At 48.2% G+C, this 64,859-nt stretch overlaps 14 protein-coding genes and 2 long non-coding RNA genes across 23 annotated transcripts; 5 read left to right on the top strand and 11 right to left on the bottom strand.

Annotated features, from left to right (window-relative positions):
- Positions 1–7,721: 7,721 nt before the first annotated feature.
- On the top strand, positions 7,722–8,873 carry LOC126316433 (uncharacterized). The gene is made up of 3 exons (XM_049992720.1): positions 7,722–7,903; positions 8,104–8,389; positions 8,603–8,873. Exons 1-3 carry the CDS (start codon positions 7,731–7,733, stop codon positions 8,843–8,845), a joined length of 702 nt encoding a protein of 233 aa, XP_049848677.1. The 5' UTR covers positions 7,722–7,730; the 3' UTR covers positions 8,846–8,873.
- A 442-nt stretch (positions 8,874–9,315) lies between these two features.
- On the bottom strand, positions 9,316–13,637 carry LOC126316439 (uncharacterized). 4 transcript variants are annotated; one of them, XM_049992727.1, is made up of 5 exons: positions 13,482–13,637; positions 13,139–13,325; positions 12,469–12,635; positions 10,768–12,393; positions 9,316–10,658 (listed from the first exon to the last, which is right to left on the bottom strand). In XM_049992727.1, exons 1-5 carry the CDS (start codon positions 13,501–13,503, stop codon positions 9,478–9,480), a joined length of 3,183 nt encoding a protein of 1,060 aa, XP_049848684.1. In that variant the 5' UTR covers positions 13,504–13,637; the 3' UTR covers positions 9,316–9,477. The 4 variants fall into 4 exon arrangements, with proteins under 4 accessions (XP_049848684.1, XP_049848686.1, XP_049848687.1 ...); XM_049992729.1 differs by having other exon boundaries at positions 9,340–10,658; positions 13,398–13,607; XM_049992730.1 differs by having other exon boundaries at positions 9,340–10,658; positions 13,139–13,339; positions 13,482–13,607.
- A 314-nt stretch (positions 13,638–13,951) lies between these two features.
- Positions 13,952–15,188, bottom strand: LOC126316435 (uncharacterized). The gene is made up of 2 exons (XM_049992721.1): positions 15,033–15,188; positions 13,952–14,578 (listed from the first exon to the last, which is right to left on the bottom strand). The coding sequence occupies exons 1-2, from the start codon at positions 15,151–15,153 to the stop codon at positions 14,130–14,132; spliced, it is 570 nt and encodes a 189-aa protein (XP_049848678.1). The 5' UTR covers positions 15,154–15,188; the 3' UTR covers positions 13,952–14,129.
- Positions 15,189–17,826: 2,638 nt separating this feature from the next.
- Positions 17,827–19,092, bottom strand: LOC126316436 (nuclear migration protein nudC-like). Of its 2 annotated transcripts, XM_049992723.1 has the most exons (4): positions 19,036–19,092; positions 18,547–18,964; positions 18,360–18,441; positions 17,829–18,288 (listed from the first exon to the last, which is right to left on the bottom strand). In XM_049992723.1, the coding sequence occupies exons 1-4, from the start codon at positions 19,067–19,069 to the stop codon at positions 18,286–18,288; spliced, it is 537 nt and encodes a 178-aa protein (XP_049848680.1). In that variant the 5' UTR covers positions 19,070–19,092; the 3' UTR covers positions 17,829–18,285. The 2 variants fall into 2 exon arrangements, with proteins under 2 accessions (XP_049848679.1, XP_049848680.1); XM_049992722.1 differs by having other exon boundaries at positions 17,827–18,441.
- A 14,343-nt stretch (positions 19,093–33,435) lies between these two features.
- LOC126316430 (uncharacterized) lies at positions 33,436–35,339 on the bottom strand. Its single transcript, XM_049992717.1, has 2 exons — positions 35,023–35,339; positions 33,436–34,839 (listed from the first exon to the last, which is right to left on the bottom strand). The coding sequence occupies exons 1-2, from the start codon at positions 35,298–35,300 to the stop codon at positions 33,492–33,494; spliced, it is 1,626 nt and encodes a 541-aa protein (XP_049848674.1). The 5' UTR covers positions 35,301–35,339; the 3' UTR covers positions 33,436–33,491.
- An 824-nt stretch (positions 35,340–36,163) lies between these two features.
- LOC126316449 (uncharacterized) lies at positions 36,164–37,456 on the top strand. The gene is made up of 3 exons (XR_007556087.1): positions 36,164–36,338; positions 36,467–36,809; positions 36,901–37,456. It is a non-coding gene; the product is annotated as an uncharacterized LOC126316449 (long non-coding RNA).
- A 1,188-nt stretch (positions 37,457–38,644) lies between these two features.
- LOC126316448 (uncharacterized) lies at positions 38,645–41,542 on the bottom strand. The gene is made up of 3 exons (XM_049992742.1): positions 40,756–41,542; positions 39,489–40,584; positions 38,645–39,275 (listed from the first exon to the last, which is right to left on the bottom strand). The coding sequence occupies exons 2-3, from the start codon at positions 40,551–40,553 to the stop codon at positions 39,078–39,080; spliced, it is 1,263 nt and encodes a 420-aa protein (XP_049848699.1). The 5' UTR covers positions 40,554–40,584; positions 40,756–41,542; the 3' UTR covers positions 38,645–39,077.
- A 1,665-nt stretch (positions 41,543–43,207) lies between these two features.
- LOC126316456 (uncharacterized) lies at positions 43,208–46,906 on the top strand. Its single transcript, XR_007556088.1, has 3 exons — positions 43,208–45,260; positions 45,357–46,168; positions 46,269–46,906. It is a non-coding gene; the product is annotated as an uncharacterized LOC126316456 (long non-coding RNA).
- Positions 46,907–47,006: 100 nt separating this feature from the next.
- Positions 47,007–48,445, bottom strand: LOC126316455 (uncharacterized). Its single transcript, XM_049992747.1, has 7 exons — positions 48,431–48,445; positions 48,280–48,318; positions 47,932–48,162; positions 47,769–47,873; positions 47,234–47,691; positions 47,122–47,174; positions 47,007–47,067 (listed from the first exon to the last, which is right to left on the bottom strand). Exons 1-5 carry the CDS (start codon positions 48,431–48,433, stop codon positions 47,482–47,484), a joined length of 588 nt encoding a protein of 195 aa, XP_049848704.1. The 5' UTR covers positions 48,434–48,445; the 3' UTR covers positions 47,007–47,067; positions 47,122–47,174; positions 47,234–47,481.
- Positions 48,446–48,546: 101 nt separating this feature from the next.
- On the top strand, positions 48,547–49,905 carry LOC126316452 (uncharacterized). Its single transcript, XM_049992744.1, has 3 exons — positions 48,547–48,667; positions 48,764–48,811; positions 49,017–49,905. Exons 1-3 carry the CDS (start codon positions 48,560–48,562, stop codon positions 49,824–49,826), a joined length of 966 nt encoding a protein of 321 aa, XP_049848701.1. The 5' UTR covers positions 48,547–48,559; the 3' UTR covers positions 49,827–49,905.
- Positions 49,906–49,959: 54 nt separating this feature from the next.
- Positions 49,960–52,104, bottom strand: LOC126316451 (uncharacterized). Its single transcript, XM_049992743.1, has 2 exons — positions 51,859–52,104; positions 49,960–51,765 (listed from the first exon to the last, which is right to left on the bottom strand). The coding sequence occupies exons 1-2, from the start codon at positions 52,041–52,043 to the stop codon at positions 50,190–50,192; spliced, it is 1,761 nt and encodes a 586-aa protein (XP_049848700.1). The 5' UTR covers positions 52,044–52,104; the 3' UTR covers positions 49,960–50,189.
- A 96-nt stretch (positions 52,105–52,200) lies between these two features.
- LOC126316425 (conserved oligomeric Golgi complex subunit 6-like) lies at positions 52,201–54,213 on the bottom strand. The gene is made up of 2 exons (XM_049992713.1): positions 54,107–54,213; positions 52,201–54,052 (listed from the first exon to the last, which is right to left on the bottom strand). Exons 1-2 carry the CDS (start codon positions 54,211–54,213, stop codon positions 52,201–52,203), a joined length of 1,959 nt encoding a protein of 652 aa, XP_049848670.1.
- A 48-nt stretch (positions 54,214–54,261) lies between these two features.
- LOC126316432 (dihydrolipoyl dehydrogenase, mitochondrial-like) lies at positions 54,262–56,025 on the bottom strand. Its single transcript, XM_049992719.1, has 3 exons — positions 55,967–56,025; positions 55,803–55,842; positions 54,262–55,736 (listed from the first exon to the last, which is right to left on the bottom strand). The coding sequence occupies exons 1-3, from the start codon at positions 55,988–55,990 to the stop codon at positions 54,322–54,324; spliced, it is 1,479 nt and encodes a 492-aa protein (XP_049848676.1). The 5' UTR covers positions 55,991–56,025; the 3' UTR covers positions 54,262–54,321.
- A 174-nt stretch (positions 56,026–56,199) lies between these two features.
- Positions 56,200–57,342, top strand: LOC126316446 (uncharacterized). Its single transcript, XM_049992738.1, has 2 exons — positions 56,200–56,287; positions 56,436–57,342. The coding sequence occupies exons 1-2, from the start codon at positions 56,200–56,202 to the stop codon at positions 57,122–57,124; spliced, it is 777 nt and encodes a 258-aa protein (XP_049848695.1). The 3' UTR covers positions 57,125–57,342.
- LOC126316447 (glucose-induced degradation protein 8 homolog) lies at positions 57,151–58,209 on the bottom strand. 3 transcript variants are annotated; one of them, XM_049992739.1, is made up of 5 exons: positions 58,100–58,209; positions 57,875–57,963; positions 57,568–57,809; positions 57,348–57,504; positions 57,151–57,278 (listed from the first exon to the last, which is right to left on the bottom strand). In XM_049992739.1, exons 1-5 carry the CDS (start codon positions 58,135–58,137, stop codon positions 57,151–57,153), a joined length of 654 nt encoding a protein of 217 aa, XP_049848696.1. In that variant the 5' UTR covers positions 58,138–58,209. The 3 variants fall into 3 exon arrangements, with proteins under 3 accessions (XP_049848696.1, XP_049848697.1, XP_049848698.1); XM_049992740.1 differs by having other exon boundaries at positions 57,348–57,501; XM_049992741.1 differs by having other exon boundaries at positions 57,348–57,498.
- A 245-nt stretch (positions 58,210–58,454) lies between these two features.
- Positions 58,455–63,276, bottom strand: LOC126316445 (exocyst complex component 7-like). 2 transcript variants are annotated; one of them, XM_049992736.1, is made up of 5 exons: positions 63,005–63,276; positions 62,832–62,931; positions 60,488–62,767; positions 60,321–60,427; positions 58,455–60,260 (listed from the first exon to the last, which is right to left on the bottom strand). In XM_049992736.1, exons 1-3 carry the CDS (start codon positions 63,251–63,253, stop codon positions 60,660–60,662), a joined length of 2,457 nt encoding a protein of 818 aa, XP_049848693.1. In that variant the 5' UTR covers positions 63,254–63,276; the 3' UTR covers positions 58,455–60,260; positions 60,321–60,427; positions 60,488–60,659. The 2 variants fall into 2 exon arrangements, with proteins under 2 accessions (XP_049848693.1, XP_049848694.1); XM_049992737.1 differs by having other exon boundaries at positions 60,321–62,767.
- Between the last annotated feature and the right edge of the window lie 1,583 nt (positions 63,277–64,859).

Below are 64,859 nucleotides of genomic sequence, written 5' to 3'. Positions count from 1 at the left end.
CCTCAACCCAACCACCACTCGGCACAACGGCACCTCCCTAAACCCCTCAAACGAACCAAAATAAACCACCTGCGCCACCACCTCCAACGCCACCAACTTCTCACTCTCCCTCTTCTCTCCCTCCCCAACCCCTTCTCACCCCCCCCCCCTCCCTCTCTCCCCCCCCCTCCCCCTCCACGCTCTTCAACGACTCACCTATCAACTCCTCCACCTCCCCCTCGTCCGCCAACTCGCACCCCACCTCTTCTGACACCCCCGACACGTACGACTCCCCCAACTTCATCACCCTCCTCCCCCTCCTCCTCCCCCTCCTCCCCTCCCCCTCCTCCCCCCTCCCCCTCCACGCCTCCACCCTCCTCCCCCTCCTCCTCACCTCCTCCACCTCCCTCCACACCTCCCCCATCACCCTCATCACCTCCCTCGCGTCCCTCGCCGTCATGTTCACTCTCAACCTCTCCTCCACCCACACCTCCGTCACCCCCCTCCCCCCCCCTTCTCAACCTCCTCACCCTCACCTCCGCGCAACTCGCCACCACGTACAACAACCACCACCACGTCCCCACCACAAACCGCGCCCTCTTCATCTCCACCTTCACCTCCACCACCCCACCCCCAACTCTATCCCCACCTCCACGCTATCCGCACTCCCCACCAACATGCGCTCTCTCCCCCCCCTCAACCACCTCTCCCCCGGCGCGAACGGATCCCCCGAAAACAAAACGTGCACCGGCCTCATTCTCACCCTTATCACCGTCACGCCCCCCCCACCCCCTCCTCTCCCACCCTCCCCCGAAACACCCCCCCAACCGACTCACGAACTCCACTCCCTGCTCCAAAAACTTCACCAACAACTCCGCACTTCCCGACACGTACAAATCCTCCACCTCCACCTCGTACCAAACCCCCAACCCCATCCCCCCTCTCGTCCCACTCCTCACCTCCAAACTCAACTGCGCCTCCCCCCTCTCCATCGGGAACACAAACACCGGCATCGACAACCAAAAAACACCCCCTCTCTCCACTCTCCTCCTTCTCAACCCCACCCCCACTGTAATACCCCCTCACCCCCTCTCTCCCTCCTCCGCTCTCCCACCGGCTCCCCTCTCGCCTCTCCCTCCTCCTCTCCTTCACCCCCACCCACTCCCCCGCCCTCTCTCCCCTCGCGTCGTAAATCGCGCTCTCCTTCACCCTCATCCTCGCCGTACACTCCCTCCCCCCCTCCCCCCTCCACACCCCGTCCCACTCCAAGCCTATCCCCTCCCATCTCGACCAAAAACAACGACGCCGGCTTCTCCTCTATCCTCAACTCCAACCCCCTCCGACTCAACAACCTCTGTCGATCCTGCGCCTCCACGTACATCCTCTCCACCTCAACCCGCAACTCACTCTCCCCCCCCTCTCCACTCCTCCCCCACCCCCCCCACGCCCGTCCAACACCTCCTCCCCCACCAACGCACACAACCACTCCACCACCTCCGGAGACAAATACGCCACCACCTCCCCAAACACACCCACCCAACACCTCCTCTTCTCTCCCAACAACCCCGCTCCATCCACCCCCACCACCAACCCCCTACTCACCTTCACCACCTCACTCTCCAATATCGCCCTCGCGCCACTTGCCACCCTCCACCACCTCCCTCACCTCACTCAACCTCCCACACCTCGCCACCGACACCGCGTAAAACCCACTCCTCCTCACCGCCATCCTCCACACCTTCTCTCCCCCCTTATCCACACGCACTCCACGCAACACCCTAACCCCACATGACTCCCCCTCCATCCACTCCTCCTCTTCAACATCACCCCACTCACCCTGTCCAACGTCACGCTCCAACCCCCCCCCACCCCCCACCCCCCCCTCTCCACCCCCTCCGGGCAACACCTGCACAACAACCTCTTCCACTCCCTCACGCACGCCATAAAAACTCACCTCTCCCACGTGCACCCACCAACCAAAACCCCCACCTCAGCTCCAAACCCATCCCCCTCCCCCCCAACTCCCCCCATCTCCCCCCCCCCCCACTCTCACCCCCTCCACACACACAAACTCCTCCCTCCTCCCCTCCCCTCCCCCCCCCTCCCTCTCCACCACCATGTCCGCGCTAACCCTCACCAACTCCACCCTCAACTCCCAGTCCCCCCACCCCTCACCCCCCCCCACCCTGCCACCCCTCTCCCCCCCCTCCACCGCCCCACCTCCTCACCACCAACGCCATCCACTCCAAACTACTCCACATCGCCCTCACACCCCCAATCCACTCTAACTCCCCACCTCCCGCAACTCACCCTCACCCTGCTCCCCCTCCCCCCCCACTCTCTCTCATCCACACCTCCGACACCAGCCCCTCTATCGCCTCTCCCCACGACCCCACGACCCCAACTCGCCCAACCTCGACCGTCTCCTCGACACCCACGCCCTCCCCTCCCCCCCCACCTTCCACTTCACGCCTCTTCCAACGAAAACCTCGGCTCAACTCGAAACAACGCGTTCGCAAACCCCTCGAACGAACTCCACGCCCTCCTCTCCACCCTCACCCCCGGACCCCCCCCCCTCGCCAACCTCCCAGACTCCTCGAACAAAGACGCGCAAAACGGATACACCGACACCTCTCCACACACAAACCCAACTCTCAAACACACCAACGGCTTTCCACCCCTCTCCCCCCCCTCCTCCAACTCCTCCCCCCCCCCTCTCCTCTCGTACCAAACGCACTCCTCAACCCCTCCGCCAACTCCTCCGACTCCGCCAACTCCCAGTGCAACTCCCTCTCCCAACTCCCACTCGTCCTCCTGCTCCACCCCCTCAACTCCACGCACCTCCACACACCCCAAATCTCCACTCCCACACCCAACTCTCACCTCCACCCTCTCATTCCTCACGTAAAAATCGCACACCTCCATCCAACTCCTCCAATAACTCGGCATCACTCTATCCGTCCCGTAACTGTACCGATCGTACCCATTCAACCACCAAATCAAATCGTTCCACTCCTCCTCCAACTCCCCCTCCACCCCCTGCTCCCCACTCTCCCCCACCCCTCCCCCCACCCCACCTCCTCTGCAAGTCCCACAACCCCTTCACCCTAGACCACCACCCCTCTCCCTCTCCGCTCCTCTCCCCCTCCTCCTCTCCCCTCCACTCGTCCGCTCCACCCCCCCGCTCCCATCCCCACCATCCACCTCTCCAAGCCTCAACCTCACTCAACTCTCCAGCCAAATCCAACCCCCTCTCCTCCCCCTCTCCCACATCCTCCGAACTCCCTGTAACCTCCACTCCCTCTCTGTACCCCCCCCTATTGTAACTCGCCCCGTCGTCGCTCTCCTCATCACCGTCCTCTCCGTTCAAATAAGAACACCTCTCTCTCTCCAACCCCCCCTCTCTAACTCCCTCTCCATCCAACTCCTCCACCTCTCCCTCGTTTCCACCCTCGCTCCCCTCCTCCTTCCCAACTTCATCTCGCGCACCCCCCTCCACCCCACTCTCCATCCTCAGCCACTTCCTCCAAAACGCCCCCCCCTCTTCGGCGCCTCCTCCCCCTCCTCTCTCTTCCCCCTCCCCACCTCCTCCGCCACCCCCCTCTCCCTCCTCCTCGCCGAATCCAAACTCACCTCATCTTCACTCTCACCAACGTGCGAAAATACAACACCCTCTCCACCCCCAACTCTCGATCCATCCTCGCCAACCTAGAATCTCTGCGCTCCCTCCACCTCCCCACTCTCTCATTCGTCTCCCTCCTCCTCTGCTCGTACAAACCCATGTACTCCAAACGCTGCTCTCTCAAACTGTCCAACTCCCTCGCCATCGACCTCATCCACCTCTTCCATCTGTACCCCTCTAAACTGTACACCGCCACATACCAACGCCTCCGCGCACACCTCCTCCACTCCGCCCCCCCCCTCCACCTCCTCTCCGTCTCCTCCACCCCCCCCCACCCACTCCTCACCTCTCCTCGACCTCTCCCACCACCCCTCCATCGCCTCATCTTGCACGCGCTGTTCCTAACCCTCCTCCAATGCATCTCCCTCATCTCCAAAAACCGACCAATACAACCTAACACACGCTCGTTCACGTTCACGGCGGCACTCCTCAATCGATATGTCCGTCACGATCACGTCGTGGCTCAGCAACGACTCCAAAAACCTCCCAAACCCCTCCTCTATCTCCAGCTCGACTCCACCCCCTCCAACTCGCTCCCCCCCCCCTCCTCTCTCCTCTTCCACCTCGATATCGCGGACAACCTCGCCCCTATCCCGTACCCGCTCCTCCCCCCTCTCTCTCCCCTCTCCCCCTCAAATTCCATCTCTCTCTCCTCCATATCCTCGCCAACAACCGACTCGGCTCGATCACGTAAAAATGACTCCGAGGATCAACTCCCTCCCTCTCCATCCTCGACGCCAACTCCCCCTCTTCCACTCTCAACCTCTCCCTCAGCCCACTTCTCGGACCCATGTCACAGTACGCACTCACCCTCTCTATCTCAACCCTCCGACTCAAACCCATCAACACGTCTTCCCGACCCTCCTTGCTCCTCTCCTCCTCCCCCACCCCCCCCAACCCCTCCGGGTCCGACTCAATCCGAACGTTCTCCAACACCAACCCAGCCAAACAACCCCCGTATCCCTCCACCTCATTCTCCCTCACCTCGTCCACGTACTCAATTCGAATCACATCAACCAACACCTTCAAATTCCTCAACACCCCCTCGTACAACGGCCTCAAATACGTGTTCATGTACGAACGCCTCTCTCTCCCAAACGGCACCCTCCCCCTCCAGACCTCCCACTCTTGTACACCTCGTACTGGTACAACAACTTTAACTTCCTCGCCATCAACTTCCTCTCCAACTCCCCCGCACTCCCCATCTTCCACGTTTCACCCACAACCCCCACCCGCGTCAGCCAACACTCCTCTCTCTTCTACCCCCTCTCAATACACACACACGCGCACAACGCGCACCCCCTCCCACACACGCACACACACTGCTATTCAAACGTACCATCGAACTTCTTATCGCCGGCTCGAGCAATATGTAAATGCACTCTATCTTCAACACCGTCGGCTCCAAATTCATCGCGTTCCACGGCACCTTCAAATACAGCCTCGAAACCGACCCCCTCACCATGGCCACCGGCAAATCCAACGTACCCATCAAGCTCTTCTTCAACGCCAAATTCCTCAATTCTACCTCTCCGTACAACGAAAATTTCACCTGATGCGCGTCAATGTCTCGAACATACTTCTTGATCAACTTTCGCAAAATGCTAGTCACCAGACGATCGAGCACCATAGCTGTCACACACACTTTTTCAGAGATGTCTCTCCTATCCTAGCTATCTCTTCGCTTCAAAGCTCGTACACAACACTCTCCACAAAAACCAGATCCTAAAATGTGCCCGAAACCGTTACACAGAACTCCCTTGTGTTAAACTCTAACCGTTAGCACCCAACGAAAACTCTCTAATTAGCTGCACGTTTGTGCATTTTGCAACGGGAACCCTTGCAAGAAATCCTGCTATTATACCCCCTCCCTCGTATACACCTCACCAGAAATGGGTACGCACCGCACGATCTAATTGCAATTTACTTTCAAGCGCCAACCAATGGTGACAGAGCCAAATCGCTCCTGTCCCAATCGCTCTTCCTCTCTCCGGATTTACATCTCTCGCAAAAATCCTCTGCGCATTTGTGCGGCAAATTTTTTAAGAACAACTTGCGACATCTGCACCCTCATAGCATTCAGGCGAAGAACCCCTTCTTCTCTCCTCAATCGGCGGATGGAGACGCAGCTCTTCAACCGAAACAAAAGAAAATTATTCTGCTCTCCATAAACCTTACTTCTCTCCCCGCCAAACCCCATGCACCACACGTTTTTCGAGTATCCGCCTCTTTTCGTCGCGTCTCATCGTCAGCAGCTACCGCAGCCGCCCCCTCCTCCCGTTCATGATAAATGAGTGTATTTGGCCCCGTTTTTCGTCGTATCGCGGACCAACTACGGCCCCTTCAGCCAACAGTAGGCATCTCCGACGACTTGCTCGACGACACAACTGCTCACTCCCCGTAGAAACGGGAGAATCAGCAATAGAAAAACTGCCCATGATTCCAAGGGCATGAAGACGGCATATATCGCGCGCGGTATTCTACACACACCCTAGTTTGCGTTCAATTCTAGACCAAAAGCTCGACAACGACAAGAAGCGAGGGACTCGCCCGCAGCCCGCGGCGCACTCAAGGGAAACGGCTAAGAACTATCCGCACACATAAATGTGTGTAACAAAAGACCTCGGATTTTAAAAAAACAATCCTCAATTCCACTGAGAGGTGCTCTTGCAACCCAAGAGACACGGTGCTCCGCTCTGACCAAACTGTACTGAAAGCGTCTTTCATCAGACTGGCTCTTTTTCCTCCGGACGCGCGGTCAACGCCTCACAGCACCAATGGAGCTGCTTTAGGGATCCCGTACAAAAAAATTGTCATAGGACAACCTCTGTTCTCTATACCCAGGGGTACAGAATGGATGATTCAAGGATATGAAAAAGTGAGCGTCTTGCCCTCATTGTCAAGCAGCAAAAGGCTCAGCGTTTGTCCTTTGCTCCTCGGGTTAGGCCGACACGAAAATGCCTAATTTCTTCCGTAAAAAAGGTCATGGCCTCGTTTTCGACAGGTTTCGGCCCACTAGCGAGTCTGGGGCCATCCCAGGGCCCTCTCTGCGCCCGCGAGTTTCGCAAGGTGGTTTTTGTTAAAAAATATTTTGTGTGTAGAGATATAGTCGCTGCCAATACCAAATGGAGGCGCATTGGCTGTTCGGCAATCAACGAAGATGACTCCGAATCACAATATCGAAGAAAAGTCATATTTGCGTGTAAACAACACATTTTTTTTATACATATTTTTGCGATGTCGCTTTTTCATTAGAGACGTAGCATCTGTACTGTTGTTGGAAATGCACCATGTCTAGCCATCCAACAAAAGTTGTCCAGATCGATGGTCTTGTACGTTAAGGCGGTCGATCAAATCTTGACTATTCGATAAGAATCTGGGCAGATGTGGAAAGAGGTGCTGCTGTATTGTGTGTACCTCTACGTATTATGTCTCAAAAGACACCGAATCTGTCTTCCTCACGCCGTTCCTTCTTCTCTTCCTTGATGGGGAGGGACCTTCTTTTTTGAATATGTTATCCGTGCGGAGGTTGTCATGAAATCATCCGCCACATGCAAGAGAATTCGCCTAGCTTGCTCAACTACGGACAGCTATTAGGGCTAAGTGTGGGCGAGATGTTGGAAGTGACGCACTGTTTTCCGTTGTTAGCGCCGAGCGACGAAGATGACGAAGAAAAGTCGCCGGATCAATGCAGCAAGGAGATGATGATGAGTTTGCGCAGCGTCAATGTCGATTCAAATTCGGTTACGTACAAAAAATGGGAGCGAAAGAAGAGCGTTTCGAGATCATCTAAACGGGTGGACTGGAAAAGGCTCTAGGTCGTGAGGGGAAGATTGAGATCACATAGCCTTGCTATACACACATGATTGTGTATGTGTAGTGTCGTATAACTGAGCTCATGCTCTTGCATATACGAGATACACATGCATATCCGTAGACAGAAGGGCTCTTGTCAAAAAAAAAGGGGGAGAATGAGGACCAGATATGATCTAACTCGATGCATCTGTCTCGCGTGTGTATCTCTTTTCTTTTTTTTTTTTTTTTTTTTTTTTTTGATTTTGGATTTCAAATGAATGATACGTGTATCAAGGCACAGTATAACTATCAGACTGCGCTCTCTTGCTCCATCATGTTGATGTTCGATCCGGTCTACACATTGCAGGAGACTCTTGGTCTTCGTGCTCTACGCTTGTCTGACAAGTTTTTGAAATTATACTCAATGCAATCGTTCAAAAAGGAAAGGTGCGCATAAATTTCCCCAAACTAGCAGAGTCTTGGTAGTCCCCTGTATTACATGTGATAGTCATTCTGTTTCATCGAGACCCGATGCGGGATGCTCCGCATTTTTAATTTTGTGTTTGCGCCCTTTATCAAAATGTCAAAGACTGTCACCGACAATATTATTGACCCTCTCTTTTTGCTATGCTTCTTCTGCACCCCAGTATTACGGAGCAGAATTTTGGTTTTACGGAGATTTATGAAGAGTTGCCAATTAAGATTACAAATTCAGTCCTTGTTCGCGCCATGCTGATAGAATTTGATATCAAACGTTACTTCCCTCTCACGTTTTCATCACTCATGATTCCAGACAGCTCACAACTCGAAAATGATTTGAGCTCTATTGTAGATGGCATAGGCGGACTCCAATTCGAGCAATACAAGTATCTAATGGCTCAGCGGCTGGCCGCAAGGCAACTTGCCAACCAGCAAATGTTTCTCACAAAGAGGGTACGTGAAAATTTCGAAGGCGGTGCTGTGTACGCTCATTTTCGAGAGAAACGGCGGCTACACACATGCATCTGTCTCAATAAAAAATTATCTCGTACACACATTATTTCTGAAGCGACGGAGAAATATCCCGTGGTTGCATATTCATTCTCAACTTTGAAGTTTTTCTTTTCCCCTTCAACTGTGTCCTAACTCCTTTTTTTCGAACTTTAGAAAGCTGAAAACACTCAGCGCCGAAACATGGACCAGCCTCTATTACCAGAGACCAATGCAGAACTGGAACTTGAGGCGCCCTCTATTTTTAAAGCCACTCTAGAACCCTCCAAATTCGATTTACTTTTGATTCAGAACCAAATTAACAATTGTTGCGAGCAGATTGCTAATTCGGAAACTAAAAACTTGACAAAGGCGTTCATGATCAAGGCATCTAAAGAACAGGCAGAAGCTAAGCCTTGAATTAAGAATTTTCTGTAAACTAATAATAAATTTGTTTGGTCTTCGATTGGTTTAAATTCCATACGATGTACAGCGCGCATTTGAGCCCGAGATGCAGCTTTTTGCATCTGAGTGTGCATTGCGTCGGTGAAATAACCAGCTAAGGGGTATTTCCCTCTCTGCAATTAGGCCGGTAACCGAAGGCGATTCGGTCGGACTGCTGGCACTCTTGCCATATTTTGAGTTTCACAGCCAGGCCGTGAAGAGATGCTCAGGCAAGAGTGAAGGGTGTGTAAATACCGAGTTTGTATTACATCACAGAATACATTCGGCAATCGGCAGCCTGTGTGTGCAAATAAAAAATTCAAGATAGAAGAGTACAAGCTGTTTGCAGCATCCGTGTGTGCACGTACGCATGTGAATGTACAGAGATATACTGACAGGTATAGTATACTGCGTGAGCTCATACGGTGAGATAACGATGGGGCGTATGGTTTGTATGTAGTTACGTGCAGGGCAGACCAGCCTGTAAGAGCTTAGAACGCCAAAGCTTTTTTTATTGATGGCACACTCGTCGTAGCCTTTGAAAACGAAGACAATTTGAGACTTTTTTAAAAAATGAGAGGCTATTTTACATCATGACGGAGAGGAGATCAGGCAGTGATAGAAGGGATGATTCTTTCCTGTTGTAGAACAAAGACGTTCGCGCGGTCGAATTCTTTTTTGGTAGAGAGATCAATTTGGTTTACTTCGCTCAGGTAGGAGATAGCGAGGTAGACGGATTTCCAGAAGGCGACGCCACGGTAGAGGTCGCGTTTTAGGTCGAGGCAAGAAGAGAAGCGTTTTCCTAAGCCAATAGGACCTTCGATAACAAGGGCTTTGAAGACCATACCGAGGGCAGTACTAGCTTCTTGGACCCAAAGAAGTTGTCTGGATACGAGCTGATAGTCTGCAGCTCTGGCTTGGATACATCGGTTGAGTACAAAATTGAGAGAGACCATTTCGAATAAATTTCGGAGGGTTCGGAAGCAGGCTCTGATGAGAGAGTTGAAGGCGAGCAGATCTTGGTCTATGGGTCCGGACCAGCCTTGTTGGCAAAGTTGCATGTGCAAGAGGCTGAAGATACGAGTGCTGAGGATAAGTTCTGGTTCCAGGTCTTCATCGAGGGGATTTGGAATAAGTTGGGCGGAATTGAGTCGCTTAGACTTGAGGAGTTCCAGGACGACGAATCCTGATTCGATGTAGATAGGATCGATCAGATGAAGAGCATAGCCCCAGTAGGTCAGGCTGGAATAGTGAGGTGAGACGTACCCGGAGAGCTCCAAGGCGCGGGCGACCACGTTGTAGTAGAGTTCATTGGCAGAGACGAAGTTCTGAGAAGGGGCTGAGGATGAGGGCGCAGAAACAGAAGATTCGGTAGAGGAATAATCCAAGGAGTTCGATTTGTTCGAGATAGAGGTCTGAGGAGATCGATGAGTTCCAGATTCCGAGGAATTTGAGGGTTTGGATGGTCTATCCGCCGAGTATAGTTGTTGCTCAGGCTGGTCTTCAGGCGATTTTTTGGGCTGATTTTCAGAAGTGTTGACAGAACAATCCTTCGATGAATTTGAATCAGCGGAAACGCCAAGAGTTCGTCTCTGCATTCCTTTATTGAAAATCAGCTGGAGAACGAATGTCAGACAGAGTTCTGAGAAATAAGAGTGAACATTCGATGATGGATTGAATCTTCGATAATAATTATAGTAATCTGAATCAGGTATATCGTCATTGAGAGGATGCTGCTCACTTTTTCCTTCTGTTTCTACGTTGGAGATTGATCCGGGCAGCTTGGCTTCTGTATTCAGAGAGAAGGGCAGGGGAAAAAAATAAGTTAGTTCTCGCAATTATAGGTTATATCAACCTGGAGAAAATATGAATTCTAAGCTTAGATAGTCCAGACGTACCCTTATTTTCCTTCCTAGTGAGATCTTCGTCAGTCTGACCAGACTCTTTGGAGGCATCTTCTGAAGAAGAGGTGCACTTGAACTCGTCAGCACTTTTCCCTTCCACGGCCAATTGGAACGAGGGAATGAGCATCAGGTATCGAATTAGTCCGTCCAGCATGGATTCGATATGCTTAGCTGAGGGATAGGAAAAACGTTCGTGATTTTCATCGGCTAAGGATTCAGTGTCAGTCAGAGGACCTTTCGAGTTTGCAAGCTGCTGTTGATCGCTTGAAGAAGTCAACCCGTTCGAGAGTTCGCGGTTGCTATTTTCGTCACTTGAGGCCTTTGTCTGTCTGAGCCTCTTTCTTGCCTGTTGAATCAAATGGCGCCGATTTGATTCGATTTCCTGAGCAGCGATCGGATCCCTGAGCTGATTAACGTAATTACTACAGCTAACATGTCGGAGAACTTTGTTCTCCGCAAACCAGCGCACCATGACTACGTCAAGGGTCATGTAAGACCCGCCTATTGCTGCGGAAACCAACGCCAATGTGCGCTCGCGCAGCTCGAGCAGATCTTCCAAGTAAGCTTCATATGCTGGAGAGGAAATCAACGGTGGTGCCTCTAACATGACGCCTGACAGTAAGTTATTCATCACCTGAGCGCCTATGCATCCCCTAGATAAAAGCCAATAGGCCTCGTTGGGGATGGGCTTACCAAGAATCTGGTCCATGTCTACGTCGGGGTCCAAAACAGAGATCAGAGCTCTGTTCTCGGGTGCGCATGTCCCAGACTGAGAGAGTACCAGGTGATGATTTATCAAGATTTTAGCTCGCCTAAACATCATCATTCGATTGGCGTCATGCAACACCGACAAATACAGTTCTGGGTGAGTTACAGGAAATAACATCGGGTTGATCGAGGCCGGAGAAGCAGGTGACTCCTTCTGTTCACTATTGACATTTCTATCTGACACTTGTTGGTGTGTAGACCCTGTAACTGCCCCAACCTCAGATTGCGCCAATGTGCCATTTGAGCCTTCGTCTATCATTTCAGGCTCTCCATTTGCGGGCTGGCAATAACCGCCACTTGCCGCATGAACCGCCCCAACTTGGTATTGTTGGTCCGGCCCCTGCTGACCTTCCATCATTGGCATCTCCATTAGTAACGGATTTCCACCCTGTCCTAAGTCCATAGCTCCCTTCGGTGCAGACTCTTCCATCTGTTCCCTGTACCTCTGCTCCGCCTGCTTCACGTATTTCACATATGCTTCGAACCCTAAAATGTTCGCGTTCTTTATAATCGTGCTGGGACATGCATCAAATCCTGCCAATATGCATGCGTCCTGAAATTGAGAATACGACAATCCTGAGTGCCTCAACACGCTAGTCAACTCTGTCCACTCGAACACCCCCTCCTCCCATCGAAACGACAATATCAAACTCGATGCTCCCGTCGCCAACACCTCCGTCGGCCCATAAACCGCGTTAATCAATGGTGCGTGCCCAGGATGCTGCCTCTGAGACGGCTCTAAAAAATATGTCAGCTGGGGCCATGGTAGCATTGGAGCCCTAAATATCTCCTCGTTGCTATTCAACAAGTGCCAAAATACCAAGCCAGAAAAGCTCAGTGCCAACGATTTGTCTAGATCCGCACACACAAAAAATGTTAGACAATCTATTGTCTTTAATACCCCTCTGTCAAGTTTCTCCCTCGTACCAGATAAACTAGCCTCAAATTTACTCTTCGATGCCGCCGGATGACCTGATAAATAGCTGTTCCAGGCTTCCATTCTCATATTCATCCGCATGTCCACATTGGGCGTCAATTGAAATTTCGGGACCAGCAGCCCATTGAACACCCACAAAGGAGATATCTTATTCCTCCTGTATTTCAGAACACGAATAAGCGAAAAAAAATCAATTAGCTACTTTAACCTCCCTTCTTATTACTTTAATTGACACACAAACACGATCTCTCTATCTCCCACATTATCCTCGTCTCAGCAGACGTGCGCACACAAATCTCGATCTCGCAACATCCCGCACTTTTCAAGCCCAACTCTAGATGTGCCTCTGATTGCATATAATGTGCACATACACACCACACACACACACGGTGCTTCTCGATCTTCACTCTCTCACCGTCAACTTCTCCGTTTCCGCAACACATCCTTCAATCTCTCTGTGCTCCCGCACCTCGGAAGAACCGTCTCGCACCCCTCAATTATTGATCAAATCCGAGCGATGCTTTCTTTTTCTCGAACACAAGGCATCTATCCCTAAACCCCAAAAAAGTGCACACACCACCCTATACTTCTAAAGACTGCACACATTCAACACGGACTTGACTCAATGTCACAGACACTTTGCGGTAAAATATTTCGTACTTGAATAACGCCACGTCTGCATCGACTGCTGCCCGAAGACCGAGCGGTGCTCCTCCAGTCGCCACTTGGAACACCTCTTTGATTTTAATCCGAGTCTTTAACCAATGTGTTGCATCTACGCCTACTCGCATACCTGCCAAAGAGGCAATTGGTTCCGTCCTTATCAATCCGTTTTCTCTTAAATAAGCTACAATAAAGCAACTGTTAAACTCAGTAATTCTTGTTTATAAGCCCGAGATAAACTTCCTATCAAAAATACCTAAGCGCTCGACAGCATAGTAGCCAGCTCGCGCAATAGAGAATATCTCTAGTACAAATTACACAAGTTTCTAATGAGGCTCACCTTCTAAACCCCTAACTGGCATTGTTGTTTTTCAGTACTGCTTATCTTTTCAATGCTGAAGAAGAACGGTAGACAGCTGCAGGCAAAATGAGAATGAATAGTAATGCCGCTCTATCAGAGGACAGATTAGAGCTACGTCCGCTAAAAAAAGAGTGTATGCTTACATGTATTATACAAAATTAACCTTTTTTTTTTTGATACGGCATTCGGTCGCGGTGGTAGCTTTACTGACAACGTAGGAGTATATTCTCCACTCACATTTTCTAAGACGGTTTACAATAGACAGGTAGGGAAAACCAGGTGTGCGCCAAAATGGGCATTCGACTATATTGGGCATGGTTTGTAAAAGATATCTCGGCAAAGATTACTTGAACACTAGAATCATTTAATAAGGGCCCTGTGAGGGATGATCGAATATACTTTTGCTCTTACTTAAATATCATGTATATTTGAGTTTTTTATTAGTTGGTTGGGAAATATCAGTACTGATTTATGTGCATGATTTGGCATGAACAGATTACATATGACGTCAAAACGGCTACAAGCTAATACACAGCAATGTTCGTGACAATTTGCCAGGTCTTTACCTTTCGCGCACGTAGGTAGCACAAAGAGCATGCGGACGTTGTCATTTGTATACTCGACAAGTTACAGCGTGTGTTTGGTTGGCCATTCCCTTACCATTTGCGGACTTGAGCCATCTTGACCAGTGGGCACATCTTTCGTCTGTTCCTTCAAGGGCTCGTTCTTAGTATTAGCCATTCCTTCTTTTCTAGCTTCGAGCGCCTCAAATTGCTTGATAAGCTGCTCTCTTTTTTCCTGAAGCAACTTTTTCTTTTGCTGTTGATACATCATCAAAACTTGGTGCTTTGCTTCTGTATACACTTTAGAGCGTTCTGCCAGGACGACCTTGATCCTTGCCATGGACAGTCTGGTCTTTTTTAGGCGCATTGGATACCGAAATCTTTCAGTTCGTATGCTACGTGAACGCAGTCGTTCGGTTAGCAACATGTTCCTTTCTTTCAGCAGAACGAACCAGAGTTTGTGCAAGTCGCTGAAGGATTTCAGGCGAAGCTCGGACATTCTCCAAGCGCGGCCTGTACAATGAAGAACGCAGATAAGGCGGAAGAGGCGTTTAACATGGTGATTGATTGGAAAAAAAAGTATGGAGGCAACAGAACAGAGGGAGTACATAGTGTTAGGGATGGAGCGGTTCGTCAGATATTTGACATCTCGTTAGATAGAGAGGCAGAAGTGGTACGGAAGGCGTGATGCGTATTTGCTCCAGGCGTGATAAGAGAAGGCAAAGGCAAGGCAAAATGATGACATGTTCGTGCGTATAAAAACGTGAAACGCACGCACGAGACGTGTTGACAGACACGTTTTGTTGGGCCTATTAGCTAGTGGTGCGGTTCGTCGGGGACGAGTGGATGCGGCAAGAAAGGTGCCGTTGCGCACAAAGTTTTTTTTTATGCGTGGTGAGGGGATCATAGACAACGCACACTAGAGGGATGCATTGATGGGAGGGTCTGATTTTGATGGTTTTCATACCAGAATAAGGTTCTTGTCCCGGTTTTGTGACGGTGTCATAGAATTCTCTTGCATCACGCCGAAAAAGTTTACAACTGTTCCAGTTGATAAGGGCTAATCGTTTATAGATGGAGCTATTCATCGGGCTCTAGTATGGACACTGAGGAATAAGAAAGAATTAAGAACGAAGCTAGAGGAAGAATGGTCAGACGAGGCGGCTGCAAAAAAAAAAGAACAGCCTGTATGTATGGATATGTGTGGTAAGGGTGATGTCGAAGTGTTTGGTGAGGGGGAGGGGTATGTTTATTTATAAGAGGTATTAGGCGGTGAGTGATGTTTTTAGAGGGAACGAGGGGAGCGTTTTTTGCCGAGCTGGGAGATAGTAAAGAGCGATTGGAAGCGTATTTGAGAGGAGATGGCAGATTCGCAGTCAAGTTTGAGGGAGGAGGCGAGAAGATGTTGTGAGAATTTTGGGAGTCGGAGAGAGAGCCAAAGGTACAGATCTGTGATTTTGTAGGTGGTTTCCCATTTCAGGGGTGAGAAGGTGGAGTGGGAGGGAAGGAGGGGATGTATTTGAACGGGGAGAGGGAGAGAAACAGAGGTAACGGAGGAATTGGAAAAGTCGGATGCGAAGCGTTTGAAGAAGAAGAGAGGGACGGGATCTGGGAAGGGGACGGGGGCGATGGAAAAGATGTACTTATGTTGAAGGGAGAGAGGGAGATAGTCAATAGAGGAGGCCAGAAAGCGGAAAATGGAGGAGTCGCATAAGAAATAGTTGCCGGAAATGCGGGCGGAGCGTTCGTAGATATCGAAAATTGTAGAGAGAGATAAACAAGAACGGCGTTTAGGAGAAAAAAGAAAGGATGATCGGGGACGAAGAGAGGATAGTTTTAATTGGATACGTTCTAGATGTTCGAAGCTAGGAAAGAGTCCGGCTTTAAGAATAGGTTTCACAGGACTATTAATAGCAGCTTCAATCTTTTTACATATAGATTCACAAGGAGAAGTAACTTCTCCGCAGGGATATCGAGACTGATACCGACCAGCGCGTCCAGCAATTTGCTTGATTTCTGCATTAGTGAGTTGCCGATGAATTTTTCCGTCGTATTTATTCAGTTCCAAAAATACAATACGCCGGATATTTAGGTTCAGGCCGAGTCCGATTGCATCGGTGGCTATCAAAATATCCGTTTGCGCGTTGTTGAATGCGCCAGCTTGTTGTTGACGGGATTCTGGGGGCAGATTTCCATAAATTACGCTACAGGGCTTCTTCAGTCTATACTCGATATATTGCTTGATTCTATATACATCTTTCCTCGAAAACACAATTACAGCATCACCAGACCTCAGATCTAAGACCCAGTCTTTTCGCAGAGGATTTCGAGTTACCTCAAGAGGAGAGAGTCGCTCGTATTGATGGATCGTGATTCGATCCTTCGTTGAATTCAGCATCTTTCCTACCAGCTCGATCGAACTCGAATCTCCGCATAGGTGAATTTCTTTAGCGCGTAGACCCAAAATAGCCCTTGTCCATGCCCAGCCCCGACTTTCGTCTCCCAATAACTGATACTCGTCTACCAACGCGCATTCATACTCTGTTGTTAAATCTACCATTTCTATCGTACATGATACATGTTGCGCCTTCATTCCCTCATTCACCTCCACCTTCTTTTCACCTGTTACCAAGTCACATTTCACTCCTTCTCGATTCATGCACTCATACACTTGCTCTGCTAATAATCTCAAGGGCGCACAATACACCCCTGACTTTGCACCTCTCAGTCTCTCCAATCCTGCGTGCGTCTTCCCCGAATTGGTCGGACCTACATGCAAGTGTACATCTCTCTCTATCCTTCTTGCCATGGGGTACCATTCATGCGGATACCTGAAATCCACCTCTTTTCTTTCTCTCCACCTCTTCATCACACCTCTCAGGCCTTCTCCTCTCGGCCTCTTCGTCACCCAACCTCTTTTTGATGTCTGCGCCTTCCGTGACAATGCCCTTACCTTCACCCGTTCCTTTCCCCCTCTCAACACTTCCCTCCTATACCCGCTCAGGCCGCGCCACATCAACATGTTAAATGGTCCTCAAAAAACCGCAAATCTATTTTCTCTCAACAAAATTCACTTGGCACATACTCATTCACCCTTGCATACATTCCGCACCTCTCTCAAGCTCCCCACACACTATTTATGTCAGCATACACACACGTAATTCGCTCGCTCGCTTGCACACGTTTTCTTTCCGCATAATCGATATCTCACTCACATACAGCTTATCCGCCCCCTTCATTGTGCTAAACTTTCTTGTTCTGCACTCTCATCGAGGACTTCTCTATACACACTGTATACAAAAATATCTATGCATGTGTACACACACCTCCACCGTCCTCAGCTCAGCTTTTTTTTCTGTGCCTACATCTTAAGAATCCGCTTCCCTGTAGGCTGCGACCATTTTTCTCTCTCTTATTCAAAACCCACATTTAAATTATCTATCTCTCTCTCTTCTAAAATTCTCCTTAACTAATTCTGTTACTTTATCTGTATCCTCTATGGGAAAGTCATCCGCCAAGCCCCGCTCAATGCAAGCAGCCATGCGCAAGCTAGCCTCTATTCCGCAGCCGACTTTCAAAACCAGAAAATCCCTGAAACGCCAAGCTTGCTGCAAGCGTATCAAAAAGTGGAGTATGAATGTCTTTTTTTCTATTTATACAATACACATGTATCTTACTCTTTTGTATTTTAATGCCTAACCATCCCTTTATATTCCCCTGTACCACCCCTTTCTAAATCATGATATTCATACCAGTACTGAAAGATCGACGCCCTTCACAAAAAACAGACATTTCTGTTGATAACTTACTCTCTGCCATTGATCAAGATTTCGCTCGCGATATCCATGACCCCTTTGCCATTGATTCATCCTCAAACCCTCTGGCGAAAACTTCATTCCGTCCCGTTTCCTGTACCAATAAGCGCTCTAGAACAAACTCTCTCATCTCACAAGGACGCCGCTTTCAAGCTATCCACGCACTCGCTAGAACACCTTCTTCCCTTAACCCCTCTCATAATGACCCATTCAACCTTGTTCAAACACATCTCCAAACCACATTGGCTCAACGTACCTCTTCCAAAATCCCTCACTAGTTTCTACACTTATAACTATTACTCCTTACCCTCATTTTATATCCTATTCAAATCCCTTTTCGCGTCTTCTCTCTATATCATCTTTTTCATCCTAATCTTTATTAACTTTAAAGTCCTGCTTCTACCCTCACTTCTCTTATGGTCAGTCTCTTACCTTTACATAAGTCATATACACTCATGCGTATATGCATCCTTACGTACCTGGATTTTTGCCTTAGAAAAGTCAAACTCTGGATGCTGCTCCGCAAACTTCTTCAGCATTTCCTGCTTCTTCAGCTCGTCGCTTCATGCAATTTATTCAATAAATGATCAGTTAGCACCATCTAATTTTTTTCTCTCGCCTCTCTTATTTTTGAGCAGTGTACACACATCCTGCATCACTACTTACCTCGTGGGCAGTCCCATCGCCTTCTGCCTGTTATCAAACATCATTTTGTTCACTAATTCTTGTGTTTTGCTATCTAAATCGCTTACATCGGTCGATACCTCTGGCTGCAACTTTGTTGTATCTACTTCTTTATGTCCAACTATTGCACAGTTCCACCACTCCAGACGATTCAGTTTCATCAACTCTATCGTAAGCAACTTGCGATCTTCCACGTGCCACGTAGATTCATCTACCTTAATTGGCTTCCATAATTTTCCTTTAAGTATATATTCACCTTCAGGTGCCGTCTTACGTCGCACGCTGATAGATTGTGAAGTTATTTCAACTGCGATTTCGCTGATGGATTTTAGTGGAGGAGAAAATTCGACATATATTGTAAGCTCCTTAGTCGTCTGCGACCATCCGTATTGCTGGCCATCTTTTATTCCCTATTGATGTCAGTATAAAGCCAATCGTCTTATAAGTATATCGAAAGACATAATACACAACCATTTTCTTTTATGTTAATGCCGTTTTTGTACATGTTAGATAGATGCTACTTATACGAGTCAAAACACAAATATTCTATATATGCGAATCTTCGTCTTATCAAAAAAAAAAATTTTTTTTACTATTTTAATTTTCTAAATACAAATTAAATCTATATTTATATTTTCTCAATGAGAAATAAATATACAATAGTTTTTGATATAAAATTGATACAACATTGTTGATTATATATATTTTACTAATAATAAATTATTCAAAAATTATCAAAAAATTTTACGAATATTAGTTATTATTTTTTTTTATGACATAAACGTTATTTTATTTACAATTGATGCACCCAACCTATAGACATGACACGTATGCTCCAACTTATCTAAGTATCTAGCTTTATTAGTTTTGTGCACTCTGAAGTTGGATTTAGGAATAAATTTAATATAGAGCTGGCGTTGACACAAAGTTACTGTCATGTTTAGATATCATTACCAAGATCCTGTCTTCTTACTTGGAAAAATACATTGAGGATGTGACGTCAGAAACGTTAAAGTTTGGACTATGGAAAGGTTTGTAAATAGTCGTGTAATTAAGATGTTATTGTGTGTAAAAAAGCAGGGGACCATATTAGGATCATAGATGACGAATGGTAGTTTCTACGGGGTTTGCACAATTACGTAAATGTAGGCACGCTGGATCTAAGAGACGTTCATATAAAGAAGGAAGCGATTGAGATGTTGAATCTACCAATTCGCGTGAGCATAGGTATGTTTTAAGGCATAGCAGACAAATGCAGACAACGGTGGGGTTTTCACCTATAAGTAGATTTTAATCGTGACATCATCACGGCTTTAAGGATATATTAAGGAGTTGAAGTTATTATTACCTTGGAGAAGTTTTTTCACAAAGCCGATAGTGGTGTCTATATCTGGGCTATATCTTTTGGCAGGTCCGAATGATACTGATGACTGGAGCGAGGACGATGAATTTAAGAAGCAGCAGTCAAAGAAGCAGGATATAGTGAGGGCGGTAGAATTGTTGATGGAAACATACCAAGGAGCGAGGGAGCGCCAGAAGAGAGGTCAAGAAGAGAGTGAAGGGTCTAGATTATCGGCATGGGTCAATTCGATGTTGAAGGGTATAGAAGTGAGTGTGAGGGACGTACATATTCGGTATGAGGACAGAATATCGGATAGAAGTCAATTGGTCCAGATGGGATTGATTCTGGAGGAGATGAGTGTGCGAAATGAGATAAATAAAGAAAGAGAAGTATTGAGGTTAGAAAGGGAGAAAGAAGAGAGAAGAGAGGTTGTGGCGAGTCATTTTTTGGATAAGGTAATAGAAATTGTGAATTTGGCGCTATACGTGAATACGTTTAATAGGCGAGGTAAGAACGAGTCGGAAGAGAGTTTGAAGGTGGATGTTAAGGCGTCAATAGCAGAATTGGAGGGGTTAATATGTCGGCGGAGCGAGGGATCAGGGATTAGAGAAAATGGGAGTCAGAGCAAAGGGGAGAGAGTGAAACCGTTGAGATACATATTGATGCCGATGTCGATAGATGGTAGGATGAGGATATCTCAGAACAAACTGGATAGGGTGCCTAGATTGCAACTGGAGATAAATTGCCGTCGCGTGTCTTTTGAATTAGATCAGCGACAGGTATCTGGATTGACGAGCGTAGTGGAATCGTATTCGGCGCTATCGGTGAGTCGCAAATTTAAGCACTGGCATCCTAGAGTGACACCTAAGGAGAATCCGCGAGTTTGGTGGTTGTTTTTACGGAAAGCGATATTGGAGGAGTACATTCAGCGGAGCTTTAAACGGAGTCTAAGCTATTTGGATTGGAGGCACCAACGCCGAGCTGACTACGAGCAGCTGTATTCGCTGAAGTTGAAGGAGAGTTTGGATGTGTTTGGTAAATACAAATTGCGCTATTTGGAGGAGCAGCTAGATGCGCAAGAGATTATCTTTTTCAGAGCGTCTGCTAGGGTCATGCAGCGTCTGGAAGGGGTAAAAGAGTCAAAGAGCAGAGGCATTGGAAGAGTGATGCCGAGTCTGTCAAAGATGACCGGTTGGCTCTTCAGAGGTTTGTCTGAAGGAGAAAAGAAGTCCGATGAATGGAAATCGGAGTACGGGGTAGGTAGTGGGATCGGTAATGAGTTAAGGTGGCAAAATCTAGATTCGTCAGAACGCAGCAACGAAAAGGATAGGAAGCAAGTGCTGTTGGTTCCTGATAACACGTCAATATCTGGGGAGACTGAGGATCCTCGCCAGGTGTTTTGGGATGCCTTTGAAGGCGTTTGTGTTGTGTCTCATTATTCGGTTCCAGGCCTCCATCATTCTGAGTGCTTGGACCCAGCAAGAGCTGCTGTCGCACACGAAGTACCCGATTCGATTACTTGCTTGAGAATAGGTCAAGTCAAATTCAGACTAAGTCAGATGCGCATTCGAGATGCCAATTCTTCTGTTAAATCAAGCCATCGGTCTGAGACTTTGAGTGGCGATCTCGAAAGATTAGACTTCGCGGAGTTGATCCTACATAGACTTCAAATTCACTCGATGAGCAAGCCTGTACTGCACCATACCAACGTCTCTCTGACCCTGTCCTTCATCTCTCTGCGCAACCTGACCAATAATGAGTTGCTTTTAACTCCTCTGGACCCCATTCCGCTCGGCGAAGACTTAAGTTTTTCGCCATCTTACTTGTTTGGCAATTACTCTTCTTCATCTGTTCCTTCTTTTCTGCCACCAGAACAGCCGAGTGTCTTGTTTTTGCAATTTATTAAGGGTCCATATTCTGTCGCGACTTCGGATTATGCGACTCCGACTGTTCAACGAGTACCTTACGATTTGGTCTTACGCGCCCGTGTCGCCTCCATTCAAGCCTTGGCTGATTTATTTTTCCTCGAGCAACTCCGTCAGATCTTCTCCCAGCACGTCAATCACTCCTTTGAAACTGTGCTCGAAACATCTCGATATCTGAACAATTTTAAACGGCTATTCATTAAGCCAGAGCAAAATAAGAAGCTGGCCTCGCACCTCCTAATGACAGACGTAGAAGTTCATGTCTTTTCCATCTTTTTTCCCCTGTCTCACCGGCGCCGCATTGTGCTTCCTATTCATCTTCCGTCTCATCCTGCCAATCTCCCACCTTTAACGTTGTCAGAAGACCTCTTCTACGCGCTGGTGCTTAATTTGGGTACTTGGACAATCAAGTCGAAAAAGGCAGACTCAAAAACCTCGAGGCAGCAACGATCCTGGGAGCGCCAACATGCACATTCCCTTCGCACCGAATCGGCCGGTTTGATTGAGAGAGAGGCTTCGTCGGCATTAGAGTCGGGCTCGAAGCACCTACTCACCGGAGACCTGTCGAACATCTACTTGGTTCGGTTCGAAAATATGTCGATAAAAGTAATTGGAGCCTCGCAACTGGTCGGTTCTCAGGCTCCAGATGTAGTTGAAGAAAACACTGTATTGGATAACTGGCATGCCGAGACTAGAATCAAAGTGAGGCTGCTCGACGTGGTCCAAAAAGAATTAGACGACCGAACGCATCAGCGAGGCGAGCTGCGGCCTCAGCAGGATAAAGATAGGCGTCCAGTTGAAGATATGTCCGACAGTTCGCAAGCAACAGATGGTTCCCCCAGACCTAAGCATGATATCCAAGATTCGAGCCGAGACCAAAAAATTTCGTGTGTCAAAGTGCGATCGCAATTTTCCTCGATGGTACTTCATTTAGACCCTTCGATTATCTGCTTGTTGGAGTTGAGTTTTCAAGCATTGTCCAAGCAGTCTCGAAAGAGTTCTGGACGACCAGAAGTTTCAAAGGATTCGATTGTGCCTAAGTCTGACCTCTTTGACGAGCCTCTCGGACGCCATACCGAGTCTCTTGGCCGACACTCACCTGAAGTTATTCATGAAGTTCCCCTAGTTGCTAGTTCTCTTTCATCTCGTCAGCTTCTTCCTTCTCCCTCTGAATTGAAATCTGATTTACGCACAGCCAAGATCGAATGGGTGAAACTGGATGCGTGCATCTTCTTTAAAGGTGTCCAACTCAGTTTGGTCTGTCATCGGGGTGTAAATCTTGGAGCGTTTTTGAACCGTGACTTAGCCGCATCAGGCTCTTCTCCTCGCTCTTTTCCAAACGTTGAATGGATTCGACTAGACGTGAATCAAACTAAGATCTCAATCATATCTCGGACCGATTCGCTACAGATCAGAGGATCTATCAGGTCTGCGGCCTTGCAGCAAACTTTCCTGGACTTTCACGATTACAAGGTATCGTCAGATATGCGAAAGAGACTCCAAGAAGGCCGGATAGATGGCAATTCTTCTCTTGTCGAACACCCTCCTTGTTCATCGGAGCGTGACGATGATTGCCTCTATGAGCAGCCAGATGCTTTTATCTTTACCAATCATCTAATTCGAGCGCAGAACAGTGATTCAGAATACATTCAGAATGACAAAAGTTCATTCCTCAGTGTGAGCTACGACTGGAGCGAAGCAAATGACCTGTCGCCTCCGGAAATGACCATAGACGCACACGCCAGGTTTCTCTGCTTCAATTTTTACCCAGAAATACCAGTTTACCTGATTCAGACTTGGATAGCCGAATGCATGAACTACCGTAGTTGCCTCGCCCAATGGCGCGATTCAGATAGTGAAGAAATGATATCTGACGATCAAACAAACGAATCCCAGACAAGGCCGAAAACCCTTGCCGAAAATGACAAAAGTCATGGCATGAATTTTACTGAATTTTCTGGCTCTTCTTCAAAAATTTCTTTCTCGCTTATATTTGACCGTGTTCATCTGAATGTGTTTGATTCCATCTTCTATAATCCGTCCTCTCTGCTTGTGTTCCGCGACTTCCAGCTGGATTTTTACAAGCATGCCTTCTCGGAAATTGGACTTACAGGCTCCTTGTCAGAGTTTTGTCTATCAATCAATGAAGAGAATCGTTCTCTAAAAGAGATAGCTCCGACCTTTCTGGGGCGATCTAAAGGCAATCTAGCCTCCAGTTATTTTCCTCAAACCGCTTGTGGTTCGTGTATTTGCTACAGCCTCCCTGAATCGACTCAAGCCTCTTCAGATAACAGGCGATGGATCGAGTTCGCCGCTCGCATAAAACGCTTGATAAATGCGTCTCCGAGCAAAAAAAAAGACGGCTCTCTATACGAGATCGATGCCCAGGTCCGTCGCTGGTTCGCCGTCTTTTCTTGGAATCAATTGAAAAGACTCTTCAAAACCCTCCAGCTATTCCAGCGCCAGATAGCGAACGCTCTAAATCTGACAGCTCAATACAACGAATGTGCAAAGCTTCAGAGACCCGAGGGAACGAAAGGTCAGCATGAGGCGCTGGTTTGCCCAGTGGAGCCTGAAGCTTCCAAAGACAATCCACCACTGGCTATGCCGAATTGTAGCAACCGTTCTTTTTATACCTTGAGCGTTTGCGCGTGGCTTCCGACGCTCATTTTCCCTATTGGATCTGATTTCAACCTCATCCATTCGTCGAGCGTGACAGAAGAGTTAAGCACTGCTCTGGTCGTCAGTTTAGGCGAGGTGAAGGGTACAATTAACTTTGCAGCTGACCAGGATCTGCCTTCCGATTCATCCAAGAGCGAAGGAACGATGGTTACGGGATCCTGGGTTCTGAGGCGGTGTTTCATGTATTTCTCTCAGCAGGTAGACTATTCACCAAGATCTTCAGCGGCTGCGTCGTGGGACATTTTTTCTACAAATGCCGAGGACCGAATCATGAAGGAGTGGAGCGTGGCTATGAAATGGACCCAAAAGAGAACCACAATACCAGTAAGGCAAGACAATGTGGCATGTTTAGAACTCAGTTCCAAAAGAAGCCAAGACGTCCGTGTTGATGTCCGTATCTCAAAAATATGCGTAAACCTTTCCGGCAGACACATGGTGGCCTTTTTTTCCATTCTGAATTCTGCTACAGAAGTGTTTTCCGATTTGGACGTCGTTTCTACTGATAATCTCAATTCGGAGAATCACAGTTCAGAGTTCACAGTATCGTCGACGGCGGCCTCCTCCGGTGCAAAATCCGATATTAAACTATCTTACTGGCAATCTGAAATTTCTCGCTTACATGCTTATGCTCTTTTCGACGGATTTTACCTGACACTAGCAGAACAAAACAATACTGAGCTTAATCAGGTGGATGATAGAGAATGCGATCTCCAACATTCTCGCGAGCGTCAGTCTCCTGTCGCCGTATTTTACTTTTCTAAAGCTCACGTTTCTTACAAGCAGGACACCACGGTGACTGATGCCTTGAAGAGGTGTCGGCTGCTTGAAGCTGACCTTTGCGACTTGAGCTTATTGGTCTATTCTAATCTGCCCGAGGCCGTTCCAGTATGTTCTAGAAGTCTCCAGGGACATGGACCACCATTCTCTTTTTCCCCTCAGCAGATTGGCAACGGACTCACAGCTTATGCCCAATGCATGAGCAACAACATACCGCACACGTGTCATTCCCCCTACACCTCTCTTTTTGACTGTGGCTGCTCGAATCAAGAAGGCATCTGCCCCCGACATGTTCAATTGCTTGGTCCTAAAAGTTTACAATTTGTCGGGTGGCGCATTCGCGAAGAAGAAGAGCTGTTTTCGAGCAAAAACAGGCTGTTTCGTCTGCGCCTAGCTTGGCTGCCCAAGGAGGAAGGTCTCCGGGCTACGTGCCAAGTCGGTGATTTCGTGGTCTGCACTCACATGCCATCAATCGACACACTTTATGTATGGATTCGGAAATATTTTTGGAAGCCAGTACTGGCTCTTCAACAAAGCTGGAGTCGACGTTTGAAAGATAGAGTAGAGGGCGGCGATCGAAGAGGTTTTTCAACTTCTGCGAGAAGTCAGCCGCCATCGCTTGAGGCTCTATCAGTCTCGATTCGATCCCCTGAGCCAAAATCTCACACCGAGGTCAAGGAGCCTTCTCTTGTCCGCATCGAAGTTTTGTTTCAAAAATTATCGGTTCAACTTCCGATTTGCGTCCGGGGCGTTCCAGATCCCGTGTTCTCTTGTTTCACACTCCAATTGGCGTCGGTTCTATCTATAGAGGTGATGCAGAATCGAGAAAAAGGCTGTGAAATCGATAAACGCGGCAAATGCAGTGTGGAGTCATTTCAGATCTTCAGACATAGATATCCGCGACCAGAAAACGAGCTCGGCTCGACGGATGCAATTTTTACAAGTGACGCGGCTAAATCAACTTCGTCGAGCCAGTTCTTGGTCACGAGAGTGGAGAGGCATGACTTCAGCGGTACAGCGGCTTCGAGGGAAGAGGAAGATTCTCGCGGATTTAAGCTGACCATTTTGGATCCAGTTTATATCCAGCTGAATGCAAGCGCTACACCACGGTCCGTATCAGCTCAGATCTTGTTGAGTTGGGTCCGTTTTCACTGCTCTGATTTGGACGCGAAGTTACTGTGTCTAGCCTTTCGGCGAGCCAAGGAATCGACTTGGTACCGACACGTGAATATCAGGAGTGACTCTGGAGTTGTCGAGAAAGAGCAAGTAGCGTCGACAAATGTAAAGAGAACTGGATCGGCTGACATTGGAAATTCTGAGACTGACCAGAGCGGGGTCGATAGCTTTTTGGATTTCAAGTTGGATTTTTCAGCGGCTGGAACCTGTTTGACGATAATACACCATTCGAGGGGTATAGACATGCCCCAACTGTATTTTCAGCTGTCCCCGCTCTCCGGCTGCTTTAGTCGTACTTTCGAGTTGAAATCGCACGTCGAAGGAATCAAGCAGCAACTGATACTTGAATGCACAACACGTGTACATGCTCAGGCAACGCTAGAAGCTATGTATTATTCCAGAAAGCGAGCACTTTGTCTGGACGACAGCTCGCTCGATGGATTTTGGGAGTCTCTGATTCAGTCTTGGCCCGTGAGTTTCCAGTTAGAACAAGCAAGGAAGAGCTTGGCAGGGCTCAGTGCGGCGGATGACAATCTACAAAAACCATTCCAAACTCTGAAGCACTTCTGTTCAGCGCGCAACAATGAATCAGGCGATTTGTGCTCCGCGGCCGAGCTTCACTCTCTGTGGTCCCAAATTCGTCGTTGCTCTGATGCGTTTTTCACATTCCCTCCATCCAAAAACATCCATGTGGCGGCGTTCGATCTGCTGAACGTTTCTGTGACGCAGACCTTGCTGTTATTGCTGCAGAAAGTCCATCGACTGTGGGCTTTCAATAACTTGACGAACCGCATTCTGTACATATCAAAGAAGTCCATATACTTCAGCGACCATTGGCGGAGCGTCTACACAAGGCTTCTGGACCGATGTCCCACGCAATTTCACCCATATCGGCGAAAAATTTCAAGAGACGAATCCTCGTTCACCACGCGCTCTGCGAAGGCCGATCACGTCTGCCACCAACGAGAGTATATGTTGGTAAATCTCACCGGCCTTACGGTCAAATATTCAGTTATCCTCGGCCATCCTCCAGATGACGACTCGTCGTCGATCAAGCCTCTAGAACTAGATACAGATCAAGTGACATGGCTGTCTCCAGAAAGAAACAACTCTATTCATTTCGAATCGGCTAGTGAGCCTCTGTTTCTCTGTGTTCGACTAGGGATGCTCCGCGCCATTCAAAAGTCTATAAACGTTACAGGTACAGAATACTTCGAACTTCATCCTCTTTCTACGTCCAACGGACAACTTTTAGCAATAGACGTATTCCGAGTAGAACCTCATGTTACTCAGATCACTCTTCGGGGGACTGTTCGCTATTTCAATGCCTGTCAGACCCATATGGTTCGCATTCAACTTGAAACCTCACATCGAATTTCGGAGGTCTGTTCGAAAACATCCATCTCATTGGCTCCTAAGCAATGTTTGTACGCTCCTATCACCTGGAACATACTCGATACCACAAATGCAGCGCTCAAAATGCTTTATCGATATCAGCGCGCAAGCGGCCATGGCCATCAGCCAAATCGATGGCCCCCCTTTGGCGAGGAATCCGACCGTCTGGACGCTCGGCTTTTGATCGACCACACGCCGATCCACACGACCTGGAGTCATCATCTATCAGCCGGTCCCTACGCACTCGAATTGAACCACTCACTCCTTGATAAATTCCGGGCAATGCTGTCCGAGGAACATCTTTCTTCTTCTTGCCAATTGGGATCTGAATTAGGTGAAGCGCCCTCTACTTCCTTTTCATCGCCAAAAGTTGCCGTCTCTCAGTCAGCTAGATGTCTATTCGAAGCTCTCCTCAATCAGCTTGGCGAACCTCGGCTCTCCGCCTTCCCAATAACTCTCGTCATTCGACCTCGACTTCGGATCGAAAACGCACTCTATGTGCCGATTGAACTCCAGCTTGTCGACGGTATCACCGGAAAGGTGTGCACCCAGTCTTCTCACCCCATCATGCCTGGAGAAACATTCGAAATGACCAAACACCCTTTCGAATACCCGCTTTTTTTGTCAATCAGGCCCCAAAACTTTCAGTGGAGCCATCGCGCATTGATCTACTCTCCCTCGACACAACTCCCAGGATTACACAGAGATGCCTCGTCTGGCGAGCCAGTCACCTCGTCTTCTTCCGATGTAGTTCTTGACACCGAATGCCACGTCTTTGATGCCAAGCAGCTCGACTTGGTGCTCCAACTAGATTATCAGATGCGCAACAATGCCATTCTAGTCTCTATCTACGCGCCCCTCTGCCTGATCAATAAGACCTATCTGCCTCTTGTCTGGTTCAGAGCATCTCCAGTTATTGCTGAAAATGCTGCTGCAATCGACAAGATACTCTCGAGCGACGATCCGTGTCCCTGCTCGGCACCCCTGTCCCATGATCCAAAGGATTTTGAATCCTTTATCCGAGACCAGGCCTTTTTGCTCCAAAAGAGAGTGGAACCGCTCGCTGGCCAAGTTGATTGCAGACACCTCGGCGGAAGAAGCAATATATTGTCAACGACAAACGGCAAATCTGGCGACTGGGAGGTGCTCGAAGAGGCCGAGTCTTTTTCTCAAGATCACGATTTCGAGCTGGACCCTTGTCCACTTCCATTGATCAAAAAACTCCACAAGGTATCCCCTCTGATGACGTCTCCCATTTCCACCTTTTCAACGTCAATTCCTTCCGGAGAAACCGCTTCGGCGATGATGGATTTGCGCATCGCTATTGTGGATGCACACTCAAGCCTGTCTTCGCCTGTGCTCGTCGACTCGACGGCAAAATGTGCCCTCAAGCAAAGTTCCAATAAGCGTAAATTTGTCCGCTTCGAGGCAGTTTGCAGGCGGCTTTTTCTCGGCGAACTTAGCGATTCATGGATTCGAGTAGCCATCGTTGTGAACCAGGGAAGCGGAATTTTTTGGAGAACGAAGCGAATCACCGTCGTTCCAACCTTGATAGCCGCCAATTTGTCGCCCTTCTCTTCTATATGCATCGAGTTGAAGACCCGTAGCTCCCATGAAAAGCATCCCGGCGGCAACAAGAACCAAGAAAAAAATGATTCTCTTCACTCACTTTACCGTGCTGTCGATAGGCTGTGTGATCTTTCTCACCAGACATCTTCCACTGCTGACAAAGTACGCGTGCAACCGCACCTCCTGCGCGGAGAAGTACTCGGTCACGCCTGTTACGTTTTACCCCCTTCTGGGCTCTGCTACGTCCCTCTCTATGTTTTTCCCTCTCCGCTCGGCTTGAGTCATTGCAATCTGTCTATCTTACTTCCATTTCAAGTGTCCAACGCCGAAGATATTCCGTCGGATGAAGTGTCCTCCGAATGGCGCCTCTGTTCGAGCCGGCCCCTGACAGTCGATAAAGACTGCACAGACCAGTTCGTTGGAATCGAGTGGACTCGAACTCAAAATTACCAAGAGCCTTCAGAATACCCATTCAATAGCTCGATCGTGGCATGTGTGCGCATGTCAACCATCGAGGAAATCAATGCAGGTCGTACAACGTTTGTCCTGTTCCACACTTCACCTCTTTTCCAGTATCCCTTCGCTCTAAAAATCCAGCCCAGATGGGGGATACCCATTGAATGGACAAAGCCAGCCAGTGAACTTGGCTGGGACCTCAGTTATTGGGAAAGCTTCGCCCAGAAGTGGCATTCCTGCTATGGTTCTTTACTGCGACCATTCAATGACCTTCTTTTTCACGGTAAGCGATCAAATCATCGCGAACAGGCAATCTCAGTGTCAAACGAGACAGACTGGTGGATAAAGGTTCTCCCAGCTGCGCCAGAGCTGGCTCTGAATATTTTATGGCTCGCTCCCAATTCAGCAAGCAACCTGGTTCTGAGTAACTATCGGGGTTCACCAAACTGCGATTTCCATGCTGCAGTGTTGATCCAAGTTTATCTTTACCCAGGCTTTCCTTTCCTACTGCTACAGATGGATTCTGATAAAGAAGGACCCCGCTGCAGCGAGCCAGGGTTCAATGTCCCCTTATTCGGCTCTAAGTTAGCGGATAAGAGTACTCTCTGCGGTCTCGTCCAGGTACCAGAAGGCGTCGACCAGGGGACGCGTGTTCCTACCCTCTCGGTCGAGCTAGAGACGGACGCCGAGCTAGCGTCGAATTTAATTCGAATTCGAACAGAATCTAACATTTCCGAGCCCCACCGAAAGGAACCCGACTCAGAAGAATCCGCACAACTTCTGAAAAAAGACTTATCAGAAAGGCAGCCAGTCCCTCTAAACCAGACGTTAGGTGTGTTCTTGCTTGGAATTTCTGTCTCCATAGTGGATGTATTAGAAGACTATGAGTTGCTCTCCTTTTCAATCAAGCACATCTCACTCAAAGCAATGAGGGACCCTAATTGCGAGGAGGAGCAATTTCAGTTTTTGATCAAAAATCTCCAGCTGGATTCTCCAAATTCCCGCCGATTCCATTCTGCGTATTCAGTAGTGTTAACAAGCGCGTTCGACCCAAGTTTCGGCGTCAATACAAAGAGATTCTCGCTGAAAACCCCAGAATCGAGCGACATAGATGGCGACTCTCCAGCATCCTGGCTGGCCTCTATTCCATGGGTCTCAGAAAGCCTACTGGAACTGGGCTCGTCGACAAATCCGGAGATGAGACCCTATGCTCTGGCCATAGAATTCCATCGATATGTCGGCCCTAACAAGAGACACATACGAGTAAGAGCAGCCGCGAGGCCTCTAACTCTTTCACTAGACCAGGCCCTCATTCATCAACTGCAAGAGTACTTTGCACAGACGAAGCTAGCCTGGGAAGAGCCGAGCTCTCCGTTACCTCAGACCTACGAAGATTGTATCGAAGACCAACAAGAAGGTCCTAATCAAAAGAGTCAATCATATGTAGGTTGGATACCTGTAGTCGAACCTGATCAAAAGGATGATTTTTTGAGGCGACAAGCACCGAGCATGTGGTCCCAACAATCTCTCTTCACCCCCCGCTACCTAGAGCCTACCGCTCACCCCAAGCCCGCACTAGAAACGACCCTCTTCGATGAGGTGTCATTATCTCCCTTGGCGATAATTATTTATGCTACCACTCAACCCATAAAAAGTCGCCCCGTATCCCTTAAAAGACAGACCCGCACCCATCCTGGTTCTCTCGCGGAACTGAAGTTCCAAACCCTTACCGATCGCGACGAGTGGATTCGATACTATTCCATTCAGATAAAAAAACTAAACCAAATGCTAAAAAGTCGCGCTGACTCATCAACGAACAGCTCACTTCGCAGCATCTCGAAATTCTTCTTCCGATTCTTCCCAACGTTCAAGCGACGCCGATCGGAAGCAGATGATGACCGGGAACTGGTCAACCAGGCCATCGTCTCACTCCAACTGTATCATCGATTTCAATGTCTACCAAGCCAATTGCCAGTGTCTTGTACTGAACTTGAGTTTCAGCCACTCAAAAACCTTCTTCTCGCAATAGGAATAGGACTCGGCGGTCTGACTCGCCTTCACCTCAACTTTCGCCAATTCCAAGTCTGCCAAGCCGATTCAAATTCACTCAAACTTTCATTAACCAAGCACTACCAATCCCAGCTTCTTGTCCAGCTCCATAAACCATTCTTGTCCTTGAACTTGGTCGGCTGCCCCGGCGCCTTTTTCAACATTCTTTTCGACGGCTTCAGCGAATGGATCAACGAATTTCACCACCGCTCCCAGCTCAACATTCCCTGGATCGAACTATGCGCCCTCGGCGTGTCCAATATGTTCATCCGACTCATTTACGCCTGTTCCAATTCCATTACCTGCATGGTCTCTAGCCTACAAAAAATGCTGTCTCAACTAACTCTGGAAGCGAACAAAGAACTCTCCTACATTCACCAGCAATCCGCGGTCTTCTTAACTCGGCCACAAAAATGTAATACCCTCTCCTTACCGACTCTCAAAAATGCGCTATCCGCCCTCGTTGCTTCGTCCGCTTCTTCTTCCCGCACATGTCTCGTGACTGCATTCTTTCACGAACTCATCCAACAGGCAGGATCTCTCCGATCTGCAATTCAATTAGCCTTCCTCCTCCCTGCTCGTGGCTGGAAACAGGGCAGGGTTATCGGATTCCTCCGAGGTGCCGTCCTTTGTATCCTCAACATGTTTATAAGACCTCCACTTTCCCTGATCACTTTACTCCATCAATGCACTTTGGTCTATAAACAACAGGCATCCACTCCATCGCCCGGACTCTGGCGTGCAAGACGAGTCCCTTCTTTTTCTCCTACTCCTCCTTCACTCTCATCTCCGTTTCTGTCCCTCTTCTATTTCTCTAATTTCCGTCCCCTGTCCCCATATGTCCGTCTATCCCCCAGACAATCACTCCTTCTATCGAATCACATCTCATGCTGGGAACATTACAACGCACATAAATCCATAGGCACAGAAATGCTCGATCGCATCTCACAGCAGCTCTTTACACAGCACTCACTTGCAGATTGTCCTCTCGGCAACTATGTTTACCATCTCCTCCAAGATCCACCTACACCTGCCGTTTCAGAGTCGCCGCTCTCTCTTGCTGTGCTCTCGCCGGCTCTGCCTTCCTCCTCGTTCGACCGCACTCCGTCGAGACCGCCAGCCTGGTTCTTGCTTACGGATACTGTCCTCTGCAAGTTCATCCCTTATCCTACCATTATTTCCTTCAGCTCCAATCCGTCCCTCTACTTCGAGTCGTCCCTCAACCACCTCCAGGCACTCGACATCCGCTGGATCATCCCTCTTCGCTCCATCATCGCCGTAGCCCCACCTGCGCACTTCTCCTCCTCACTGCCCTCTCGCCGCGGCAACTGGTCTATCACTATCTCCTTCTCCGATCGAGCCGTCGAAGAACTCAAAACCGTTCGCTCGTCCTCGAAGAGAGACGTGGATGTGATGTACACCTACCTGACCGGCGCCGCCGCACAAAGTCGCCCCTCTTCCCCCTGAACAAGCGCGACCGCTTAAAAAAAAGCACACAAATTTATTCTCACCCTGCTCCGGGCAGGCAATTTCATTCACGAGTCTATTACGAAACTTCAACCGCGAGAGACGTCGCGTCCAAATAAGGTGACTTTGCACCAATCCGAGAGCACGGATATTCGGTTGCGGAGCGAGAGCAGCTTGGAAAGGTAGACGCTTCTCCAAAGTATCCAAGTAGCGAATCCTTTGGATTTACCTTTCGAACCGAGGTCAGCTATGGCGCTGTTTTCCCCAATATAGGCGAGGCTACCGAGAGACTTAAAAATGAATTTGTTGTGCTCTCCAAGTACAGAGGAGAATACATCTGCATTTCCGGTGGACTGGTCTGGGTGAGAGACCCTTTGCTCCGCGAGGAAATTGGCATATTGGTTGAAAAGACGTGCGAGATAGTAACCTTGCTGAGACGCGACTTGAGCGGTAGCAGGATATCCGGGCCTAAAGGTACAATCTCCAATTGAGAAAATATTTGTTGTACCAACTACACGCAGATGATCGTCGATATTCAGTCCACGGCGAGTCGGCTGGAAAGAAGGGCCAAGCTTTTCAATCAAATCAAGTGTAATACTACGCGGCGAATTGCCAGTAACCCAAACGAGCATACCAAATGGAATGCTGATAACTTCACCTGTATCTTGTTTTTTCACTACCATAGATCTTTCTTCAATACGATTGACCATATATTTTGTCCACACATCAATATTCAATTTCTCACGGAAGCGTTTTTCCACATAGTCAATCAACATGCTGTCGAACATTGGCAGTATCTTCGGCAGCGCCTCCACCAATGAAATTCTCACGTTGCTGCTTACATCCGGGTAGGTCTTTTTCAAATCGTTCTTGACAAAATCGTGCAATTCCGCCGTGTACTCCACCCCGGATGGTCCTCCTCCCACCACCACAAAATGTAACAGCCGACTTATCTCGTCCGGAGACTGCCCTGGGATCGATGCTGTCTCAAAACAGTCTATCACCCGATCTCTTATATTCCTTGAATCAGCTATTGTCTTCATACAAATTGCATTCTCTTCAACCCCAGGAATGTTAAATGTCGCCGGCTTTGCTCCTGGAGCCATCACCAAATAGTCATATTCTAATTCAATCTTCGAGACTTTTCCCCTCACTCTCGACTTGTCCTCGCAAATCACCTTCTGTCCCACTGGATCCACCTCTGTCACCTCCATCTCCACGAACCTCACCTCATCCTTTCCCTCCTTGTTGCAGTACCTCCTAACGGACTCTAAAATCGACCTCTCCTCTAACAACCCCGACGTTGTGCTGGCCAGCAGCGGTGTAAACAAAAAATAATTGTTCGGCGACACCATCGTCACGTTATACTTGTCCGTATGCAACTTCCTCAACACACTCATTCCACCCCATCCAGATCCTATAATCACTACTTTGGGCCTATACATCACCCACACACGGTCTCTCAGCAATCTCATATTTTTTCATACACACATATACGCACAATCCTCGGTTGCCTTTGTATGCTCTGCACAACGCGATTCCGCACGGCAATCTAAATACGACTTCGCGCGCGTCTTCGCCTGCAATGTCTTGCGGCCTCCCCACTGCTCTTGCTCGTACCTGTTGATTCTCTCCTCCATTGGTAGTCGCTTCCTCCAATACTCGTAGACCGAATCAAAATCATCGTTGATCCACATATCTGTGACCCAAATCCCAACTCCTGCAAATACCGCACAAACTAACGTCCGGCGAAACCATCTCGACTTTTTGGGTACCAATGCTCTAGCTGTTGACGGCTCCTGTGCAAAAGACTCTGTGCTGTATCTCAAATTACCGCATTTCTGCTTAAATCCCTTAAAAAATTCACGGGCAGACCTCGAGATAAACTGCCTCAACATCCTTCCATCCGCTCTCTTTTCTTTAATTAAAGACTTCCAAAAAATGTATTCACTGATCAATCAAAATCTAAAAAAAAAAAAACACAAAATATCCTGAAATTACACATTCTCTTTTTCCATGTGACAAACCTCTATTTCATGAACTATTCTCACCCTACTTCTCAGTTTAATCTATCCCACTTCTTCTCACTAATGCTCATATTCAATAAGGCGTCCGTAAAGCAAATTTATATCTCGGAGCCTCACTTTCCTTAAATTCGATTCACCGCCTACTTCTCTCTCTGTGAACGCCTCTATCCATCTTACACTCTTTATGCATTCGGTCCTTCCTTCTCCAAAAAACCGAACAAAAAAAAAACAAACCAAAATAAATATTTTTTCTTACTTGATAAATAGCTCTTTCACGCTTCTTTTTGTTCACACCTTGTAAAACCTCGGCGCGTCAAAGCGCGCCAGAGGCAAAACATTAATAGCTGGACTTTCAGAGTCAGGCTTTGTCAAAAGCTTTTGTCTATGAAATAAAGTCTCGTTCTAAATGTTGAGATCAATCACCAGCCCTTTCTGTCATTTGCACTTCTCAGGGTGAGCTTCGCCCCATGAGTTCCTCAGCAAAATGATATTGGGGTACAAAACCATCTTCAAAAGAAAAGTCTTCTAAACAGAGTAGCCTGAACAGTAGTCTGAGGGCGAAAAAAAAAAGACTCTTATCGAATTCTATGAGACAAGCCGTGTCTGACGGCTAAAAAAAAAAAGAAGCGTTGAGTTATTTTTCGCGATAACCCCCTGTCTGTCGTATGTCGGGAGACATGGCTATCGTACCAGGCGAGGAATTATCGCTCAGAGAAAAGATGCTAGAGTTAGAATTGAATGACTTGGTGAATGAATACGCGATCATTTTCTCGAATGCCAGCAAGATATGCGATCTCAACGAAAAAATGGAGGCGGAGATTCACAAGCTTCGTGAAGAAGTCAAAAGCAGAGATGCGCTTCTCAGATTGATGCAAAGACACAGCGATTTGGCAAGTCAAGATAATCAGGGTGAGTCTAGGCCGCCACACACAAAAACCTGTCATAGATTGTGCATAGAGTTTGTCTATCTGCTGTGACCTCACTGAGAATACTCTCTCCCATTGACTCACTACTAACAACTTTTTTCTCTTTGATAGGATTGATAGCAGAAAACAAGAGGCTCAGAGAAGTGATATCTGAACGAGAAGAAGAGTTGTATCAATGCGGATTACAGATAGATGCTCTGAAAAAAGAACTAAAAGAACTAAAAGAACTAAGCGCGCTGAAAGAGCTGAAAGAACCAAAAGATTAATATTCATTCTTGATTTGTAGAATTTGTGTTTTTGTGTTTTGAACTGTACAAACTACCTTTTTATAAGGACTGAACCGTTCCGTCGTAGCCCTCTGATAGCTCATTATGAAGTTAGCTTTCTTCTGTCTCGTCTTCATTTTTCTGTCACAAGCAGCATACGCCTTTGATTATTTTCTGTTTGTACACCGGTATGTATTGGTACATGTCTATGTTGTACCGTGTGCGCTTTTTGTACCCTTCACGTTTCCTTACGGAGCATTTCCTGGTTTTGATTTCTAGTTTGAATCAAGCTGATAAGGCCAATGGCACTGATACCTATGATGTCGATAATTCCCCGTGGGTTATTCACGGTTTATGGCCAGAAAATTCAAATGGATCTTGGCCACATATTGTTATAGACTCTATTTAGCTATTTAGATCTACCTGAAATCCCACCTTGAGTATAGTCTGGCCCCCTTTCCCTCAACAATCCCAAGAATCGCTCTGGGAACACGAATACATAAAACATGGAACTTGTTCTATTCCAGATCCTATTTCATCTGAATACGAATATTTCAACCAGTCTATTCATCTCTATAATAAAATCTGTCTCAATCACATTTTCAAAAAATTCAGCCTCTCCAAGTACGGGTCCAGAACCCGTCGAACAAACTACCGGTATACTCCCGTACTTCCCCATCCACGAAAAAGGACTTCCTGGCAGAGAGATATGTCTAGATAGATAACAGTTCAACTACATTAATTGTACCTTTTTACCTAAGACGATAGAATTTGTCCATCTTTAACGCATGGCGCGTATACGCCCTTCCAGGAATTGCAATTTCTTTTATTGGTCGTGTCGTACTCTCTTCCTTTTTTGACACGCAAAACACAGTTTCGAGAACAAAATTTCAACAAATTGCCAAAAAAATGCGGAACGTATGTATGTACATTCGTTCATGCGCCAGTCTGAATGTTTAAATCGATTTATATTTTTTTGGATTGCAATACAAAGAGTATCGTTTTTTGAGGACTGAACCGTTCCGTCGTAGCCCTCTGATAGCTCATTATGAAGTTAGCTTTCTTCTGTCTCGTCTTCATTTTTCTGTCACAAGCAGCATACGCCTTTGATTATTTTCTGTTTGTACACCGGTATGTATTGGTACATGTCTATGTTGTACCGTGTGCGCTTTTTGTACCCTTCACGTTTCCTTACGGAGCATTTCCTGGTTTTGATTTCTAGTTTGAATCAAGCTGATAAGGCCAATGGCACTGATACCTATGATGTCGATAATTCCCCGTGGGTTATTCACGGTTTATGGCCAGAAAATTCAAATGGATCTTGGCCGGCATATTGTCATGGTTCCCGTTTCAATCTATCTGAAATAGAGTCGCTCATTCCCACCTTGACTGTAGTCTGGCCCCCTTTCCCTCAACAATCCCAAGAATCGCTCTGGGAACACGAATACATAAAACATGGAACTTGTTCTATTCCAGATCCTATTTCATCTGAATACGAATATTTCAACCAGTCTATTCATCTCTATAACAAAATTCGTCTAAACCACATCTTCAAAGACGCCGGTTTGGATCTAAGTGCGAGTCCAAAACTAATTGAATATGTCATCAAACTAGCTATCGGTAAAACACCGTATGTCTACTTAAAAGAAGACTCTCTGGCAGAGATACGCATATGTCTAGACAAACAGCTTAATTACATTGATTGTCCCCCCACCCTAAGAAATGAACTTGCCATCTCTGTCTAAACTGTAGCCCGATCCCCTTTTCTTCACGATCTCAATAATCGCCCTGGAAATGCAGATACACAGAAGTATGGAATTCGTTCTATTCTAAACCTCATCTGAATACAAGTGTTTCGGCTAGACCATTGACCTCTATAATAAAATTCGTCTAAACGATACCCTTAAAAAATTCGGTCTTCTATCTAAACACGAACCCAAAACTCATTGAACAGACTATCGGCATACTCCCGTATCTCCTTACATATCAAAAAGGACTTGCTGGCAAAGAGATATGTCTAGATAGATATAAACAGTTCAACTACATTAATTGTACCTTTTTACCTAAGACGATAGAATTTGTCCATCTTTAACGCATGGCGCGTACACACCCTTTCGGGACTTGCAATTTCTTTCTTTTGTTGATCGTGCCGCGCTCTCTTCCTTTTTTTGATACGTAAAATACGAAAGTCTTGGGGACGAAAGATTATAAATAGACGTAAAAACTCTTCCTAATCAAAAAAACTATGGAATATACGCGCATCCGGTGTCGGTTTGAACACCCTCCGCACACCCCTCTGGGTAAGGGCCAAAAACTCAGCCAACGGCATGAAAACGCGCACACTATTCTCTCACATTGAAAAACTGATTTTAGCGCGCAACGTTCAATTTTTTTTCTGTGACAAACTCACATTTTCTCTACTTGGGTAATCGAGGGATACTCAGGAGTATCCTCCTTTAGCAATTATAACCTGGAGGTCGCTGCTCGTTAAGTCCAATGATGTCGTATTCTTCGAGAGCCTGCTTGATGATGTTTTTTCTCTCATCGGTTACCAAGCTCCTAAGTTTAGAAGTAGCATAAGAGTAAAAATGTCCAGTTTCCGAGACAAGTACCAGCAATGCCTGTGTGCCTGTAAGTGTAGCAAGTTCACGTATCTAACAATATGTTTTTGGGTTAGGTACAAGCACTTTGACACGTGTCAAAAAATTTTTAGGCACCGTGCTCTATTTATAGCTGACATTGTACCGTGCGCATCTAACATCATGTCATTTTTGGCACTTGTAGGTTATTTAAAATATCATGTCAACTTCTACAAGGTGCCTATCCTTAAAGAATGTCGATGCTATGTACACACACTTCAGACGTACCTTCTTCATCATCCCGGATTTGCGTTTGGAGAACGTGATTTGACGTTTAAGCTTTTTATCGATATATTTAATCTCAATCTTCTTTCTACCAGTGCCCCAATGGCGTTTGTTGAGCTTGCGAGAATTGTACCCATGTATTTCATCGTCATCAAGACCGCAGAATTGATTTTTATCATAGTTCTCGTCTTTGTAGGAGGCTTCCTCTCCGTTGAGAAGAGATTCAGAGGGAGATTCGCATTTGTCTTCGGAGTAAGGGGTAGAAATGGATGACGGCTTGAGGGAATCAGAGGGCTTGAGATAGGGACGGGTGGAGTTGAGAGCAGGTGCGTATTGGTCATTTTTTTGAGATGAGAGAAGAAGAGATTGTGTGTGAGAGGGAGGCATGCAAGGTATAGATGTGCTAGATTGAGAGGGATTATAAGATGATGACGACATTGGTCTATTGCTATTCATGTTAGAAGGGTGAGCCCTTCCATTGTTCGTAGTGTCGATGTAAGGTGACTCACCACCTATTTGTTGGTCATTTTCTAGTTCTCCTCGAGCATTAATGTATGTACCGTTCACATCAGGGACAAGAAGTAGCGGACGAACGGCGGATCGTTGTTGTTCATCATTACCAACAGCTTCTGTCTTTCCATTCCCCGTGTTGACGACGCTGCTCGATAGAGTTCGGCTGTCAGTACTTCCCTCCATGCCATCTACAATCCCAAAAGATTGACTACCTCTATTTGGTAAAATTGATTGCACTGCTGACTCAATAGGAATCATTACATTGTCTTGGTAATTCACTAGCCAAGGAGATGCGTGCACACCAGCGCAGCCATACGACAAAACATTACATGGCTGTCCTCCATCGCTCGAAGACGGCCCCGACGTGTATCCTTGTCCATAATAGGCTGTTGTCGTACCAGTATTTTGTATACTGTTGACTCCCCCTTCTTGTAAGCTTGCATGTCGTCTACCGAAACCACCCGAATACACGTAATCACCATATTGTGTGTTTGTGTACATCATAGATGAATTCGTCGAACTCACATGTGGAGAACCAGTCGGCTCGAATGTCATGTTGTAATAGACGTGCAATGCTCACTCGGTTCTGAAAATGATAAAAGTTAAACAACAAATATATATTGGTCATCAGCACCCATGCGGATTCAAGCGCTGTGGAGTTAATGCCAAGTCTTCTACAAAGAAAGGTCTCTCTTCATTCACGAGACAAATTTCCTAAGCGATTACCTCTCACTCACACCATCAATTCTACACATACCGGCTGACAACTGTGTATGCCTTTGTTAGCAAGATCTATACTGCTTTGACTCTCACGCGACTCTAAACCCACAAAAAAAAACACTTAGACCGTTCTTTCTCTTAACCTATCGTATCTCCTCTCCAATTGACAGCAGTCTATCTACGTGTATTTCTGGGCACTATCCTATACAGGTTATGAGCTGAGTTTGTCGTGAAACACCTTTGTGGCTATATTCAGGTGTTTTTTTTGTGTGTCATCAATTTTTTCACTTCTCACTCTTGACACGCTAGAAACAGAGACACAATTCACCCGCAATTACCTGCGTCGCAGTTACCGCTCTCTCGTTAGGCCGTGTTCTTGTGTCTATTTTTTCCTGTTGTCACTTCTTCCTTGTTCGGTATATCTGTTCCGCTTGTTCGCGTCATCTCTCATGCAGCTCTTTTTTTTTCCGGATAGTCCCCACGCGACAAAAACTTGTTTTTTTTGTTCTCCCTCCTCGAGCAGGTATCTTCTCTTGCTAGTCTGGGAGCATCATAAAAACGGAGGCAACAAGATGTACACACAACCATATTCTCTTACCTTGCACAAAAATTATGCGGGACATCTTTCCCACCTATCCATACGTTGCATATACACGCATTCATCTCGACAATTGATTTCGTCTCTCTGCAAGCTGTGATTTGCCAAAGAGAACCCCTTCTCCGAGAGGTGGCCGTATACACCGCGAATCAAACGCAAAAAAAAATACCAGTACCCAAATCAGAAAAAAAATCTGAGGCCAAGCCGCCTCCTTGAAGATCTATCACTATAAAAAAATCAGCAGGTGCCCTTGAGCATATATCACCGCAAAAAATGCTCATCTGTGGTTAATTGAGAAAACATACATTCTAAGATACGAACGGCTTCATGGGTACAAAATATGTATCGACCGTTTTTACCGAAATTCCTAATTTTCGCGGTGTGAACCGTCTCCGTTACGTACAATTGATCCTCTCTCTCTGAACATAAATTTGTTCTCTATTCTTTGCCCTATAGACTAACCACGTAAAAACGGGTAAACGACACCAGAAAGAGAGCTTGCTACACGCAAAACTGATATCCCTTCATCACTTTTCAACTGCTTCTTCCTCTGAATTGAAAATACGAACTCCATCCTATCGGCAAAATAGTAGAACGACATATGGTTTCGTCTTTCAAGAGTATTTGTATTGCTCTTGTCAGTACAGTGATTCTAAAACAATGCTTTGAATAATACTTTCTAAAATTATCCATTTTCAAAAAAACTAGAATTTCCCCAAACTGGCTAACTGAAGTAAATTTAGCCTGCTCATCTATGACGAAGAGGACGACTATTGATGACTTCTCTCCAACTTATTTATTTGTGTTCTAAGCAATATCTCGAAAATCCTTTATCCGAGAATGTACCCACCGAGCTGGTTTTTTCTAACCCCTACTTACCCAATCTATGCGATTGAGCTCTGCACTCTATGAAAAGAGTGAGTATTACTCAATGTCAACTGGACTTTACAAACAAGACAGCCCTAGAGCTGCATCTATCATAATTATAAGTCCTCTTTTTTTCTCCGAACCGCCAAGAATTCACTTATATTGAGAGCATCTCTATCAGGAGCACCATAAACAAAACGGCGATCGATCCTAGCATGAATCGCGTCACAAGACACCAAAGTTTCGTCATCAACATATTTTTGTCTTATTTTGTTAAGGGCACATTCTTTGTCAATTAGTCAAGGATCCTGTTGTGTATACATGTATGTACGGTCTTTAGTGAAATTGGGAACCCCTGATTCGGTACCCTAAGACATGTGTGGGCTGACACATTGCTGCGAAACGAGAGAAGTCTTTGCACAGACTCTCCACACGCTAAAAAAAAGAGGATAAACTTCAGATCCAGACAATTTTTTGCAATTTTGACAGTACGACTTTCCTATCATGTTTAGTTGTGTCTGAATTTTTCTACATGGTAGGCTGTCATACAGTATCTTGGATCGACGGTTTGTAGGTTTTGATAGCCCAATAATGATAATCCTGTGATGCCAAAGCAGGTATGGTAAACGTCTGCCATATTTCCTGGCCTGTCAGAAAATCCACCCGACTCTTCGTCTTGAGTCGAGAGTATCCAGTCTTTCAGAGCTTTTTTGTCAATCCAGTCTAGCCGGTTTATCATTTTCAGAGATGAGAGGACCCACCAGGAATAGCAGACGTCAGATAGTTTTTCTGGCCTTCCGTTCATGCCACCTTCGTTAACCTGTCTTTCAGCGAGCCACGTACCCAGCGCATTGTGGTCGATTAGATTCAACTTTCCTAGAATAGCAAGAGCGCCGACGCACGTAAAGGTTTGTCCTGCGTGGCTTTCAGCGTGTGGTACAACGCCAAATGCCCCGTCAAAGTTTTGACACTTTATAATAAATTCTGCTGCTTTTTGACAGTCTATCAGATCGAGCAGTCCCAGTATGGACAGAGCTGAGATGGCGCAATAGCTGAACCTTGTGTCTATCTCCCCCCATTTATCTCCTTGAAAGCTTCCGTCCTCGTGCTGCATAGAGGCAATCCATGTTCCAGTAAGGTTGGCGTTTATTTCATCGATACGGTTGAACATAGCTAAGACTTGTATGGCGCTCAATGTATACAGAAGGTGTTCGTCGTGGTGTATGTTTCCGCCAAATCCTCCGCTTGGTTTTTGACAGGACTTGATGAATTGTACTGTTTTTTCCTGATTTACTTCGTTGAGGGCGCCCATGACATCTAAGGCCGTCAGGCCCCAATAAATCCCGCTCATGCGAAGATGCTCCGTCATCCAGTATTCAACACTTTCTTCGTTCTGAGTGTTCGATGAGCAGAGCGTGAGGCAGAGCTGGAAGTGTTAGAGACGGGTGTGTGAGAGTAAGGTACCGCCGTTCTTCCCCGACGTCATACCGGGTCATCGAAGCTTTTTATGAATTGGATGTGTCTGCTGCGGTAAAGAGTAGTTTCAGGTGAGGTGGTGGTTTGACTCATTGGGGAGGAGTCTTTAGAGCCGAGGGACTTTTTTCGAGCAGCTAGAGAAGAAAATGGAGCGGCCTGCTGCGTTTTGCTGGTTTTAAACAGGATGCATATGAGAAGTGGTGCAAAGAGTGGGCACACAGGGTGGTATTTTAGCCAAGAGAGAGGGTGATGCTAGTCCTATCTGTCCTGTGTCCGAGAGGAGGGAAGCGCGGCTGCCCGACTCGTCAAAAAAAGTTTTAACTGCACAAAAAGGGCTCTTAGTTTTTGAAAAAGGGGTTGTGTCTAGGCAGGGAAAATCCCGACCTGTCAAAAAAATTTTTTTTCAATTGCACAGATAGAGAGGATTAGAGGATTTGCAGTTTTTGCAAAGAAGTCGTCGTGCAGATGTATGGCAGATTTATCCGCGAGCCAATGTCCCGGTTTGAGTATCAGCAAGCGAGGAGATCGGATGGACTGTAAAACAGGCTTGTGACGGTGTGACTATACCGAATTGCCAGCCCGAGTATGCACGTAGAAATGTGAAATAGAGTGAGGCGCCTACAGAGTTTTTTTTCGGTAGTGGGTCCGAAGATGAAGAGGGCAGCGTTGATCAGAGTCAGGTTTGGGCTGTAGCGGAGCATCTTGGTTTCTTTGACGTATCTAAAGAGAGAAAGTTAGAAAGATGCCTGCGAATTTATTGATACGAGAATGTCAATTTACGATGTACATGGGTACTCGATGTCGTGGACAGGGGATGAAGCCCAGGAGCTGCGGTAGAGACATGACGAAGTTCAGAAGTTGGGGAAGACAGAAGAGCATGAGAGTTTTAGAAAAATGGCCCTGTATGGCCGCGACGGCGATAGTCATGCCGGAGAAGTAGGTGAAAGAGTCTCCAACAAACACCTCGGAGGGGTAAGCGTTGTAGTATCCTAATACAAGGACGGTAGCTAGGAATGGCATCATCAATTGAATGCTTTGCATGTGTCTGAAGGCGCACGGACCAGATAGCTCTATGCAGTTATGCACCAAAATGGCGCACGTGATGACAAGGATTTGAGACGTTTCGAGACCTTTTCATAAGAGACTTAGTGTATATCTGCGCGCGAAACTGCGAAGGTCTCCCTCCTATCGTACCATTAATGCCCGCATATATGTTAACGCCATTCGTACAGAACACGATGATGAGCGCCATATAGAGGTAGTAGAAATAACCTTTTGAGGGTTCGGTGAGTCAAGATGTGCACACGGGTGTAGAAAGCCCCGTTTTTAGAGGACTTACCTAATTGCAATGTGGTCTGTTCGTATCTGAGGAACATGGGGATCATCACGTTGGTCGGACCAGAATACGCTACCAACAGTGGCAACGTGGCTATCCACGACAGCAACAGCTTTACTCCCCACCTCACATTTAAGACATCGTCCAAGAACCCCAACAGCGTCATCATGCAAACGGACAACAGAGAGGCGTTGTATTCGACCAACTAGTTTGCCATTGTTTTAGTTCGAGAAGGTGCGCGAGAGAAAGTCGACAAAAAAAATACGTACGTTCTCAGGAAAGAACGACAACGACTGCAGCAAAACGGCACATAAGAATACTAACCCCACAATGACACCGAATGATTCGGGTCTGCCAACAGAAACAAGCACGTAAGAGCAGAAATTATTGAGAGAAATAAGTCTTTTCAGCGTACATACATTTTTTTATGGGTCTCTCCTTTGTTGATGTCGTATCCCCACAGACCCCTTTCGACCATCAGATTCTTCAATTTCGGAATTATCTTGTACGTGAAATAGAAGCACTGGATCGACATGCCCATGCACACCAAGTATTGTTGAGCCATCGTCGGCTGGCACAGAAGGACTTGCACAAGCACGACGAGGACGGCGACCGCAAAGATGCAGCATGTGACAACAACACCTGAGATATACATACAAAACCCCTAATCGTATAGTCCACAGCTGCTTTGACCTACTGATTCCTCTTTTCCAAAAAAAAACTTTTGCGCGTCTTTCTTAATGTGTGTACCTTCGAAGTAGGCCAAAAAAAATTTTTTTGAGGTGTCTCTGCATTTTCTCGAGTCACCTTTGCCGCTCTGGGTTTCAGATAAAAAACGATTCGTGATTGCATTCATGAACCGAGTCGTGTCTATTTCTCTAAGAGGCCCACGTTTTGCCTTTTCGCACTCGAAAATCGATCTTCTTCACAAACGTGCTCTTAAGTTGCCCACAAAAGAACCTCGCTTCTTTCCCTATCGCATCCGTCTTCTCGCTACGTTCGACGCCAGCAAGCCCCCCTCGCCTCCAGACCACTCGAGCGCACAAGAAATTCCCCTGATTGAATATCATTGGGACGAACTCAATGAAATAATCACCAAAAGACTCAAAAATCAAATTGGCGCCACCAAAGTCACAGTAATCGACAAAACGGTGCCGAAGAATAACGCGGCAAGTACGTCGGATATACCCATGCGACTTTAGTGTTCTCTCTTTATACGTACTCTCTTTCTATAATACATACACACAGTATTTTTATTAACGTGCCCATACAGCCCAGGCCTCTCTGGTCGAAATTAAGGTCGAATCACCCGAATTTGAAGGAAAGTCAAAAGTGGAAAGAAGCAGACTGGTTATGAATTCCATCAAAGATCTTGTTGAAGAGATACATGGAATATCCATTTCCACATCAACACCCAACCAACAACCGCGATAGGGGCTCCTTTTTATTTCATCCCTTCATATATTTGCTCAGAATTTCATAATCACTTTGTTCGAAGATTTGTCGATGGACGTCTGCACTCGGCGAAGTTTCATCTACTGCATATCTTATCAACACGTTAAAAAAAAATAAAATTTACGTTTTCTCTTTTTTGCGTACTTTAAATGCTTGTAGAATTGGATGGCCTGCGTGTTCTGTTTGAACACAGTCAACATCACCCAACCCATCGAGTACTTGATGGCTAGCAATTCGATGATCTTCATCATCCGCTTCCCTAATCCCTTCCTCCGTATCCCCTCCTCCAGCTGAATTTCATACAAATATAATACTGGCTCCTCTTTCCCCTCCTCGTAATCAAACCTGAAATGGCAGAATGCAACCGGCGCCTTGTTGCACACCTCATATGCTATTCATTGTCAAAAGCTGTACTTTTTAAAAAAAAAACAAAAAAAAACAAACCTATCAAATAAAGCGCATTGTCCTCCCTCATCTCCTTCATCTTCTTGGAATCGCTCCACCCCCATGTCATCTGGTAATAACACTGCATATTCGCTTTGAGTAGTCGAAACATCCATCTTAAAACGTCTTTTGGTACATCCTTGATCGGTAATATCTCCAATTCGATACTTGTGCTAAAAAAAATTGTTAAAAAAAATTATTTCTCTAAACCCAAAATTTTTACATACCCGTCGCACTCATATTTTCTCAGAGAGCTTAAATCTTGCAGCAAATCAGATGTCTACAACTGATCAGTGTTGTGTGCTCACCGGAAAAAGCTAGTCACTCATATGTGCGTACTTGGTAGACGTGTTTGATGGCCTTCAACTGCTCTTGAATGGTCTTCCTCGCCTCAGGTTTTTTCAGCTGCCTTGATGACTTCGAAAAGCGTTATTATTCATGTTTCGGCGGTCGCGCAAGTAAGAAGACTCCTACCATTTCTCGGACAACTCCGGCTTCGAAGTGAGAGAAAATAATGCCGAATTCTGAAAAATGTCCGCGCTAAAAAAAACAACGGAACAAAAGTTTTTTATTAACAGGGGAGAGAGTTAGTCGTCTGGATAATCTCGATAAACTGGTTTGATGTCTGCTTGTTTCGTATGGAATTGAGAAACATCAATGAAAACGGCCTTTGTAAAATCAATCACAACTCCATCGGTCTTTCCTAGAAAGTGGCCTAGTGCTTCTTCGATGTCATAAGTTCGAACGAAGTCTTCGAACTCTTGCTGACTGGTGCGTCCAGTTCCCTTCTTGTTCAGCTTTTTTAAAAGGGGTATTGAGTCAGTTATCCATTAATTCAACGTGTCGCGCCTCAAAATCCGCATATGGTACATACAATCGCAATGCTCTGTTTCATAGCATCGCTAGAATTGACTCCTTTTGGAATCGCATCCTTTTCGGTTTTTCCGCCCTGGCGAATTGCATAAACTTGCAATGCATCCTGCGAAAAAAAGGTTAATTCAAAAAAGAAAAAATAAAATTTAGATTTCTTACTCTACCTTGAAGAACTTTTCTGCGGCCTTCTTGTCCATAAGGCCTGTTCCTTTTGGGTCGTATGTACACCAGACTTCTTTTATGGCGCTATCTATGACTGCGTCCAAGTCTCCATCAATAGGCTCTTCTTCTGTCTCCGTGAACTTGATTGTCCCCTTCGCGTATTCCCTGTCCAATTTTGCCTTGAGTTTAGGCATCTTATCGAACACGCTGCTCCCATCCTCGGAGGGATAGATCTGACCAACGAGGACAAATGTTGAAAAAAAAAAAATTAATTCGAGACCAGATAGAAGGGAATTGCTTTCAGACTACGCGAATTGCCCAGAATCTGCATTTATTCGCTCGATACGTACAGACTCGATCATCTTGATGCCCTTGACACTTGAATTACCCTATCAGATTTTCGTCAGTTACTACGAGTCGGAGAAGGCATTAGAGACGGGGGCGAAACAAGATGGCGCGTGCTGAAAAGGATCAGAAATGAGGTTCTGCGCCCATTCGTACCATGGTTCTCGAAATGGGAAATGGTTTAACTTGTCAGTTCTGAGCTGAGCCATTGAAAATAAAAAAAAAAAATAAAAAAAATTTAGGCTAGCAAAAGTGCGGAAGATTTCATTAACGCCTAGGATCAACATGTCGTCCCAAGAAGCTAAGCCTGCCAAAAATGCCAAAAAAACCGAGTCTGCGGTAGACTTCTTCACCAATTTCATTCTGGGTGGTGTAAGCGCGGCTATATCAAAGGTAGATAGAGATGCAATTATCTCCGATCAAAGCTTGCGAGGGTCCACCAAAGCGCTGATTCTAACGTGATTATTACTTTCTGACTTTCGACCGTAGACAGTTGCTGCTCCGATTGAGCGTGTGAAGTTAAATCTTCAGAACCAAGTGCGTAGTTTCCGAAGCGGACAGGGTGTATAGGCTTAGTCGCACGGCTCGATTTTTTCATCTATCGCCCGCGATTTGAGGAGATTCGGGGGTAGAATTTCAGAGGCTGCGAGGTCCAGGCCCTGTTGCGGGGGAGGGGAGGGGCTCTTGGATTGTCGCGCCGGACGCAAAAAAAAAATATTAATTTTTTTTTCAAAAAAAAAAGGAGGAAATGATCAAGAATGGATCCCTCGATCGCCCGTACAAGGGAATTGGAGATTGTTTTAAGAGGGTGACTGTTGAGGAGGGCGTCTTGGCATTATGGAGGGGGAACTTGGCGAACGTGCTTCGTTATTTTCCCACCCAGGCCCTGAATTTTGCCTTCAAGGATTACTTTAAGAGCATGTTTGGATACAAGAAAGAGAAAGACGGCTATGCGCTCGCGTTTTTTGGAAACGTGGCGTCTGGAGGAATGGCAGGAGCAGCATCATTGACAGTGGTGTACTCTTTGGATTATGCACGTACTCGTCTGGCTAATGACAACAAGAGTGCAAAGAAAGGTGGAGAACGTCAATTCAACGGATTGGTTGATGTGTATGTCAAGACGTTGGCGTCGGACGGTGTTATGGGTCTCTATCGTGGGTTCGTCATCTCTTGCGTCGGCATTGTGGTTTATAGAGGCTTATATTTTGGTTTGTACGACTCCGTGAAGCCCCTTCTCCCGGGCAATTACAGGGATTCCTTCACTTCCAACTTTATGCTCGCGTGGTGCGTCACGACGACTGCCGGACTAGCGTCCTATCCAATTGACACGGTCCGCAGACGAATGATGATGACGTCTGGACAGCTCGTCAAGTATTCGTCCTCATTAGACGCGTTCGTACAAATTGCCAAAAAGGAAGGCTGGCGCACCTTCTTCCGCGGCGCAGCTGCTAACATCCTACGTGCAATCGCTGGCGCAGGCGCACTTTCAGGATACGATCAATTGCAAATCCTGATGTTTGGGCGCAGCTACGGATCAGGCGGCTCTGCGTAAAGGGTCACCTCATTTTTGCACAATTAGCTCGTCGTACACTAAATTAAACGTTGTACCAGGAATTTTTTGTTGCTGTTAATTCGCCGCGCTTGCGCAAAGGGTCGCTCCGTGTTTGCGCAGTCAATTCGCACACTTTTTTTCAAGTGTTGTACCAAAAAATTTTTTTTTATTGACTATCCGCCGCGCTTGTGCAAAGGGTCGCCCCGTGTTTGCATAGTCTGGTTATCGTACACTAAATCAAACGTTGTACCAGGAGTTTTTTGTTGCTGCTAATTCGCCGCACTTGCGCAAAGGGTCGCTCCGTGTTTGCGCAGTCAATTCGCACACTTTTTTTCAAGTGTTGTACCAAAAATTTTTTATTGACTAGCCGCCGCGACCATATGCACACAAATCTGCCTTCCATTCTTCCAGCGTTTTTCCGTCGACTCTCACCCACGGTGCGAAGTCCTGCGCTCTCTGCGACCAGAGCGCGTCGCACGCTTCTTTGACGAGAGTGCATATTTCTTCTCTGTTGCGGGCTGCGTCGATGTTCTCTTCCAATTTGGCGCACAAAGCAGAACACGAAGCGTCCTCATCCCTGCCGTCAGTTGGGCGATCCTCCACGCCTTGGACGTATTCTTCGCCTTCGCAGCGATTCAATTTTGCCTCCGTCTCTGCCCTCGCCAACTCGCACAGCACCTCCGCTACCTTGTCCACCACGCCTCCCGGTCCTTTGCACGGCGGCAGCTCCAATTCCTCCAGCACCCGCACCAAAATGTCGTCCATGTCGCTCGACTCGGGCCAGAGTCTCAGCTCTTTAAACAACTCCAGCTCTGCCCTCACGGACCTCTCGGCCTCTCCCATGTCACATTCGTACCAAAAACCTGTCAAATGATTCCTGCAAAAATTTCTGACACTTCTCGCTCGACTCTCAAACTCAGTCGGAAAGCCCATTCTCTGTATTACCCGCCTGACAATGCGCGACCAACACGCCTGATTCTCCGCGCGAAGCTGTCTCAATCGCTGCTTCTCTCTCTTCAACGCACTCGCCTCTCTCTCCAACCTCGATTTCTGATCTATCAAACAAAGAATCGCCTTCTTCGAGACCTCCGCCTCCGCCTGTTCTGCTTCCAACTCGCGCTCCAACTCCTGCAATCGACTCACCAAATTCATCTGACCATCTCCAAACATCTCGCCCAACCCCTCCTCATGTAAACCTCGACTCGCACCCCTCATCTCCAACACCTGCTCAACCCTCCTCCTAACGGCCTCGTACTCGTTCTCAGCTCTCTGACCCTCTATAAAAGACCCAACGTGACTCTCCTCAAACCTCAATAACGACTCCTCAATCTCCAACGGAAACCTCGTCCCCTTCTCTGCCACTCGCTCGCACAACGACACCCTCTTGCTCTCCAACCCTAACACCTCATCCTCCACCAACCTAACCAAACTAGCCCTCCACTCGACCGGCGCCCTCTCAAACTCGCCCACCAACCCCTCCACGCCCACACTCAACGACCCCGCCACAATGTACCCCTCCTCCTCCTCCAACACCCCCCTCGCCAGCGCGACACCCTCGCCCAACCTCTCCGCAAAACACACCCCCTCCGCCAACCCTCGCCGAAAGCGACTCACGTGAACCTCCAACTCGTGTCGATACTCCGAAAAAACCGCGAGTTTTCGCCGAAATTTCCCGTAGAATCCATCCAATATAACTGACTTGGTCCACTGCTCCTCCACGCCTTGCTTGACCGTTTCGTTCTGCCTTTCCGCCTCGGCCAGCTCGCGATAGAGTCCCGAGAGTCGGCTCCTGGCCTGCTCCGCCTCGCGACGACGCGAATCGAGTTCGAGCTCGAGGAACCGGCTGCGGTCGGAGAGTCTCGAAAGCTCAGCCTGCTCGCTTCGGGCCCTCTCTTTCCTTTCGGCCGCGCTCAGCCGCCTCTTCTCTGCCTTGACGTAACTTTGAAGACGAAAGCAAAAAACGTTGAGCCGAGGGGCTTTGAAAAAAATTTTTTTTGACGGACTGGAGACGTCTGGCCGCTGCCTAGCTTACCTTTCAGGTGCGACATGGCGAATGATGAATTCCCAGATGTCCATTGTGCTGCCTCGACAGAGGTTCTGGAAGTCCTGAATGCCGGGGATGGGGTCCTCCGGATGTTCTCTCAGGGTTTGGTAGTGCATGGTGTCGACGGCCCACGTCCTCAGGTTTTTGGCGAGCTCTAGTTGCTTAGAATTCATGGCTGGTGTGCTCAGAGAGACATCAAAAAAAAAAGCGACAGCTGCGAGAGTTGTTTTGCAAGAAATTAAAAAAAGTGTTTTTGATATCAATGACAAAACAAAAAAAAAAATAATTGTGTAATAAATTGTAGCAAGAAACTCTCGGCGGACCTAGGGGTCAAGTCAGCAGCGACTCGAGTTGCGCTGGGGTGCGTTGGAGGATGCATTCCGGCCTGTCGTAGCCGCTGAGAGGGTCGAGGACGGCCTGGCGGAGTTCGGAGTAGGCGTCGCAGGCCAGTTGAGAGGTGGAGGAGGCCAGGCGAGAATAGAACTTGGAGAGGAGAGGGTCGGTGAGGCGGGGGGCGAGTTGCTTCGCGACGAGCGCTTTGATGCCTAGGAGGTGAGATTCGAACGTGCGGACGGTTCGGAACAGAGAGCAAGGGTCCATGCCGGGGAGAGAGGAGAGTTCGCAAGGTTTGGCGCCGCGCGCGGCGTCCAGCTTGAGAGAGAGTCCGGAGCGCTCGAGAGCAGAGTTGGCGTGTTCGGCCGCGAGTTGGTTTATTCTGCGGTCTATTTCTTGATAGAGTCCGGGCGGACAGTAAGAACGCAGGGAGTCAGCGACGATATGGAGGAGCCTGCATACATAGAATGTGTGCTCGATTACCGATGTACGGTGGTGAGACGGATCTAGTGTGCGCGACGCCTTTTGAAGTTGTTCGTTTGCGCCGTCTTCGCAACGCTTGACGAGGGGGTCTACAATCATGCTGAGGATGCGAGAGGTTGAATCCCCGCCTGCGACATCGGCGGCCATCGATGATTCGAACGCGCCCGTGATTTGACGCAAAAAGTCCACTTCAGACAAAAATTCCTTCGGCGCAGAAAAATCCAGCGGCGGATAAACCAACTTGCCTTGCAGGGCCCTCATCCTCAGCTCAATCCTTCGCATGAACTCCCCGTTGGCCCGCTCCTCGCACCTCCTGAACAAACGAGACACCACGTTCGGCACCCCTAGCAAGCGCTCGAACCTGTCTCCGTAAAACCGCAAGACGTTCGCCAATCGACGCGGCAAAACGTCGTCGCCCTCTTTCACCAACACCCTCTCCACTCGCTCTTCAAACAGAACTGCCACACCGCGAAATGCCACGTTCAGCAAGCATGTCAACATGCCGCGCCCTTCCAGATAGCCCGCAACCACCTCGACTCCCAATAGCTCTACCTCCCTCTTCACTAGCTCAAATATCCTAGCGGAACCCATCAAAAAATTTCCTTCAAACAACTCCCTCTCTCCAACCAACACCTGGTGAATCCAAGCCCCCATATCCCCCAGGTACCTCTCCGGTTCTCCCTCTCTCGCATCTATGGGCCTCGGGGTCCCGAACGGCCCGCCCTTCCTCAACGCCGCCTCGAACCCCCCTCCAACCGCTCTCTCTCTCAACCTCGCTATCCAAACCAACTTCTCCGCCAATAACTCCCCCCTCAACGCCCCCAACCCCCTCACCAACCTCGCACTCACCTCCTGTACCTCCAACGCCCCCAACTGCTCCCCACACTCCTCTTCCACCCTCGCCCCCAACTCCTCATACATCCCCTCCAAATACCCCCTCACATCCTCCGCCAACCTCCAGTCTCCCACCCCCAACTCCCCCAACGCCCCCTCCAACTCCTCCAACCCACCCAAATGCCCGTAAAACTCATCCTCAAACCACTCTACACCCCTCGGCGGACACCGACTCCTCCTCTCGAAATACTCGCAAACCTCCGCTCGCGCCGCCTCCCGACTCTCCCTCTCGAGCGCCAAAGCCATCCACTCCAACCTCTCTTCCTCACACCGCCCCCCCTCCTCCGCCCTTCGTACCCCCAGCATCGCGCCAACCGCCGACTCCGCGCAGTCGAACCCCAACTCAACGCGCTCCAGCGCCTCCAACAACGCCTCCGCGCGCCCCAAAGACCGCTCCTCCAGCGCCTCCCGCAGTCCCCACCTCTCTCGGAGCGTGTTCCTTCCGCAAAACGCCGATCTGTTCCCTCCAGACCTGTCAATCACAAAATGCGGTACAACAAAAATTCTAAAAAAAAAAAAAACCTACAGCCGACCAAGCGACTCCGCCAGCGACTCGTCGCCAACCCCCACCTTCAAAAAACCCTCCACCTTTCTCTCGACGTCTCTCTTGCCGCTCGCGTCGCACCGCTGCATCTCTCTCCTCCCCTCCTTTGCAAATAACTAACTGAACCAAACCACCTCTTTTTTTTTTTTTCTTTTTTTTTTCTCCCACGGCGTACAACATGCTCCCCTTGTCGCTGACTATTGATGAATCGGCTTGCTGCAGGTAGCCATCGCCGCTTCCTTAATCGCTTCAGATATCGTCGGATGCGCGTGGCACGTCCTCGCCACGTCCTCGCTCGATGCACCGTACTCCATCGCGAACACGGGACCCGCTATCAGCTCTCCCGCACACTCGCCCAACATGTGCACGCCCAACAGTCGGTCTGTCTCCGCATCGGCCAAGAACTTGACAAACCCGTCCGTAAGCCCGTTGGTGCGCGCGCGAGAGTTCGCCTTCAGCTGAAACTTCCCAACCTTGTACTTGATACCCTTCGCACTAAGCTGCCCCTCAGTCTGTCCTACCCACGCGAGCTCAGGACTCGTGTAGACAACAGACGGAATCGCGTCGTAGTTGACGTGACCCACGCCTGAGTGCAAGTATTCCACCACCGCTATCCCCTCCTCCTCGGCTTTGTGCGCCAACATCGGCCCCTTAATGACGTCTCCTATCGCATAAACGTTCGGTACATTCGTTCGGAAGTGTTCATCCGTCTCAATCATCAAATCTTTCATCTTCAATTGAATATTTTCTGTACCCAACCCCGTCGTGTATGGCCTCCTCCCAACCGCAACCAGCACTACGTCCGCCTCCACAGTCTCCTTCCTCTCTGACTTCACCTCGCTCAATTCAACCCTCACCGTTCCGTCCTCCTGACTCACCGCCCTCTGCACCGCCATCCTCATCTTGAACCTCAAATTCTGCTTCTCTAAAATCGTCTTGAACTGCTTCGACATCTCCAAATCCGCGTTCGCGCATATGACCTCCGCGTACTCCACCACCGTCACCTCCGCTCCAAGCCTCGACCACACCGACCCCAACTCGAGCCCTATCACTCCACCCCCTATCACCACCATCCTCCTCGGCACCTTCTCCAAACTCAACGCGCCAGTCGACGTCACGATGTTCCTCTCATTCACTTCAACCCCCTTCAACGGCGTCGGCTCCGAACCCGACGCAATGATCACGTTCCTCCCCCTCACCACCTCCTTCACCACTTCCCCCTCACCCAACACCTCCACCTCCGTGGGCGACCTAAACCTCCCCCTCCCCTTCACGTATCTCACCTTGTTCTTGGCGAACAACTGTTCCACCCCTCCGCACAACGTCCTCACGCCATCCTCCTTCGTCTTCATCATCGCCTTCAAGTCAAACCTCGGGTTGTCGCATATCACCCCCCTAGACGCCGCGTAATGCTTCATGTGCTCGTACATGTGCGAACTTTGCAACAACGACTTGGACGGAATGCACCCAACGTTCAAACACGTCCCACCCAACGTCCCCCTCTTCTCAATACACGTAACGCTCATTCCCAACTGAGCCGCCTTGATCGCCGCCACGTATCCACCAGGACCACCACCTATCACCACCACGTCCCTCACCTCTCCCTCCCCCCCTTCGAGAAAACCCGTCAATAATCAACCACCTCTCCACCCACAAACCCGCCCGCACCCCTCCATACCACTCGAGTAAGCCCTAGCTCCCCTCACGCATCTCGAAGCCTTCGCATCTCACGGGCGATCGGTGCACGTGCACGAGTTCGTGTAAGAAAAACCATCAAAAAAAAAAACTTTCTCCCCAGTGCATCGCGCCCCCACCCATCGCGGCGCGCGACCTCGCACCTACATGGCGAAAAAGTGACAACTGCATTCTTAACTCCGCGCTCTCTACTCCCTGTCTCAGCCTGCGCACTAACGAAAAATAATTTTTTTTTGCGTAAACGCTTCTTTTTTTTTTTCTCTTCTTTTTTTTTTTCACCCCTCATTGGCACTTTTTTTTTCTGCCTCACCACTCTGTGCGCATGACCAAGAATTCAGCAGAATTCCCCCCCGCAACGTTCACTCGACACGCCAACAACCATGCACTTGTGGGTCAGCTACTTCCTCTGGAACGCGCTTAAGACCATGGGCGTCAGGTTCGCGACCGCCGCTGCCGCCGCCGCCGTCGGTAACGTATCACCTTCCTTGTGCGTGTATATGTGTGTACGTGTGTGTGCGCCCCGGTAGACGACGGGGATAGCGATTCACTCACGTGTGTGTGCGTGTGTGCACGCAACGCGTAACTGACGCACAAAATGTACGTGTATGCACAAAAGGCCCCCGTCTGGTTGGCGCGTTGCTGAGGCGCTTCGGCCGCCCCTTCAGGCGCTCCTGCAACGCGGCACTGTACAAAGTGCTCGGAAACAGGCTGGACACGTTTTCCGGCCCAACCGTGTTCGCACTCAGTCAGAAACAACTCAAGAAGCAAACGGTCCGACTACTGGTCTTCTTGGCGAAGACCTCGGAGAACACGTTCAGATACCTGGTCGTCGACATGGCAATATTCGGGTCCGCCGAACTGTTGAGAAAGGCCTGTCAGGCAATGTTCACTAAAGACCAGGACGTCAAGCAAAAACCGAGCTGTTGGGAAATTTATGACAATTACACGCCGAGAAACCAATGCGGACACTTTCCTCGTGAACTTCCAATTGCCACCGATGTCGACGAAACCCAGTCTCTCGCGGTCCCAACGGAACCATTGGAAGACAGCCGAATTCTCGAACTCATCGGCCAATCTTCTGTATACGTAGAATGTACGCGCGAAGAACTCGAAGAAATTCTCGCCCAAGACAACACATGGACCTCTGGTGAACCACTCGCCACTTCAGTCGACTATCCGTGCCTTGCGCAAAGTCTGTCCGACGAACTGGACATGGACTTCTGTCAGCTCGGCTTGTCCAAAGACGACCTCTCTTTGTCACCCCTTCCTACTTCATCCCCCCCCTTACCAGACCTGCCGTCATGAACACCTCGTAAGAGATGCTCTCCCCCTCACCTCCTTCTGTGACTCTCTGAGAGTGACTCCGCGAGCATTTCTCCACCTGGCACTCTCGATCCATTCTCCACCATCTCGTTCTGTGCCCACAGCAACATCTTCATCAACGTCACCAAGAGTGCCTCTGCTTCCTATCTCAGTCATACGCGGAAAAATATTTTGTATACATAAAAATACGCGCAAAATCACGTACGGTCTCTTTTCTTCAACCTTCTCAGTAAGGCATTATTTACAACCTGAGCCGTCTTCTCTCTTCGCTCCTCGTCCAGCAAACTCGCCTCCGTAGACTCGCTGTAATCCTCGTACAGCAACAACGTCATGATCCTCTCCAACTCCCTGTACTCCTCCTTCTGCGCTTCAGTCCCTTCATCCTCGCTTCAACGAATCTCCCCCTCCCCCCCCTTCATACGTACTTCCGTCTTCGCCAAGGGAGCCACCTTCTCCCTTGCAAACCTCAGTATCTCACCCGTCTCCCTCCTCCCTCTGATGATCTCCAACAGCGCCTGCTTGTACAGGCAATACCCCACCTCCCTATCCCTCGTAACCGAAGGATCAACCTCATCCAGCATCGAAATGGCGCCGCTGATGTCGCCTCTCACGACCGCGTCCAAAATCCTCGACCGCTCCTCCACCATGTACTCCTGGTTCTCAGCACCTTTTTTCAATAACACAGAGGTCAGCGACTCGCATCGCCCCGCACTCTCCTCCCTCTCCGCGTACCTGAGTACCGCAATTCTCTACAAAAACTGTCCAAGACATTCTTCAGCCCAAAATACACAAAATAGTCGTTGATGAGCGTCCGTATGTCTCTAACCTCCATCCACACACAAGTGCACGTTGTGTGTACAGAATGACACCACAAACGTTGAATTAAAACCGCACGTAAATACATGTATATACGTAATATATTTCATCGCGAGATATGCCACCACCCCTGTGACGCACGATTCGCTAACCTCTGATTCTGCGCATTCTGGAACCATCGGGCTCGTAGAATCAACGATAGCGCGGCTGTTCGAACTCAGGCACGTGTCTCGATTCTCTGCAACGTGAGAAAAAAAATAAACTTTCAACTCCATCTTTGAAGCAAAAAAAAAAAAACCACTTCTACTAAACAGTCCCCTCTCTGGCCTTATGAGCAAGAACCATCCCAAAGTCGCGATTGCTACGCCATGAACGCCGCCCAAAATGTCGATTCGAAGGATGACCGCCTATCTGCCGAGTTCTCCGCTCAAATTGAATCAGCTGAACTCGGCGCTCAAATCTCCCCCTGCTACGCGCAAAAACACAACGATCCAGCTGAAACGCGCCTGAGCCAACTACAAAAAGGCCCGTCTGTTCAAGACTTTATAAAAGGACGCCAAACGAACAATGACACCTGTCAAAAAAACGAATCCCTTTTCAACTCGTCTAAGCATGTCCAAACACCCCTGTTCCACCTGGTCATCCCAAAGTTGACAATGAATCCTAAGTTCGGCGCAATACCCACAAAAGAGACAGCTACGCGCCAGCCCATGCCAACCGGCTTGACACCTGTCAACGATGTTGTACCAAACTCGAACAGCGTCACTCTGTTGAGAGCAAGCACCGCCGATTCCTGCCAACCGACGAGAGACTTTCGCGCCGCCGTGTCCGAAAACAAAGACCCTGCCAAGAGATCAAGAGACGAGACGATCTTCGGATCAAGCCAAGCTAAAAAAACCAAAATTGGGTTCGAGATTTCGCCAAGAATTCAGTTTCCTCTCTCGAACTTGATAAATAAATCCGTGTCGAATCTGGCGGCGTACGAGAAGCCCTCGCCGGAGCGACCGGACTCACCGTCTGGACGATTCGGACCTGGAGTGAGTCCGGCCGCGAAGACGGGCACGAGCGCTCAAAATGCCACAGCTGTGGCCGAGTCAATGATCATGGATTTAGACCACGAGGAATCAGCAGACGACATCCAGGAACAGTTCGTCAGACAAACCGGACTCTTGGCGTCGGCAATCGAAGAGATGGCAGGCGACATCAATGAAACGGCCGAGACAATGAGCCAACTCGCGCTCGAGCTGTTGACCGCAAACAATGAGGTGTTGCTGATGAACGCCAGCATACTCCGAGACGAAAAGGTGAAAATGCTGGAAGAATGCGCAAAAAGACTCTTGGAGGAGTAAGCGCACACGATATCTAGAACACCAGGCGAGGAAAGGGCGTCAAAAAAAATGGCCCTGAACATTCAACATATATATATATATATACATATAGTCTCTGTTAGGTGAGATTTTTTTTTGTACGAGATTTTCAGCTTAATTCGTCGACAAAGCCCACCCAACAATCTTTATGTGCCTTCAGTATTTCTCGCAGGGACCTTTCCGACAGCTTGGTCTTGATGACGCCTGTTTCAGAGTTCAGGTCCATCATGCCGTACTGCACGTACTGGTTGACTTGTATGCCGAATCCACGACGGTCGGTTTGATAGATGAAACAATTGAAGCACTGCTCATAGAGAGCATTAGCAGATATACCAGAACTTACGCCCCGAGTCAACAAAGCGTGGGCGAACAGGCAAAACATCAGTCTGGACGCCTTCGATAGTGCGCTGAGTGTCACAAGAGCGGCAGAAAGCATGGCATCCTCGTCGCGACTCTTAGAACTTGACTCAACGTAAGCCAGTTCCAAACGGTAGGGCAAGTAGGTATGGACTTCTATCCACATGAAAGGGAGAGAAGGGTGAATAACGGCGGGCGCATATTGACTGTCGATAGAAATGATTGTGCGAATCTTTCCTTTGGAGCCGCGAAACATCTGATTAGTCAAGACCTCCCAGACTCCCGGACTGTTCTTGTTCAACTCTTCGGCATTGTGAATAAGAATGTAAACTGGCCTCTTTAAACGACGGACGCATTCTGCAATCAATTCAGTGTTCGAGGGGCCAAACGCCATGCAACTTATCTCTTTTTCTCCAACCAAATTGCAAAGCGCGCTCGAAACTTCTCTAATCGATATGCTCGGATAATATCCGTTCAAAATGATCGCAGGAGACTGAGATTTCAGAGATCGAAAATAAAACTTCTCAATCAATTCCTTCTTCGAACCAAGGCCATAAAATGCCAAATGCATACCTCGCCTACACAATCCACGTCAGTGCCACTCGATTCAAAAACCCAATGTTCCTCCCCTTACGTACACCAATAGATTCTTCCATTCTAAAAAGCATTCCTCGTACACTTCCTGCGCGGCCCCCTTATTCAGCCCATGTCGCTCTTGCCATTTAGAGAGCGCGTCGGACACTTCCTGCATAGACCAAAGATTCAGACCTCGAACTCCACACACTATCTACTGTATCCTTCGTACTCTTCGGTTCCAAGTCGGCAACTTCGAAAAATCGCTGATCGACAGCAAGCCATCGCTCGGTCGCTCCTCATTCACGGAAGGGTTCGAGCGCTCTTCGAACGGTCCATTCGGTTCAGAGTCCGCCATAACTCGCCGAACAAGAAAACTGAAAACATAAAAAAAAAAAAAACGCTTACTCAGCCTTATCAGCCTGATCCCTCAGAGATTCTACGATCTCTTCCAAGCTGCCTCCCTCCTTCAAAGACCCCTTAAAGAATCGATTTAACATCTTCTCTAGAGTTGGTGCATCCAACTTGATGTACTTGGACCGGTTCTTGGTAAATTCAACCCTGGAAAGATTCTCCAAAAAGTTCCGATACTTTGGCACAACCAACTTCACAAGCATCTCGTGCATCATCTTCAGCAACTCTGCATCCGGAATCAAATACTGTTTCTGTTGGATGTAGCTCTCGGTAATCTCGGAATTGAAAGACTTCAGTTTTGACTTGATGCTTGCCTTCACCTTGCTCCCTCCACCCTTCTTGCTGCCTGATCGATCTTTGGGCAAATCCCACGATATGTGTCCCAAAATGCTGTTCCAAGACTGTCTGTAAAGTTCTTGCTGTTCGTTCATCCATTCGAAGTATTCCGCGCAAACCTCCTTCCCAATTTCGTCGCACAGCGCCGAGTTCTGAACGTTCTTGCAAATAAAATGATAGTTGTTTAACAAAAAAATGTTCGATAATGCCGTCGTGCCAGAAGACGTCTGCAAGCTGTAAAATGCCCCCCCCTGCTTCTTCCCACCCTTCTTCGTCTTTTGAATCAAATTCTCCTTCAGGGCAGCGATCACCGAGACGATGTACTCCCCCAGAGGACTCGCGCCACTCGACTGAGCCGGAGGTAACAGCTGAATGACCACATCTCGATACTCAAACAGGTGGACCAAAAAGCTGATCGTCATGCTACTGAGCTCGTGCACGTTGCCATCCGATGGCAGCAACTTGGCACTATCCGATCTCACATCACCCAAAACTTGCTCAAATAACTGTTGACACGCAGACTCTAACTTCGAATAAAAACTAGTAATCGGCGTCGATTCGTGTTGCGCATCTGGAGGCTTTAACACCGTCCTATATCCGGGAATCAGCTTCTTCAACAATCCATAGCTGTCTAGCAAAACGGAAATCCCGTAAATCCTGTTCGGATTCTTCTTTTGCTCTTGGAGCAACTGATCTCCTGTCTCGCTGAACTTCGACAACGCGTCTTCCGACACCTTCGAAAAACTCGAAAAAGGCCTGTGTTGAATCACGTATTCCGCCAATGCCCTTTCTGACTTCAATAAAACCAACAAACACCTCATGAACTGCAAAAAAATGTGACTCCCCTTCCGATAAACCGCCGCCGACAAGCTCGTGTAAGACCCTCTCTCACGTGCGCCGGCACTTCCGTTCTGATCTCTTATCACCAACCCCCTCACAGGTTTCAAATATGTGCCTACAATCCCGCGCTTGTGGCGGCTCACAATCATGTCTTCTCCTCCCTTGAGCACCATTTCCAAAGAAAACGTCCCCTGTATCGTCTGGGACAAAAAAGAGGATCTCTTGCTGTGGTACAGCTCCAAGTAAGGAAATTGGGTCCCTCCAGCGCTCGATTGACGATTCTGCTGCAAAAACAGAACAACCTTCTGAAGGTTAGCTTTCGCTTCGTCTGAAACCAACTTCACCACGTTGTTCTCGTTCTCAATGTAAGGATCCAAACTCTTCCCTTCCAACAAGTCGACGTTTCGGCGAATGAATAAAACGTTGGACATAATTGGACCCTGACCCGAAGACGTGTCCTCGATCAATTCACATAAGATCTGAATAGGCGACGACGTTTGGTAGGCCAACTGCTGGGAATAGTGTAAGTAAACCTTGGTCATTCCCGCAACCCTCAACTTGGCTATCTCATTGAGTGCGTCGCTGGCGTTCATGTAGCTGCTGTGCTCCGATATATAGACCCTGATTTTTTGAATAGATTCCAAGTTGCCCAAATATGTGTCGAGCGTCACTTGGCCGGCGTCGCCTGACCTGTCCGCCTTCTCCTTGCGTTTGGGCGTGATCCCTAAACTCGACACATCTAGGAGCTTCGCCTCCGGCTCCTCGACCTGCACGCCCTCCACCGAAGCCGCGTCCCAGGGTTTTTCCGAGGCTTCCTCCGTCGCTGGAGACGCGATTTGCATCATCAAACAATACTTCAATTCCTCAATGGCGTCGAATTTAGACAGCGTGTCGTCGATTCTGGACAGGCTGTCGGTGATGTCTTTTCGCGATTCGTCAGAGACGCTCTCTTTTTAAAAAAAAAAAATGGTACAACGCGCGCGTACTTGTGTGCACTCGTTTCCACGTCTCTGTCTGCATTTGGAGTTGGCCGGTTTTTACCAACAGCTTATCGACCCTGTCCTCAAAGTTGCTCAGCGTGTCGAGCTGCGCTTTGTCAATAGAGGCGCATCTAGAGATCAGAAGGGGTGTCCGACAGCGAAGTTGACACGTATCGTACCATTTTGTTTGAAAGCTCGTCGGCGTAATTGAGAGAGTTGACGACGAATCCGTAAGATGCTCGGTCTTCTTCCCAGGCCGCAAAGACCTCGCTCTGCGCGGCCGACAGCTTGGCCTTGCCAGCGTTTCCATATTGACGCAGTTGAATCTCTTTTTCGATGATTTCGCTGACGGCGTCCGTGTTGACCGGGTCCTCGCCGTCGCTGCAAATAGAGAGGCCGAAGTTGGATCCTCCGTTCGAAGAGGGCATGGCTAGGACGACGCGACCAAATCGCAATTGAGCGGTGACGTTTTTTTTTTTGCTTTTTTTTTTTGCTGCAGGACGAAGCATAGTGGCCGCGCAGCAAAATGCGCGGGCCCCCCGCCGGGAGGGGCGGCCGCCTTCGGTGCGACCGAGGAGAGGGCCATCTCTCTTTCGAGCTAGGGTCGGAGGGCGGGGAGAGGGGGGCTGCGCGAGTGTGCTGATATGCACGTACGCGCGCGATAGACGAGAGAAAGCGCGAGTGTTACCTCTTTTTGGGGCGAGCGGGCGTGTTGCGACTGCGAAGTTCCATAGGATGTCCTGTGGACGATTTGGAGTGGGTGGATTCGTGGGGGTTTGAGCGGTCGGAGGAGGAGAGTTGGTCTTCCTGAGAGGTGTTTTTGGCCTTGTGAGAGGAAGAGCGTTTGCCGGACGTTGATCTTGAGCTTGCGGAGCGAGAGCTGGCATTGGAGCTGTTACCGGAGGGCCTTTTTTGGTTTCTGGATGAACGGGGTTCGGACACGGTGGTGTCGGCGGATTCGTACCCGAGGCCGAGTTTGGAGGCGTCGTCTTCGCCGGAGGTCTCGTCTGAGTGAGACGGTTTGGTCGCTTTGTCGTTCTTTAGCGAGGTTTGTTTAGACTTGGTGGAGGACCTGGAGGACTGGCGACGAGATTTTGGTTTTCGACCAGAGTCCTCGTCTTCTGAAGAAAAGTGACGTCTTGAACTGGTCGCGGTTCTCTCTTCCGAGGTTGAGTGTTTAGGTAGGCGAGAAGAGTGAGGCGTTTTTGGTTCGGTCGAGCGAAGTGAGGGAAAATCGTCCGTTTCTTCTTCGGAAGAGGAGTCGTTTTTGTAGTGTTCTTGAGGGGCGTCGTCGGGAGATTCGCCCGATTTTTCGCTTTCTTCTCTGCTGACGTCGTCCAGTCCTAGGTTGCAGCGCTCACGAAAAAGGGAGGAGTCCAGATTGAGGGAGAGGTCCATCAGAGAAGAGCTCACGTCTGATGCGCCTCTTTTTTCCGCGGGGGCGACGGGAGAGAAGCGGCTTGGAGGGGCGACAAGCAGGGACTTTCGAGCCATGGGTGGTCCGAGGGGCAGGGTGCGGGGCGTGTCGGTGGTTCGCCCCGTGCGGAAGGGGGGTTTGATGCCTGACAGGTGTTTCATGAAGCCCGGGTCTCGAGAGCTCACGGGGGACTTCATTGTCACTTGGCGAACAGGAGTGAACAAGAGAGGCGTTTTTTGGACTGTCTTGGAGGGAGCGCTTTTCCGGGGCATCTTTCGGCGCGAGGGGGGTTTCGGCTGGAGAGCGGTCTTCGGAGGTGGCGTCGATCCGAGCGGACGGTGCTCCGATGGGGTCGTCTTGGTCGGGGTAGCCCAGGAGGTCCTCTCTGACGATTTCCGGGAGAAGCAAGAGGCAGTTTTTGGCGAGGGCGGAGCACATGTTCGAGCTCCTCACGGCGTCTTGGTTGAGGACGGGGAGGTTGGAGATGGTTTGGTGATACCGGATGGCGTTCACGTACTGTCCGGTTTGGACGTAATAGGTGAATAGGAGGTGGCGAGACTTAAGCGAGTCGGGAAGAGACAAAAGGTGTTTCTTGAGACATTCGATCTCTGATTCGT

The sequence above is a fragment of the Schistocerca gregaria genome, unplaced genomic scaffold (assembly GCF_023897955.1).
Source record: "Schistocerca gregaria isolate iqSchGreg1 unplaced genomic scaffold, iqSchGreg1.2 ptg000584l, whole genome shotgun sequence".
NCBI classification, from domain to species: Eukaryota; Metazoa; Arthropoda; class Insecta; order Orthoptera; family Acrididae; genus Schistocerca; species Schistocerca gregaria.
This window is presented reverse-complemented; position numbering and strand designations above follow the sequence as displayed.

Coding starts and splice junctions, on each gene's coding strand:
- LOC126316433 (XM_049992720.1), top strand. CDS start 7,731: ATGAATGATACGTGTATCAAGGCACAGTATAACTATCAGACTGCGCTC. Junction 7,904..8,103: donor CAATCGTTCAAAAAGGAAAG/GTGCGCATAAAT, acceptor TCTGCACCCCAG/TATTACGGAGCAGAATTTTG. Junction 8,390..8,602: donor AAATGTTTCTCACAAAGAGG/GTACGTGAAAAT, acceptor TTCGAACTTTAG/AAAGCTGAAAACACTCAGCG.
- LOC126316439 (XM_049992727.1), bottom strand. CDS start 13,503: ATGCCAGTTAGGGGTTTAGAAG. Junction 12,394..12,468: donor ATTTGAGGCTAGTTTATCTG/GTACGAGGGAGA, acceptor GTGCGGATCTAG/ACAAATCGTTGGCACTGAGC. Junction 10,659..10,767: donor CACTAGGAAGGAAAATAAGG/GTACGTCTGGAC, acceptor CTCTGAATACAG/AAGCCAAGCTGCCCGGATCA.
- LOC126316435 (XM_049992721.1), bottom strand. CDS start 15,153: ATGAATAGCTCCATCTATAAACGATTAGCCCTTATCAACTGGAACAGT. Junction 14,579..15,032: donor GGGACAAGAACCTTATTCTG/GTATGAAAACCA, acceptor TTCATTGTACAG/GCCGCGCTTGGAGAATGTCC.
- LOC126316436 (XM_049992722.1), bottom strand. CDS start 19,069: ATGTACAAAAACGGCATTAACATAAAAGAAAATG. Junction 18,965..19,035: donor CATTAACATAAAAGAAAATG/GTTGTGTATTAT, acceptor AGGGAATAAAAG/ATGGCCAGCAATACGGATGG. Junction 18,442..18,546: donor GCGATGGGACTGCCCACGAG/GTAAGTAGTGAT, acceptor AATTGCATGAAG/CGACGAGCTGAAGAAGCAGG.
- LOC126316430 (XM_049992717.1), bottom strand. CDS start 35,300: ATGTTGAGGCAGTTTATCTCGAGGTCTGCCCGTGAATTTTTTAAGGGA. Junction 34,840..35,022: donor ATGGAGGAGAGAATCAACAG/GTACGAGCAAGA, acceptor GGTGATGTATAG/GCCCAAAGTAGTGATTATAG.
- LOC126316448 (XM_049992742.1), bottom strand. CDS start 40,553: ATGACATTCGAGCCGACTGGTTCTCCACATGTGAGTTCGACGAATTCA. Junction 39,276..39,488: donor AATCCGGGATGATGAAGAAG/GTACGTCTGAAG, acceptor ACATATTGTTAG/ATACGTGAACTTGCTACACT.
- LOC126316455 (XM_049992747.1), bottom strand. Junction 48,163..48,279: donor GCATCAAGATGATCGAGTCT/GTACGTATCGAG, acceptor CTCGTTGGTCAG/ATCTATCCCTCCGAGGATGG. Junction 47,874..47,931: donor CCGCAGAAAAGTTCTTCAAG/GTAGAGTAAGAA, acceptor TTTTTTTCGCAG/GATGCATTGCAAGTTTATGC.
- LOC126316452 (XM_049992744.1), top strand. CDS start 48,560: ATGTCGTCCCAAGAAGCTAAGCCTGCCAAAAATGCCAAAAAAACCGAG. Junction 48,668..48,763: donor TAAGCGCGGCTATATCAAAG/GTAGATAGAGAT, acceptor TTTCGACCGTAG/ACAGTTGCTGCTCCGATTGA. Junction 48,812..49,016: donor AGTTAAATCTTCAGAACCAA/GTGCGTAGTTTC, acceptor CAAAAAAAAAAG/GAGGAAATGATCAAGAATGG.
- LOC126316451 (XM_049992743.1), bottom strand. CDS start 52,043: ATGAATTCTAAGCAACTAGAGCTCGCCAAAAACCTGAGGACGTGGGCC. Junction 51,766..51,858: donor CGCCATGTCGCACCTGAAAG/GTAAGCTAGGCA, acceptor TCGTCTTCAAAG/TTACGTCAAGGCAGAGAAGA.
- LOC126316425 (XM_049992713.1), bottom strand. CDS start 54,213: ATGCAGCGGTGCGACGCGAGCGGCAAGAGAGACGTCGAGAGAAAGGTG. Junction 54,053..54,106: donor GCGGAGTCGCTTGGTCGGCT/GTAGGTTTTTTT, acceptor TGTGATTGACAG/GTCTGGAGGGAACAGATCGG.
- LOC126316432 (XM_049992719.1), bottom strand. CDS start 55,990: ATGCAGTTGTCACTTTTTCGCCAT. Junction 55,843..55,966: donor AGTTGTCACTTTTTCGCCAT/GTAGGTGCGAGG, acceptor TGAGATGCGAAG/GCTTCGAGATGCGTGAGGGG. Junction 55,737..55,802: donor AGCTAGGGCTTACTCGAGTG/GTATGGAGGGGT, acceptor GTTTTCTCGAAG/GGGGGGAGGGAGAGGTGAGG.
- LOC126316446 (XM_049992738.1), top strand. CDS start 56,200: ATGCACTTGTGGGTCAGCTACTTCCTCTGGAACGCGCTTAAGACCATG. Junction 56,288..56,435: donor CGCTGCCGCCGCCGCCGTCG/GTAACGTATCAC, acceptor TATGCACAAAAG/GCCCCCGTCTGGTTGGCGCG.
- LOC126316447 (XM_049992739.1), bottom strand. CDS start 58,137: ATGGTTCCAGAATGCGCAGAATCAGAGGTTAGCGAATC. Junction 57,964..58,099: donor GAATCAGAGGTTAGCGAATC/GTGCGTCACAGG, acceptor GATGGAGGTTAG/AGACATACGGACGCTCATCA. Junction 57,279..57,347: donor AAGGTTGAAGAAAAGAGACC/GTACGTGATTTT, acceptor GATAGGAAGCAG/AGGCACTCTTGGTGACGTTG.
- LOC126316445 (XM_049992737.1), bottom strand. CDS start 63,253: ATGCCCTCTTCGAACGGAGGATCCAACTTCGGCCTCTCTATTTGCAGC. Junction 62,932..63,004: donor ACGAGCTTTCAAACAAAATG/GTACGATACGTG, acceptor GACAAAGCGCAG/CTCGACACGCTGAGCAACTT. Junction 62,768..62,831: donor GTGGAAACGAGTGCACACAA/GTACGCGCGCGT, acceptor AATCGCGAAAAG/ACATCACCGACAGCCTGTCC.